Source organism: Balaenoptera ricei, chromosome 20 (genome assembly GCF_028023285.1).
Source record: "Balaenoptera ricei isolate mBalRic1 chromosome 20, mBalRic1.hap2, whole genome shotgun sequence".
NCBI lineage: Eukaryota > Metazoa > Chordata > Mammalia > Artiodactyla > Balaenopteridae > Balaenoptera > Balaenoptera ricei.
The window spans coordinates 38,498,394-38,564,112 of NC_082658.1; the positions used below are offsets into that span (position 1 = coordinate 38,498,394).

Sequence of the window (65,719 nt, forward strand, 5' to 3'; positions counted from 1 at the left end):
AACAGTTGTTTGCAGATATATTCTAGTTTACAGCAATAGGTCTCAAAGACACCAGTAGGGGGCCTTTAAAAATACCCACATCCAATCCAGATGTAGCATTCACTATATAATAAAGGAGAGACGGATCTGTTAAAACGGTTCAAAAGTCCCAAATTCAGCTACTGCAAAGAAAAATAGCTACTTAAGAGAAGAACATCCTGGTTATTTCAACGCCCTCAAGAATCCAGGTTTCAAATTGAAACTAAACCAATCAGAATTAAACCTTAATGGTCGTTTTTCACCATACACAAAATAAGGAAAAAAACCAAATAAAATTAACATTCATTTCACTGCCACAAACTAAACTGGTCTCCTTGCTTCGAGAAAAAACCTCGGAGCAGAAGTTAATCACCCCTTCGCCCAAAAGCATAAAACTCACACTCTCCACCCCGATACCTCACACCACTATAAGGCCCCATTAACTTTGGCTCTACCTGCCTAGGAAACAGAGAGTACATTTTAATTTCAGCACCATCCCTAATAAGTCACCAACTCCGAATTTTAACAATCACAGGCAAAGTATGAAGAAAAATCTCCCCCAAAACGGAGAAACTAATACAAATTTTTCCTCAGAATACCACCACTAACTTGCTACAAATTCTCCACTCCATAAAACAAGAACCTGCAATACGAAACTTTCTTTCACAAACCAAAGAACCAGGGGAGAGCGCGAACGCAGTCCCCCACTACCACAAATTATGCAGTCGAGTTTCCCACATTTGGGGAAATCGCAGGGGTCAGCACATCCGGAGTGCAATGGATAAGCCTCGCCCTGGGAAAACCACCTTCGTGATCATGGTATCTCCCCTGCCAGGTAAGTATGAGTTGTTGGCTTTCACTGGTACCTCACCCTCAGAGTCAAATCACTCTAAAGATAGGGTCATTTTTCTCATGCATTTTAAAACCCACCCCCCACTTCTGGAATAGAGTCTCCAAACTATAATTACCATGCAGCAATATTTTGTATATCTAGATATTGCCAAATCTTAGGAAATACAATGCCTAGTGTAAGCATTACCGGCAGTCACTGCTCTTATCTACATGTTCCACACCCCTTTTGCTGATCTCATTCAGAGCGTCCTTTTCCTGGTATAGTTAGTGGAATGAAACTTAAAGGCAAAGACGCTCTACGGATATAAAGGTAACAAGTTCTTTCCTTCCTTCAAGGGCTTGGAGCTAATGACGTCGCTGTGATTCTGGCGCAGTTCAGCAAGCCGATATTCACGTAATAGAAAGAGCAAGTCCGAAAAGATGAAATTTGGCAAAAGTACATTAAAAAATTCAGTCCAGGAAGTGCTAAAAATAGGTTGTCAGTTCAAAGCTTCAAGCACAAGTACAAAATATGCTCTTTCAAATATGCGGCATATGATCACCCTCACTTGCAAGAGCAGTTGCACAAACACTAATTCTAATTTTGAACCAAGTAAGTGGAAAACTCACAAAACGCCCCCTCCTACAGCAGGTATTCGGGTAAGCCGTAGGGGGTCTGTTCAGCTGGAGTGTGATAACCCTCACCGTTGGAAATCACTTTCGTGATCAAGAGTGCCTCCTCTCCTAAGCAAGACTAAGTTGTGTTTCGACTTATCCTTAAACCCTGTTGTGCCCAACACTACAAGCACAGGGTCATTCGTTTGCTTTTTCATGGGTGTCTGAAATCCAAAACAAGACTACTGAAGAATCAATCTATCCTACAAGAAACTCCTGGGGACTTACCTGGTGGGACAGTGGTTGGGAACCCGCCTGCCAATGCAGGGGACACAGGTTTGATTCCTGGTCCAGGAAGATCCCACATGCCGCGGAGCAACTAAGCCCATGCACCACAACTACTGAGCCTGCGCTCTAGAGCCCGTGAGCCACAACTACTGAGCCCACGTGCCACAACTGCTGAGCCCACAGCCACAACTACTGAAGCCCACGCACCTAGAGCCCTGTGCTCCGCAACAAGAGAAGCCACCACAGTGAGAAGCACGTGCACCGCAATGAAGACCCAACGCAGCCAAAAATAAATAAATTAAAAAAAAAAAAGAAACTCCTGGGCCCTCCTACACTATATTAACTGCTTCGAAAAGAGCAAATCCCATCTCAGGTAGTGGTTAATGTATCACATATTCCACGTCCACACAATCAATATTATCATTCTTCTTAATCCTCTCCTTCCTGCGTCAGTGCATATTAGAATTGGAGTTTCCAAGTTTAACTGTTCTTCAGTTGTCTCTCCAAAATCACACTAGAACCACCCTACTTCCCAAGTCTTTTTATCTTACAGAAGGACTCTTCTGGTATTCTCTCCTCCACCAAAATAAATTAGCCAGAGTTTTATATCTTTTTTTTTTTTTTTTCCAGCTGCACCACATGGCTTTTGCAGTATCTTAGTTCCTCCACCAGGGATGGATCCTGGGCCCACTGCAGTGAAAGCACTGGGTCCTAACCACTGGACCACCAGGGAATTCCCAAGTTTTGTATCTTTAAAACAGAAAGAAATAACACTATTTGTAAAAATTATCTTATTAAAAACTAGCAAGCAATAACTGAGAACACAGAGGTATCTGAGATGGAGGGAGAAAAAAATACTGGGGTGGGTGGAAGAAGGAGGTCATGATGTGAACTGCAGCTATTCCTGAAGTCTGTCTACCAGTTTGATTTTTATAAACTCTCTCCTCCAAAGAAAGAAGTATTATGTAACATATATACTCATATACATATATATACATATACATAAACATACATGCATATGTAATCTAGAAACAAAATATCTGCAGTTTGTTTTGTGAAATAAAATTTAGACATCTTGAAATATGGCTGGGAACCACACATGTAAGGGAAAAAAGTGGTATCTATGAACTAGACTACTGTTATCACCAAACAACTCTTAAATTCAAAATGCCATTTTCAGAAGATCTGTGACTAGCAGTGCTTTCTTTTTATTTATTTATTTATAAAGTATAGTTGCTTTACAATATTGTGTTAGTTTTGGGTGTAGAACAAAGTGATTCAGTTTATATATATATATACATATATATATATATATATATATATATATATATATATATATATTTTTAGATTCTTTTCCACCATAGGTTATTACAAGATATTGAATTTAGTTCCCTGTGCTATATAGTAAGTCTTTATTGCTTATCTATTTTATGTATAGTAGTTTGTATCTGTTAATCCCATACTACTAATTTTTCCCTCCCCCTGCCTCCATTTCCCCTTTGGTAACCATAAGTTTGTTTTCTATGACTGTGAGTCTGTTTCTGTTTTTTACATAGATTCATTCATATTATTTTTTAGATTCTGTATTGTGATATCATATTGTATTTGTCTTTCTCTGACTTACTTCACATAGTATGATATTCTCTAGGTCCATCCATGTTGTTGCAAAAGGCAATAATTTCATTCTTTTTTATGGCTGAGTAATATTCCATTATACACACACACACACACACACACATATACACACACTGACCACATCTTATACCAGTCATCTGTTGATGGGCACTTGGGTTGTTTCCACATCTTTGCTATTATAATAGTGCTAGCAGGGCTATTTTATTTTACTTTACATTTCATTTCATTTTATTTTATTTTTTGGCTGCTCGGCTTGTGGGATCTTACTTCCCTGACCATGGAACAAACCCAAGCCCTTGGTGCAGTGAAAGTAACCACTGGACCACCAGGGAATTCCCTAGCAGCACTTTCTTAAACAAATAACACAGAGCCCGTCACAAGGCTAGTTTCAATATTTCATGAGAACTTCATTGTTATTGACCTAGTTATCAAAATATCTGTCCAAGACAGTCTGCCTTAGGGCAAAAGGTGACTGTCCATTCTCTTGTAGCTCAAGCACATTAAAACATCAATGCTACAATCCTCACAGAAGCCCGGCAGAGCTTAACATCCTATGAGGAGAGCCACAACATTTCTTTGATAAGGAAATACATGAGTTTATGTTAAATACTAACATAAGTTAGCGTAGAAAAAGTAGAGAAGCTTCTTAGTTCATTTTACAAAGGTTGCAAAACTCTGTTGCCAAAAAATGTATTATAGATGTAATCATCTCACAGATTAATCTTACTTATGAACAAAAATGCAAATCTCTTAACTAAGCCTATAAAATCTTTATGACCCGCAGCTAGTAGAATATTAAAAGAACATACACAGTAACTAAATAGGTTTTATACCAGGAATATAGGACCTACGTACATAAAGTATATGATAGGGACTTCCCCAGATGGTCCAGTGGTCAGGAATCCGAGCTTCCACTGCAAGGGGCTCGGGTTCGGGGAACTCAGATCCCTCATACTGTGCAGCGCGGCAGCCAAAAAAAAAAAAAAAGTATATGATAAAGGTAGCACTTCACATAGGTAGGGGAAAAGATCAATTACCTAATAAAGAATACTTAGAAAATTGGCTCACCACTGGAAAGGGAAAAAAAATGCTTCCTTCCTTCCTCCTACTTTACATTTAAAAAAATCAGATAGATTAAAATATTCAAATTAAATCATAAACCATATGTAGAAAAAATACAGATGATTATGCTTATAATGATTTTGAAGAAAAGAAAGACTTTTTTTTTGGCTGCGCCTAACGGCTTGCAGGATCTTAGTTCCCTGCACCCCCTGCAGTGAAAGCCCAGAGTCTTAACCACTGGACCACCAGGGAATTCCCAAGAAAAGAAAGACTTTCTAAGCATGTTACCAAAGTAAGAATTAAATATAAGTTTGCATAAACATAACCTCAATAAAATAGAAAACTTCATAAAGTTTAAATACACATGACAAAGTGGGAAGATATCTGCACTATACAGATTAGGTAAATAGCCTGTATGATACAATATGCATATGAGAGAGAGTTGGCAGCATATGGATTTTGTTTTTTTTGTGTTTTTTTAAAATTTATTTTTGGCTGCATCAGGTCTTCATTGCTGTGCGCGGGCTTTCTCTAGTTGTGGTGAGCGGGGGCTACTCTTCATTGTGGTGTGCGGGCTTCTCATTGCAGTGGCTTCTCTTGTTGCCGAGTGCGGGCTCTAGGTGCACAGGCTTCAGTAGTTGTGGCACAAGGGCTCAGTAGTTGTGGCACGTGGGCTCTAGAGTGCAGGCTCAGTAGTTGTGGTGCACGGGCTTAGTTGCTCTGCGGCATGTGGGATCTTCCCGGACTAGGGCTCAAACCGGTGTCCCCTGCCTTGGCAGGCAGATTCTTAACCACTGCTCCACCACAGAAGTCCCTGGATTTTGGGTTTTAACATCAGACAAAACTGAGCAGAATTCTCGGCCTTTCATAATAAACATTAGTTATTGTTTCTAATAATAAAAACATAGACCTATTACAAATACATATTTTAAATTAAAAGTAGCCTAGTTAGAGACTTCCCTGGTGGTCCAGTGGTTAAGAATCTGCCTGCCAATGCAGGGGACACGAGTTTGATCCCTGGTCTGGGAAGATCCCTCATGCTGTGGGGCAACTAAGCCTGTGCGTCACAACTACTGAGCCTGCGCTCTAGAGCCCGCAAACTCCAACTACTAAGCTCCCGCTCCGCAACAAGAGAAGCCACTGCAATAAAAAGCCCAGGCACCACAACGAAGAGTAGTCCCTGCTCACTGCAACTAGAGAAAGCCTGCACAGCAACAAAAACCCAGCGTAGCAAAAAAAAAAAAAAAAAAAAAAGTAGCCTAGTTAAAAAGTGGGAAAGGACATACACCAGCGTTCATAGCAGCATTACTCACAATAGCCAAGAGGTAGGAGCAACTCAAGTGTCTACCCATGGATGAATGGATAAACAAAATGTAGTATATACATACAATGGAGTATTATTCAACCTTAAAAAGGAAGGAAATTCTGATACATGCTATAACATGAATGAACCTTGAAGACATTACGCTAAATGAAATAAATCAGTCACAAAAATACAAATACTATATGATTCCACTTATATAAGGGAAGGGGAAATGGTAAGTTGTTGTTCAATGGATAGAGTTTCAGATTTGCAAGATAAAAAAGTTGTGGACATCAGTTGCACAACACTGTGAATATAATTAACACTACTGGACCTTACACTTAAAGATGGTTAAGATAAAAAAAATTTTTTTTTTTTTTTTTGGCCATGCTGCGTGGCTTGTGGGATCTTAGTTCCCTGACCACGGACTGCACCCGGGGCCACAGCAGTGAAAGCACCAAGTCCTAACCACTGAATTGCCAGGGAATTCCCAAAGATGGTAAATTTTATGTTATGTGTATCTTGCCACTATTAAAAATTAAAAGTGGGCAAATGATATAATGAGACAGCTACAATGATAAAATATACTTGGCTAATAAAATTACTATATGAAAAGATTTTTAACCTCTTAGTCATAAAAGATAATAACCATTTAAAGTCAATTATACCTCAATTAAAAAAAAGAAAAATCACCATTTAAAGACTGCTAAAGGCCAGTGCTAGGGTGGAGGCAGGAAAACCAGCCCTCATACACCGTTAGTAGGAGTGTAAGTCGTGCAAACATTTGGCAGTGAGATTCAAAATGGGGAATTCCTTGGCAGTCCAGTGGTTAGGACTTGATGCTTTCACTGCCGTGGCCCAGGGTTCAATCCCTGGTCAGGGACCTAAGATCCTGCAAGCCGTGAGGCCTAGCCAAAAAAAAAAAAAAAAAAAAAAAAAAGATTCAAAATGAAAATGTGCATACTTTTTGACCTAGGAATTCTACTACCAGAAATGTATTGAGAGAGAGACAGACAGAGAGAGAGCACGCGCTTGAGAGTAACCACAAGGGCACAGATGGGCATCCTCGAAAAGCGAGCTCCAGAGCACACAGTACCTCATCACAGCAAAAAAATGGAAATAATTCAACTGTCTTTATAGGCTACTGATTAGAAAGATGGGCCTTAGGACCAAGTAATATCCAGCCATTAAACTTAATTTTAAAATAGTTTTTAATCATATGGAGAAAGTTTTTGACAAAATATTAAGTGAAAAACAAGATATATACATTTCTTCACAATTTGATCACAACTATCATAACTCAAATAAATGCATTATATGAAGTTGTAAGAAGATTAAAATAAACCAAAATGTTAACATTATTATCTCTGAGTGAAACTGAGTCCCCTTAAAACTGAGTTCCTCTGCTGAGTTTATGATTAACCTCTCAATCCAGAACTTTATTCCCTTTCTTGTCCTGCACCTGTTTCCCCTCAAGACTGTGGAGTAGCAAAGAAAAGGGGGGGATTGTAACTGAGCAGGATCCTATGGGGCCTTCCCAGGACAGAGCCCCTATCCCCATGTCCTCGCCTGCCTTTTGTTTGTAGAAAAACTTTAGCCTCCTAGGCCTTCCAAGAGTTCCAAAGAGCGAATTTAATCAGAGAAGTGAGAAAATGCAGAAACAAAAGAAAACAGTCAAGCAAAACAAAATAATAATAGTTAATAGCCATTAAACAAAGTCAAGGAAGTTTAGCTCCTCCTCAAGGGCTATAGATAATATTCTGAGCCATATCCTTCGGCTGTTTTGCAGATACTGAAACCCCCACCAGGTGGAAGAGGAAGAAGTTAACTGCATGCTGACCACAAGTACATTGACCCCAGACAAGCTGGAACCAGAATGTTGATGATGTTGACTCCCAATTACCTCAGCACCAACCAATCAGAAGAATGTCCATGAGCTGATCAAGCACCCCACAACCCTCTCTCTCGTCCTGTCTTTAAGCCATTGGGGAGTTTGGGTCTTTTGATCATTAGCTGCCCATAGGCCTTGCTTGGCTTTGCAATAAATGCTGTACTTTCCTTCACCACAACCCAGTGCCAGTAGATTGGCTTTACTGTGCATGGTGAGTCGACCCAAGTTTGGTTCAGTAACATGAACTGAAGAAAAGATCTATGAACATGGAAGCACCCTAAATGTCCACTGACAGATGAATGGGTAAAGAAGATCTGGTATATATCTACACACACACACACACACACACACACACACACACAATGGCATATTATTCAGCCATAAAAAGGAATGAAATAATGCCATTTCCATGGATGGACCTAGGGATTATCATACTGAGTGAAGTAAGTCAGATAAAGACAAATATCATATGATATCACTTATATGTGGAATCTAAAAAAAATGATACAAATGAACTTATTTACAAAACAGAAATAGACTCACAGACATAGAAAACAAATTTATGGTTACCAAAGGGAAAAGGGCAGGGGGATAAATTAGGAACTTGGGATTAACAGATAAACACTACTATAAATAAAATAGATAAACAGCAAGGACCTATTGTATAGCACAGGGAAGTATATTCAATATCTTGTAATAGTGTATAACGGAAAGAATCTGAAAAATATATATATATATGTATAACTGAATCACTTTGCTATATACCTAAAGCATTGTAAATCAATTATACTTCAATTAAAAAAATTTAAATAACAAAATAAAAAAGAAAAGGTCTATAAATCAGTTTTATATTCTTTATATTTTTGGTATTTTATTTTTTTTCTACTTCCTACACGTATATATTTTCCACCTATTTAAGAGTACAAAACAAAAAAACAATAAGGAGAGAGGAGCAGGTCAATCACCTAATCATCCATTCTTTTAACAAATATATACTGAGCACCTCCTATAAGCCATACACTGGGCTAGGGGCTCTAGGAAAATGAGTAAAATCCACATGGTCCCTGTTCTACTGAATCCTTCATTCTAGTTGGGTAGATATATGTTAAATAAATGATCACACAAAGACATCTGGTGTTATGAGAGCCTTAAAGGGGAGATCTGACCTAGTTTCAAGGGAGCTTGTTGGAGGTAGAGGTTCAGAGTCAGAGAAGAGGTCAATGAATGCTGAGATTTGAAGGATAAATAGTAGTTAATTGGGTGAAGCAGAGAGGCATATTGTGGCACACACATGGAATTAAGACCAGAGTGGCTGGAGTGTAAAGAGTAAAGGTGAGACGGGACTTCCCTGGTGGTCCAGTGGGTGAGATTCCACGCTCCCAATGCAGGGGGCCCGGGTTCAATTCCTGGTCGGGGAACTAGATCCTGCATGCATGCTGCAACTAAGAAGCCTGCATGCCGCAACTAAGACCTGGGGCAGCCAAAATAAATAAATAAATAAATAGATAGATAGATAGACATTAAAAAAAAAAAAAGAGTAAAGGGGAGAGAGGGAAAGGATGCAACTAAAGAGGTAAACAGGAGCCAGAACATGCAAGACTTTTTGTAAGTCTTATTAAGAAATTTCATCTTTATCCCAAGAGCAAAATAGGGAGTTACAGGAAATGAAATATACTCTAGAAAGGACCCTGTCTGCAGCATGGGAGAACAGACTAGAGGGGAGGGGAAGACAAGATGCAGAGAGACCTGCTAAAAGGCTCTTGCAGTACCTATAAGAGAAATGGTGGGGACTTCCCTGGAGGTCTAGTGGTTAAGACTTCACCTTCTAATGCAGGGGGTGTGGGTTTGATCCCTGATCCCTGGTCAGGGAACTAAGATCCCACATGCCTCGCGGCCAAAATACCAAAACATAAAACAGAAGCAATACTGTAACAAATTCAATAAAGAATTTGAAAATGGTCCACATCAAAAAAAATCTTAAAAAAAAAAAAAAAAAGAGAAATGGTGACAGCTTGGCCTAGAAAAAGAGACATGGACATGATCGAGATATTTTAAAGAGAAAATTGATAGGGTTTGTGGTTATAGTGAACATGGAGACTTAAAGGGAAGGAGGTGTGGAAGATTCCTAGGTTTCTGGTTTGTGCAGATGGAAGGATGGATATTCAGCTCACAGAGGCAGGGAATGCACGAAGAGGACAAAAAGATTTTGGGATGGGCTGAAGATAACAAGTTAGGTTTAAGATAGGCTGAGTTGGAGATTTAGCACTGTGCTGTATGCAATTAGATATTTGCATCTGGAGGTCAGAGAACAGGTTAGAGCTAGAAAAATAAATTTACAAATTATTGGTGTATAGTCACTGAACTGTGAATGTGAATAAGAGAGCAGAGAGATAGAGAGAGAATGAGAGAACCAGAAAGGAGAGGAGACAACAGAACTGGATAGTCAGTGAAAGGTCAGCTATGGGTCCTTACAGTAACATTTCATGCCCTGGTTATGGAGGATAAAATTGTAAGGGAGTCAGAAAAGCCAGATGCCTAGGAATGAAATCAGAGATGTGGCATCACAGAAGTCAAGTGAGAACAATGTTTAAGAGTTTGGGGACAACAAATATTTTGAGCTCCCATTACGTACAAGGCCTTGTGAAATTGATATTGCTATTCCAAATACACGTTTGAGGCCTTAAGCTTTATCACAACCATCTCTAAAGCTAAACCTTGATTCAGAGTTTTTTTCTTAGTCCAAACAGCACTTATTTATCTTTCCTATTCTCAAATTCACTTGAACACGCAAGGTCACCAGTTTTAAAAGTTCTATGTTCTTATGCTAAAAGAAAATAAACTTCTCAGCTATAACATAAATATTCACATTATTCCTCTCCCACAGCTCTAGAAAATAGCCCACGCAGCATGAAAATGTGTCCTTATTTGAATACGTAATTATAGATATTGACAGCATATCGGTAGCTCATGCCTACCCTTGGTATTGTATCTAGATAACAACACAAGTCAGAAAGGCAACACAACTCAATAATAATCCTGATTGATTAAGGCTCCATGAGGGCATAGATTCTTTTGTTAGTCCTGTCACCCTGCACAGAACTAGTGGATAAATATTTAATGTTGCTTAAGTGATCCAATCTTCAATGTGCTAGTTTTAAATTGGGACCTGGGTAAACTGTTCACAGGATTACTGTAAGGATCAAGTCAAATAAAATAAAATACGTAAAAGCACTTTTCTTTGGCACTTTACAACCGTAGGCATTGTTTTTCTTTTAAAGGCTCATAGCATTGGCACTCTGCTGAGCTAGGTGTTCAATAAGGCTTTATTCGACTGAATATACATATTATAATATTTTTAAGTGGAGAAAAAACTTAAGATTTATTATGTACCTTTTCTGTGCTAAATAATTCATATTTGTTCATTTAATCTTTCTTACAACCCCTAATGGAAGAAATATTATTATCTTCCATTTGCAGGCGAGGAAACTGAGTAACTTGCTGAAAGTTTCACAGTTGGTTATTTCCCAAGATGTGATACAAACCCAAATTTGTATGACTCCAAAGCTCATGCTTATTTCCCCATAACAGTACTTCTCAAAATCAAGTAACCCCAAATTGCAAAGGAAAATAATAACATACTCGCAGGAAAATCTGGGAGACTACTGAAATATCCAGTTTAAACTGGATCTTTCTTCAAACTATTATGTTTATCTTAAATTTATACTTGCATTTTACTCTACAATATATTAATGCTTGTTTAATAGAAAATGTTTTAAATGGCTCACCACTTACCTCATTCAATTCTTCCCTCTCTAAATAAATATCTGAGAAAACCTGACAGTATAGGAAGGTGCACCTTCCGTAAAAATCCCACAGCGTTATTTCCTGGCGCCTGACCTCGTAAAACTGGATCCCAGCTTGAAAGCCTGACTATAGAGCAAACTGCATTAAAGATATCTTAAGAATGATGGTGAAAACAATAATTATTATAGCAACTCAAGGGTCAGGATATTAATGATGCGTAACAGTGTAACTACAGATAGAGTCGACTAGTTTAACTCCCCACTGCTAGTGAAACAAAATTCTAACACGACCGATTCCATTGCGTTTCACTGAACGACCTGAAGAGCTATCCCTGAATATGTTAACACCATCTTTTCTTCATCCAGGACCCTGGTTACTTGATAAGTATAAGCATGAATTCTCCCAGTGGACAACATTTATGTAATGCTCCCTGTATGTCCAGATGTGTAACATACTAGAAGATAAGCAACGTACAGAGTGGCAAATAAACCACATTTTGACTAGTCCTACCAGACTTTTCCTGCCCTATCAAATGGGGGACACATACTTCTAGAATTTTCCCCCCACCCCCACTCCAAGAGCTACCTCACAATTTGGAGGTAGCTCAGGGAAGAAAAAAGGGTACTAGGTTTTAACTTTGGCTTCAAAAAAACTGCTCTGAGATTCCATGTCCTTATGTTCCTTGTGGCATGGCTGTGAGCCTTGGAAATGTGTAGGATTTGCTAAAGCGGTCAGCACATTTCCTTCCTTAGAGCTTATGTACTTAAAGGGCTCTGATTTGCAATATTTAGGGAGTTCCTTTAAGCTAGGAAGAAAAGTCAAGGCTAAGAAACGTCGCCTAAAGGAACGGAATGAGTTTCTCCCTTAAATAAATTATACTCTCCTGGGCAGGTAAAGACTTTACAAGCCACCTTCCAAACTGCCTCTCAATTCCCCCAAAATTCTCTATTTTAGAAGTGGTCCCTTACCAACTCTGTACCACAACAGGAGCTCTTGCGTAGCCCAACTCCTTCCTCTCAAGGACCGGGGGAGCCCATGCCCAGCCCACTATGGGGACTATACTTGCTTACTTATCCAGCTACTTCTAGGCAGGCCGTGAAGAACTAACGGTCTCAACCCGTCATGCTCCAGACTCGACTCGCGGCAAGACGTGGGCGGCTGCGGGGATTCGGCGCCGAGCGTGCCCCGCGGCTCTGGGGGGCTGGCCCACAATCCCTCGCGAGAGCGAGGGCGGGAAAGGTGAGGGGGCCTAGCAAGGGGGACAGCCGGCAAGAAGACCCAAGACCCTGGAATCCTATTACGGGGATGGAGAGTAAGTATTCTTTATACGACTGTTCTGTACCCCAAACCGGTAACATGCCAGTGTCTGTGGGTAGCTTAGCTCCCATTCGGGGAGATCATTCCTACTAACAACCCTGAGGCCTCCACCCAACAGGTCAGGGTGGAGGTGAGGAAATGTGGTAAGACCCACTGGGCCTGGCTTTGCATCCTGCGGTCTCCATCCATCTTTTTATTGTCAGGATGTACGTTTGATGGGCAAACTTTAAATGGGATTTGGAAGAATCACGATGGAAACGGGGCAACATATATAAGAGTGACCAGACTTCCGCACAGCCGCAGAGCCGCAGAGCCCCAAAGCCCAAGGCCGCGTGCAGCCACGCCGCGGACCCCACCCTTCCGCCTTACGTCTGACGTCACGTGGCGCGGCGGGTGCGCGTGCGCGGGCTTGGCCGCTTCTGCGTCTGCGCAACTGCGAGCGTAGGTGTTCGGCTTTGAAATGCAGCGGGATTTAGTGAGTTTGCCCCTATCCCCAGCGGTGCGGGTGAAGCTGGTGGCTGCAGGTTTCCAGACTGCTGAGGAACTCCTAGAGGTGAAACCCTCCGAGCTCAGCAAAGGTAACGGACTCCCATTACAAGCTGAGGCACTCTGGCCGCTGTCGGGGCCGCCTCCATCCCCGTTCTCGGCCAGATTCTGGCGCCGCCCACCGCCGCGTTTACACCGTGAAACAGCTCCTTGACTCCACTTAAGTGTGGTTTGAATGGTTAGAACTGTGGTCTTGGAAACATTCACCAGTTGCTTTCTCTACCAGTGCCTGCTGAGGCCTCTGAGAATTATCTCATTTATACTCAAAAGAACCCTTTTAACGTGGATTATTATGTTCAATATGTAGATGAAGGAACTGATGCTTGGGATGCTAAGTAACTTTTCATCATGAGTGGGCTAGGAAGTTGTGGAGGCAGGATTGAAATCCAGACAGGCTGTCTAATTTTCGCTGTTACAAAATCCAAGGGGCAGGGATTAAATTTAAGAAATGCACGATTCGTAAATTTAAGAAATGCACTGTTCGTGATAGGATGAGATAAATTAAGAGTGACAAAGGGAGTAGAATCCCCAGAACCTGGAGAAAGCAGTAGAAAGAAGACATCGCTTCTCTTAATGTAATTCACTGAAAAAACCCCCAAAACTCACATTCCAGAACACTGTAGATTATATGTTGGTGGGAACCACTTCCTTCTGAGGTACACAATAATGAAGCTGTCTGCAGTCACTCTCACTGTGCACATTACACTACACTATGCCCAGAACTGTGTTATTAAGATAGATAACGTTGCCCTTAACGATGGAAAATAAGGTTTCAACTCTCCACTCAAGAACAAATGTTGTAGACCCAGTGTTAACTATTTGTCTTAAGTCTTATGCCAAAGACTGTATCCCCCAAAGTTTGATGGGCTCATTTTCTTTCAACAGGTTGGTTTTACAAAAAAGAAATGAGAGAATATGAATGATAATAGTAGCTAACAATTATTAAGCATTTTGGATGGGCTTAGTGTTCTACCAAGATTTTTATGTGTGTTGTTTCATTCCCATTTTGTAGAAGAAAAGTCTGAAGCATAAAGAAGTAACTTGCCCATGCATGGTAACTACATAGTAAGTGGTGCAGTCAGGAATGACAAACCTAAGTAATCAGACGAGTTAAGGCTCTTAAATTGAATGGAATTTTCATTTCCTTAGCACCATTAATGTCTTTTGTTAGCGCCAAATTTATAGTTCATATCCTTACCCAATCAAGCACTGATATGTGAAACTCAGAAGTGATATCCTCTCCATTATTTCTTCCATAAGCAGCTTGTTTTGTAATTTCCATTTCACTTCTTAGGCCATGTTGTCAGGAATGAAATTATATAGTTGAGGAAGCATAAGTGTATTGTTTAAGCTATTGGTGCATCAAATAATTTTTCTTATTAAATAGTTTGCAGTGATCCATGAATTTTTCATTCCAATGTTTTCATGAATAATACATGCACATGCGCTTCTTAAATCTGCATCTTGTTTTAGGCAGTTAAAGAGGCCATTTTCATTCTTTTCTAAAAAATAATTTGTATACCTTATGAGAGCAAGTTTATTATGGCTTCATAAGACCAAAAGAGATAGTAAAAGACCAAAGAGATGGTAAAAGGACCAAAAGGAAAAAAAAAGGACATTTTCATTTCTACCTTCTGAGATAGATACTCTTGTAGGTACTCCGAAATGCTTTAGAGGTTTAGGTTTTTGAATTCTGTTTCTGAGGTAATAGATAAATCTTTTAAGTATGTGAGGACTAAGAAAACATAGATAAATGCCTTTATTAACTTGAAAAATTAAATAGTTAATCGAATGTTACATTTTTATGTTTCTCTACTCTTGGCATCATTCTTGTTATTTAAAAATTAAAATTAATGAAGACAACTCAATAACATATGACTTTTAAATTTCTAAAATCAGATGTTTTTGTTTCTGTTTCTTATTTGCAGAAGTTGGGATATCTAAAGAGGAAGCCTTAGAAACTCTGCAAATTATAAGAAGAGAATGTCTCACAAATAAAGCAAGTTATGCTGGTACAGCTGAGTCAGGCAAGAAGTGTACAGCACTGGAACTTCTTGAGCAGGAGCATACCCAGAGTTTCATAATTACCTTCTGTTCAGCACTAGATAATATTCTTGGGGGTGGCATACCCTTAACCAAAACAACAGAAATTTGTGGTGCACCAGGTGTTGGAAAAACACAATTATGGTAAAATAAAATGTTCCCCTCTTACATTTATGTAAGTAACAGAGTATTATGTTGTGGGTATACAGTTAGGAGACCAAAAAAGGCATGTAGGTGCTCTTAATTTTGTGTGTATGTATGTGTGCATCAAACAAATCAACATTTGCCTTACATCAGCACCCCATCTTGATAAATTGATACAATTATTTTGATATTAAAAAGTGTTTCTTTTGCAACAGTATAGTGTGGTCAGTGGGGTCAACAAGCAGTCTTCTACTTTGTTATAGAATTAATTCCTGAGAATATATTTGAAAGCCAAATGTTTGAAAGTAGATTTTTGTATAATAAGAAAGAGTTGCATTCCCAGAAGCCTAAAAACCACTAAAGAGTCCTTAATTGTGGTTTTATAGGCACACCCTCCCCCTAATCCATTCATCAATTGATTCACATATGTTTGGAGCCGGGGAGAGTCAACCATCTCTGTTACCTTGCAGAGTATATTTATACCTATAAAATATTTAGTGGTATGTAATGGGTTGTGATCTGGAGTTTGAAAAACACTGCCTTAGATGATCATGATAATGACTTGGTCATTTCAGTTCTTTCTCTTGACAGTATGCAGTTGGCAGTAGATGTGCAGATACCAGAATGTTTTGGAGGAGTGGAAGGTGAAGCAGTTTTTATTGATACAGAGGGGAGTTTTATGGTTGATAGAGTGGTAGACCTTGCTAATGCCTGCATTCAGCACCTGCAGCTTATAGCAGGAACACATATGGGAGAAGGTAAGTTAGCAAGCGCTCTTTTTTCTGTATAATAAAAGTAATTTTCATTTGTATCCATCTCAAGCAAGAGACCATTTGGAACGTGAAGCTTAACGACTTGGCCGTGTACTAGTATTAAACTCTCATACTTCTCTTACAAATTGAGAAATGCCACACCTGGGCTGGCCTTTTCTTCCCCTTTTATGGCCCTCACTTTTTACTGCAGGAGCTCTGGGACAAAACCTGTATTTCAATGTATGACTTCAAATCATCATGCTCTGGCCTGCCAGGTGTTAGCTAATGTTACTGGAAACCTTACTGTAAATATTAAATGTTGTGTCAATGCATTCAGTGTATATTGACTTTCATACTGGTTTTTCCAAAAACCAAGGGTGGCCTTGAAAAATCATGTCTGGAAATGTTTGGAAAATTAGGCTGATTGACCTTATGTGGCTCTGAGTAGTATGTAATTGACTTCACGACTATGTTAATTGTATTGTTAAAAGTGTTGGGAAGTTTTTCTGTGCTTATTGTGTGGAAATAAAGTGTTAGATTAAAAAAGTTTTTTTTAAGGTAATTTGTGTTCAAGTTCTTGTCCTTCAATTACTCATAAAATTAAATGGTTTCTGGTTTGACTGTTTTCTTTTGCTTTATTGTATTTTATTTTTCGGATGTGCAGTCCTTATTCTTTTCTCTAGAAATGTTAAAAAACATAATGCTTTTCCTAAGATGTTTGTATTCCCTTTAAATGAATATAATCAGCTGAATATTTTTATTTTCATTGTAGTACTAGGTGTCCTTTCTAACCAGTGACCGGTATATCTATTGAAAGTCCTGCAAGCTATCCATGTCACAGGTGTAATTTGTAATAGAGTCTTAAGATCTTGTAAATATTGTGGATGTAGCACTGCAATATAGTTTTTAATGATTGGTGTGTGATTAAGCTGTTGTTTTTTGGTTAAAAATGAACTGGTTAAATGTATATTTGTAATAGGCAATATTTTCTGAAATTTAATTTCTTGGTTTTTCTTTCAGCGTTAAAACTTAAGTACGTTTTTAAATGCAATGATTTTTAACTTGTTTTTCTCTGAAATATGTCCAGAACCAATCTGGTTATTTTTAAAAAAACAAATCTAAGGAGAGAATTTTATTTTATATCATTGTTTCTACTTAAATATCAAATTATACTATGGCATTTAAGGGAAAAATATGCTTCTTTTCAACATTTTTCCTTTTAACTTTTAATTTGGAGTCTTATGAAAAAAACAAGAAAGAAATTCCATTGTGTTACTTCTATTCAATGGAAGCCAATAACTAGAAATATGAAAAGATAGACATTAAAACTCTAGTTGTGTATGTGTCTAAACAATTTCTAGATAGTCTAGTATGTAAGGAAACAGTGGAAAAGGTGAAAATAAGAGGTCAGGAATTATGAAATGATAGCTTGTGAAATGACAGGTAAAACTATTTTAAAATTGTTTTGTTGTTTATTTCAGAGCACCCAAAAGCTTTGCAGGATTTCACTCTTGAAAATATTCTTTCCCATATTTATTATTTTCGTTGTCGTGACTACACAGAGCTACTGGCACAAGTTTATCTGCTTCCAGACTTCCTTTCAGAACACTCAAAGGTATGGCTCAATCTTTATCAGGTTGAGGAGGCTCTCTTTTATTCCTAATTAGTTGATTGTTTTTATCATGAAAGGTGTTGGGTTTTGTCAAATGCTTTTTCTGAATCAATTGAGACGATTATGTGGCTTTTTTCACCCCTCATTCTATTAATCTGGTGTGTTTCATTGATTGATTTTCATATTAAACCACCTTTGCATTCCTAGGATAAATCCCGCTTGATCATGATATATAATCCTTTTAATATACTACAAGATTCAGTTTCCTGGTATTTTATTGAGGATTTTTGCATCTGTAATTGGTCTGTGGTTTTCTTTGCTGGTGATGTCTTTGTCTGGCTTTCGTATCAGTGTAATATTGGCTTCATAAAATGAGTTAGGAAGTTCCCTTCTCTACTTTTCAGAATACTTTGAGAAGAATTGGTGTAAATTCTTCAAACATTTTATAGAATTTACTGGTGAAGCCGTCTGGTCCTGATTTTTTCTTTGTTGAAAGGCTTTTGATTACTGATCCCTACCAATCTCTTGTTATAAATCTATTCAGATTTTCTGTGTCTTCAGTCAGTTTTGGTAGTTTGTGTCTTTCAATGAGTTTGTCCATTTTATCTAGGTTATCTAATTTTTTGGCATACAAATGTTCATTATAGGGCTTCCCTGGTGGCGCAGTGGTTGAGAATCTGCCTGCTAATGCAGGGGACACGGGTTCGAGCCCTGGTCTGGGAAGATCCCACATGCCACGGAGCAACTGGGCCCGTGAGCCACAATTACTGAGCCTGCGCGTCTGGAGCCTGTGCTCCGCAACAAGAGAGGCCGCGATAGTGAGAGGCCCGCGCACCGCGATGAAGAGTGGCCCCCACTCGCCGCAACTAGAGAGAGCCCTCGCACAGAAACAAAGACCCAACACAGCCATAAATAAATAAATAAATAAATAAATAAATAAATAAATAAATAAAAGAACGTGAATTTCTTAAAAAAAAAAAATGTTCATTATATTCTGTTTTTTATTTCTATAAGGTTGGTAGTAATGTCCCTACTTTCATTCCTGATTGGAGTGATTTGCACCTTCTCTCTTTTTCTTAGTCACTTTAGTTAAAGGCTTGTCAATTTTGTTGATCTTTTCAAAGAATCAATTTTTTTTCTTTTTCCTTTTTTTAAAAATCTCACTCTTTTTTAAAAAACTAATTAATTAATTTATTTTATTTTTGGCTGTGTTGAGTCTTCATAGCTGCGCGCGGGCTTTCTCTAGTTATAGCGAGCAGGGGCTACTCTTCGTTGCGGTGCGTGGGCTTCTCATTGCGATGGCCTCTCTTGCTGCGGAGCACGGGTTCTAGGCATGTGGGCTTCAGTAGTTGTGGCATGCAGGCTCAGTAGTTGTGGCGCATGGGCTTAGTTGCTCCACAGCATGTGGGATCTTCCCAGACTAGGGCTTGAACCTGTGTCCCCTGAACTGGCAGTCGGATTCTTTTTTTTTTTTTTTTTAATTTTATTTATTTATTTTTGGCTGTGTTGGGTCTTCGTTTCTGTGCGAGGGCTTTCTCTAGTTGCGGCAAGCGGGGGCCATTCTTCATCGCGGTGTGCGGGCCTCTCACTATCGCGGCCTCTCTTGTTGCGGAGCATAGGCTCCAGACGCGCAGACTCAGTAGTTGTGGCTCACGGGCCCAGTTGCTCCGTGGCATGTGGGATCTTCCCAGACCAGGGCTCAAACCCCTTTCCCCTGCATTGGCAGGCAGATTCTCAACCACTGCGCCACCAGGGAAGCCCCTGGCAGTTGGATTCTTAACCACTGCACCACCAGGGAAGTCCCTCAAAGAATCAACTTTTGATTTCAGTGATTTTTCCAATTGTTTGTCTCTTGTCTATTTTGATTATTTCCACTTTAATTTTCATTACTTTCTTCTACTTTATTTGGAATTAGTTTGCTCTTCTTTTTCTGGTTCTTTAAAGTAGAATTTTAGGATATTGGTTTGAGATCTTTCTTTATTTTTTTAAAAATATTTATTTATTTATTTGCTGCACCATGTGGCTTGTGGAATCTTAGTTCCCTAACCAGGGATTGAATCCAGGCCCTTGGCAATGAGAGTGTGCAGTCCTAACTGCTGGACTGCCAGGAAATTCCCTCTTTTTTTTAATATAGTTGTTTAGAGCTATACATTTTCCTCTGAGCACTGCTTTTACTGTATCCCATAAATTTTGGTATATTATTATTTTTTTTTTTTTTTTAAATTTTATTTATTTATTTATTTATGGCTGTGTTGGGTCTTCGTTTCTGTGCAAGGGCTTTCTCTAGGTGCGGCAAGCGGGGACCACTCTTCATCGCGGTGCGCAGGCCTCTCACTATCACGGCCTCTCTTGTTGTGGAGCACAGGCTCCAGACGCGCAGGCTCAGTAGTTGTGGCTCACGGGCCTAGTTGCTCTGCGGCATGTGGGATCTTCCCAGACCAGGGCTCGAACCCGTATCTCCTGCATCGGCAGACAGATTCTCAACCACTGCGCCACCAGGGAAGCCCGGTATATTATTTTTTAATATTCATTTATCTTTAAGTACATTCTAATTTCCATTTTGAGTTCTTTGACTCATTGTTTATTTAAGAGTGTGTTGTTTGATTTCCACATATTTGTGAATTTTTCAAATGTCCTTTTGTTGGTTTCTAATTTTATTCCATTCTGGTCAGAGAAGATAACTTTATGTGATTCCATCTTTATAAATTTGAGACTTACTTTGTGACCTAACATCTGGTCTATGCAGGAGGACATTCCATGTGCACTTGAGAAGAATGTGTAGTCTGCTGTTGAGTGGAGTGTTGTATGTATATATCTGCTAATTCTAGTTGATTTATAGTGTTGTTAAGTCTTTTCTTTCCTTGTTTATCTTTTGTCCAGTTATATCCATCATTGAATATGGGCTGTTTGAAATTGCCAATTATTACTGTAGAACTGTCTTGTTTCTTTCTTTGATGTTTTTTTTTTGTTGTTGTTGTTGTTTTTATAAATTTATTTATTTATGTTTATTTTTGGCTGTGTTGGGTCTTCGTTTCCATGCGAGGGCTTTCTCCAGTTGCAGCGAGCGGGGGCCACTCCTCATCGCGGTGCACGGGCCTGTCACCGTCGTGGCCTCTCCCATTGCGGAGCGCAGGCTCCAGATGCTCAGGCTCAGTAGTTGTGGCTCACGGGCTTAGTGGATCCGCGGCATGTGGGATCCTCCCAGACCAGGGCTTGAACCCGTGTCCCCCACATTGGCAGGCAGACTCTCAACCACTGCGCCACCAGGGAAGCCCCTCTTGATGTTTTAAAAAAATTTATTTTTTAAAATTATTAATTAATTAATTTTTGGCTGCGTTGGGTCTTCTTTGCTGCACGCGGGCTTTCTCTAGTTGCAGCAAGCGGGGGCTACTCTTCACTGAGGTGCGTGGGCTTCTCATTGCGGTGGCTTCTCTTGTTGAGGAGCACGGGCTCTAGGCACGCGGGCTTCAGTAGTTTTGGCTCGTGGGCTCTAGAGTGCAGGCTCAGTAGATGTGGCACACAGGCTTAGTTGCTCCAAGGCATGTGGGATCTTCCCCGACCAGAGCTCGAACCCATGTCCCCTGCATTGGCAGGCGGATTCTTAACCACTGTGCCACCAGGGAAGTCCTCTTTCTTTAATTTTATCAGTTTTTGCTTTATATATTTTAGGGCTCTGTTGTTAGGTCTCTATATATTTATAATTGTTATATCTTCTTTTTGTTTTTTTTTGGCTTTCAGGATCTTAGTTCCCTGACCAGGAATTGAACCCAGGCCACGGCAGTGAAAGCACCAAGTCCTAACCACTGCACCGCCAGGGAATTCCCTATACTTGTTATATCTTCTTAATGGACTGACCCTTTTATTATTATACAATGTCCTTCTTTGTCTCTTGTAACAATATTTGTCTTAAAGTCTCTTTTGTCTGGCCACTCCAGCTCTCTTTGGTTACTGTTTGCAGGGAATATCTTTTTCCATCCTTTCACACCTAACTTACATGTATCTTTGGACTTAAAGTGAGTTTCTTGTAGAAAGCCTACAAGTTGGGTCATTTTTTAAATCCATTCTGCCAATCTCTGTCTTTTATTTGGAGAGTTTAATTCATTTAGGTTTAACATGCTTGCTCATAGGGAGGTACTTCTGCCATTTTGCTTTTTTTTTTTTTCTATATGTCTTATACCTTATTTCTCAATTTCTCCATTACTGCCTTTTTTTTTTATTAGATAGTTATTTTTTAGTATACCATTTTGATTCCCTTGTTTCTTTTACTATACATTTTTTAGTTATTAGTTGCCCTGGGGATTACAATTAACATCTTAATTCATAGCAGTATAGTTTGAACTAATACCTATTTAGTTTCAACAATATACAAAAACCTTGCTGCTATATGGCTACTTTTAACCCTCTTTATGTTGTTATTGTCACACATTATGTCTTTATACGTTGTGTGCCGATTACCGTAGATTTTTAGTTATTTTATACAGTTATCTTTTAAAGCGTATCAGAAAATAAGGTGTTACAAACTAAAGATACATTAATGCTGACTTTTTAGGTTTATCTATATAGTTACATTTACTGCTGTTTATTTCTGTGTGTGGATTTGAGTTACTGTACTGTCCACTGTCTTTTCATTTCAGCCTGAAGGGCTCTTTTTAGCAATGCTTGTACAATAGGTCTACTAGTGATAAACTTTGTTTTTATTTATCTGGCAGTCTCTTAATTGCTGCTTCATTTTTGAGGAATACTTTTGCTAGCTATGCAATTCTTGGTTGTCAGTTTTTTCCTTTCAGCAATTTGAATATGTCATCCCACCGCCTTCTGACCTTTGAGAACCACTGAATAAATATATCTGTGATCTGAGTCTTCCTATCTCTCCATTGGTATGCTGGTGAATGTTTAATGACTGACTTTCCAGGAAAAGAATATATGCACATATATACATACATAAGTTTATTATAAAGTTGCTTATATAAAGGATGTATAGCACACAATTTGCAAGTAATAAAATGTACAGTATTCTTTATTGTAAATTCTGTATAACCAGTTGAGTCTTACAGAAAGCTTTTGTTGATTTGATTTTTTATTGAGGTTAAATTCACATAATAAAATTCAGCATTTTAAAGTGGGCAATTCAGTGCAGTTCGTACATTCACGATGTTGTACAACTACTACCTGTATCTCGTTCCAAAATGTTTTTGTCACCTTAAGAGGAAACTTGTACCCATTAAGGAGTTGCTCCCTATTCCTCCCTCCCTACAAAGCCCCTGGCAACCACCAATCTGTTTTTGTCTCTATGGTTTTACCTACTCTCGATATTGCATATGAATGGAATCATATGATATGTGACTTTTATTGTCTGTTTTTTTCCACTTAGCATTAACATGTTCAGTGTTCATCCACTTTGTAGCATGTGTCAGACTCCGTTCCTTTCTATGGCTGAGTAATATTCTGTTGATGGAAATTCAGACTGATTCCATCTCTTGATTTTTGTGAATTGTGCTGCTATGAAATGTGTATACACGTATTTGTTTTCGTACCAATTTTTAATGCTTTTGGGTATATACCTAGGAGCAAGATTGCTGGATCATATGGTAATTCTATGTTTAACTTTTTGAGGCCTTGCAAAACTGTTTTTCACAGTTTCTGAACCATTTTACATTCCCACCACCAATGTATGAGGTTTTCATCGATTTGAATTTTGCTAAACTTATTTATCCATATCTGACCTATGCCATTATTTGGCAAAATTAAGCTACCAATAAGCACTTGATGGCTGTCCAATTCAGCAAAGAAGTTGCTCCCATCACTGATGAACAGGTACTGTTTTAACATAAACGCTGGTTGATATTTTTGCTTACGTTAACAAGCATGATGAAAGTGAAACAACAGAGGTGTATTTTTTTGCTGAATTGATTAGCTTCCTGTGTTATTGTTGTTGTTGAGGAATTTGATGAATTTTTACCATTTCTTTTTTTCCTTTATTTCTTCCCCAACCTCCTAATTTATCCCTCTCCTCCCACCTTTCCCCTTTGGTAACCATAAGTTTGTTTTCTAAGTGTGAGTCTGTTTCTGTTTTGTAAATAAGTTTGTTTGTATCATTTTTTAGATTTCACATATAAGTGATACCATATGATATTTGTCTTTCTGTCTGGCTTACTTCACTCAGTATGGTAATTTCTAGGTCTATTCATGTTGCTGCAAATGGCATTATTTGATTCTTTTTTATGGCTGAGTAATATTCCATTGTATATATGTACCACATCTTTATCCATTCATCTGTTGATGGACATTTAGGTCACTTCCATGTCCTGGTTATTGTAAATACTGCTCCAGTGAACATTTGGTGCCTGTAAATATCTTTTCGAATTTTGGTTTTCTCCAGATTTATGCCCAGGAGTGCAATTGCTGGATCATATGGTAGCTCTATTTTTAGTTTTTTTTTTTTTTTTTTTTTTTAATTAATTAATTTATTTATTTATTTTTGGCTGTGTTGGATCTTCGTTTCTGTGCGAGGGCTTTCTCCAGTTGTGGCAAGTGGGGGCCACTCTTCATCGCGGTGTGCGGGCCTCTCACTATTGCGGCCTCTCTTGTTGTGGAGCACAGGCTCCAGACGCGCAGGCTCAGTAATTGTGGCTCACGGGCCTAGTTGCTCTGCGGCATGTGGGATCTTCCCAGACCAGGGCTCGAACCCGCGTCCCCTGCATTGGCAGGCAGATTCTCAACCACTGCGCCACCAGGGAAGCCCTATTTTTAGTTTTTTGAGGAACCTCCATATTGTTCTCCATAGTGCCTGTAACAATTTACATTCCCACCAACAGTGTAGGAGTGTTCCCTTTTCTCCACACCCTCTCCAGCATTTATTGTTTGTAGATTTTTTGATGATGGCCATTCTGACTGGTGTGAGATGATACCTCACTGTAGTTTTGATTTGCATTTCTCTAATAAGTAGCTATGTTGAGCATCTTTTCATGTGTTTGTTGGCCATCTGTATGACTTCTTTGGAGAAATGTCTGTTTAGGTCTTCTGCCCATTTTTGGATTGGGTTGTTTGTTTTTTTGATAATGAGCTGCATGAGCTGCTTGTAAATTGTGGAGATTAATCTCTTGTCTGTTGCTTCATTTGCAAATATTTTCTCCCATTCTGAGGGTTGTCTTTTTGTCTTGTTTACGGTTTACTTTGCTGTGCAAAAGCTTTTAAGTTTCATTAGGTCCCATTTGTTTATTTTTGTTCTTATTCCCGTTACTCTAGGAAGTGGATCAAAAAAGATCTTGCTGCGATTTATGTCAAAGAGTGTTCTGCCTATGTTTTTCTCTAAGAGTTTTATAGTGTCTGGCCTTACATTTAGGTCTTTAATCCATTTTGAGTTTATTTTTGTGTATGGTGTTCATTCTTTTTCATGTAGCTGTCCAGTTTTCCCAGCACCACTTACTGAAGAGACTGTCTTTTCTCCATTGTACATTCTTGCCTCCTTTGTCATAGATTAGGTGACCATATGTATGTGGATTTATCTCTGGGCTTTCTATCCTGTTTCATATTGATCTGTTTCTGTTTTTGTGCCAGTACCATACTGTTTTGATTACTGTAGCTTTATAGTAGAGCCTGAAGTTAGGGAGCCTGATTCCTCCAGCTCCGTTTTTCTTTTTCAAGATTGCTTTGGATATTTGGGGTGTTTTGTGTTTCCATATAAATTAAAAATTGTTTTGTTCTAGATCTGGGAAAAATGTCATTAGTAATTTGATAGGGATTGCATTGAATCTGTAGATTACCTTAGGTAGTGTAGTCATTTTGACAATATTGATTCTCCCAATTTAAGCACATGGTATATCTTTCCATCTGTTTGTGTCATCTTTGATTTCTTTCATTAGTGTCTTACAGTTTTTAGAGTACTGTTTTTGCCTCCTTAGGTAGGTTTATTCTTAGGTATTTTATTCTTTTTGATGCAGAGGTAAATGGGATTGTTTCCTTAATTTCTCTTTCTGATCTTTTGTTGTTAGTGTATAGAAATGCAACAGATTTCTGTGTATTAATTATGTATCCTGCAACTTTACCAAATTCATTGATGAGCTCTAGTTACCATTTATTTCTGGTTATAAATTATTTTCTGGGGAATTCCCTGGTGGTCCAGTAGTTAGGGCTCTGTGCTCTCACTGCCAAGGGCCTGAGTTCGATCCCTGGTCAGGGAACTAAAACCCCACAAGCCATGTGGTGTGGCCATAAATAAATAAATAAATAAATAAATTTCTGTATTTTCCTCAAAATATGGACCATAAGGTTGACTATTACAGAATTTTCTTGCATTTTGTTTACATCAGGATTTTTCCCTAAGAGGTAAAAGAGACCAGAAATCTAGGTGACTGGTTGTGACAGGAAGTATGTTCTTTTTTTTTTTTTTTTTTTTTTAAAGGAAAAGGCTCCTCTTTTTTTTTTTTTTTTAAAGATTTATTTATTTTATTTATTGATTGATTGCTATGTTGGGTCTTCGTTTCTGTGCTAGGGCTTTCTCTCGTTGTGGCAAGCGGGGGCCACTCTTCATCGCGGTGCGCGGGCCTCTCACTATCGTGGCCTCTCTTGTTGCGGAGCACAGGCTCCAGACGCGCAAGCTCAGTAGCTGTGGCTCACGGGCTTAGCCGCTCCGCGGCATGTGGGATCCTCCCAGACCAAGGCTCGAACCCGTGTCCCCTGCATTAGCAGGCAGATTCTCAACCACTGCGCCACCAGGGAAGCCCAGGAAGTATGTTCTTAAGTGCTTCTCACAACTTTTATGTTCTTATATTCTTTCTTTATGGGGTCTTTATTGAGCCTTATTTTGTGAAAATGGAAAATATGGTTATTTTGCTGACATTACAGTATTTTGATACATCCTCAGTTTTTTCATATTTCTACACTGAACAATTTATCTGTGATACGGGAAAGACCTCATATCTCTAAAAAACCACTGTTAGTGTCAGTGAATAGTAAGAAAACAAGGAATATCAAATGGAGTCATCCCATGGTCCATTTACCCAAAATTTCTTCTTTGTTAGTTGCACAAAGGAAAGAACTGCTGGCAGAAGGGAATTACACTACACAAAATGTTTCTGAAACATAAAGAGTTTAAAACTCTCTTGGATTCCTAATTTTTATTTTAAAAAATTCACATTGGAGGGAATTCCCTTCCAGTGGTTAGGACTGTGCACTTCACTGCAGTGGGCATGAGTTTGATCCCTGGTCGGGGAGCTAAGTTTCCTACAAGCCACAGGGCATGACCAAAATAAAAATTCACGCTGGTAACTTTTTTTTTAAAGATTTTTTTTCTTGATGTGGACCATTTTTATTTTATTTTATTTTATTTATTTATTTAAATGGTTCTTTTCTCATTTTTTAAAAGATTTTTATTATTTATGGCTGTGTTGAGTCTTCATTGCTGCACACGGGCTTTCTCTAGTTGCGGCGAGCGGGGGCTACTCCTCATTGCGGTGTGTGGGCTTCTCGTTGCAGTGGCTTCTCTTGTTGCGGAGTGCAGGCTCTAGATGCGCAGGCTTCAGTAGTTGTGGCAGGTGGGCTCAGTAGTTGTGGCTCTGGGTCTCTAGAGCACAGGCTCAGTAGTTGTGGCGCACAGGCTTAGTTGCTCCACGGCATGTGGGATCCTCCCAGACCAGGGCTTGAACCCGTGTCCCCTGCATTGGCAGGCGGATTTTTAACCACTGCGCCACCAGGGAAGTCCCTGATATGTACCACTTTTAAAGTCTTTATTGAATTTGTTTCAACATTGCTTCTGTTTTATATTTTGGTTTTTTGGCCGCGAGGCATATGGGATCTTAGCTTCCCAACCAGGGATCGAACCTGCACCCCCTGCATTGGAAGGTGAAGTCTTAACTACTGGACTGCAAGGGAAGTCCCACGTTGGTGACTTTTTAATTTCAGCTTTTATGAGTTGAATGACAGTGCTTGGCTTTTGGTTTTTGTTTGTTTGTTTGTTTGACAATGCTTGTTTTTTTCTACCCACCCACTCAAACTCTGTACTTCATCGACTTTCTGTCATTCGGTATAATCTGCCTTTTGAGAGACCAAGGAAACTCATCAGAGCATTTTCAGGAGCTTGCTCCCTAAACTTGGAGAAAAGCCATGAGTGTGACTGTTACCACTTAATAGAACGTCCAGATCTTTGTAATTCAGCCACTTTCAGTAAAATCTGTACTGTGGAGAGGAAAACAGCCTATTTCTATTCTTCTATTATAGGTTAGGCTGTATAGCTCCTCTGGTTTGAGCAGAGAGGTCCTTGGATGCCCTAGGTATTTGGGACTCCTTGCAAATACCCTAGGACCAAAACTTGCAATTTTATAGTGCTTTCCCGTGGAGTATTTTTCTTCTTTTGATTTGAGTTAATGATCATTCCTAGTTATTGGATTCATTTTCCAAAAGTAGAAGCATATTTCCTCAATTTTTTGTGTAGTTCACAATGTAATGGATACAGACACAACACTTTAAAAAAATTTTATTGAAGTATTGGTGATTTATAATGTCTTGTTAATTTCTGCAGTACAGCAAAGTGATGCTTCCCTCCTTCATCCCCCTCCCCCTTGGCAACCACAAGTCTGTTCTCTACAGACACAACACATTTTTTTTTTTTTTTTAATTAATAGCTACTCTATTTATTTATTTATTTATTTATTTTTAGCTGTGTTGGGTCTTCGTTTCGTGTGAGGGCCTTCTCCAGTTGCGGCAAGCGGGGGCCACTCTTCATCGTGGTGCGGGGGCCACTCTTCATCGCGGTGCGCGGGCCTCTCACTATCGCGGCCCCTCCCGCTGTGGGACACAGGCTCCAGACGCGCAGGCTCAGCAGTTGTGGCTCACGGGCCCAGTTGCTCCGCGGCATGTGGGACCTTCCCAGACCAGGGCTCGAACCCATGTCCCCTGCATTAGCAGGCAGATTCTCAACCACTGCGCCACCAGGGAAGCCCAACACAACACATTTTTAAGGTCAATCTGATCATGACATTTTTTCCCATCGCTCTATTAAAAGTTTAGACAACCAGCAAAACAAATCAAGTGCTGATCTGTAGCTGATTTGCTTGCTGATTTCCATGTAGAAAATACTCCTATCATGGCTGATTTCATGTATGATGTCATTGGACATGGAGTAGAGAAGAAAGAATGCACATCATTATGTAATGTTTCCACTATAAACGTAAAATAGACGTAAATAACCTTAAAATCATAGATAATAGTAAAATGTAGTATGAATGAGTTTTAAGTATTATCCATATTTTAATATATATAGTTTAATTTTACTAATGACTGTATTTAATGATGGATTTGTAAAATTTCTAAAGATTTAGCAAAATTTGGCTCAGAAGCTTGTAGGATTTGGCCTCAGCACACCACTGATTCTTTCTGATGTAATTTCCTACCGTTCCCCCTCACTACTTTTTTTCTGACCCTTTAAACATGCCAAACTTGTTTGTGTCTTAGGGCCTTTGCCCTTCCTCATCCTTGTACGTGGGTTGTCTTTCCCTCCTAGAGGTTCTTATCCAGGACTCAGTTCTATTGAGTCCTTACGGATGCCTTCCTTACATCTAGTCTAAGTTAGCTTCCCTCTACCCCTTCACCTACTTATTCTTTGTCATTTCACCCAGTTTTAGTTTCTTTTTTGCTCCTGTCATCATCAGAAATTACCTTATGCAGAGCTTCTGAGTTGGTGAACCCGTTGGGGTGCTAGGAGAATGGCTCTCGGAGAGAACATGGAAGCTCCGTGTCCCTTCCCCATACCTTCTGTATGCATCTCTTCCATCTAGCTGTTCCTGAGTTATATCCTTCTTTTTTTTTTTTTTTTTAATTGAAGTGTAGTTGATTTACAATGTTGTGTTAGTTTCTGGTGTACAGCAAAGTGATTTGGTTATACATATATACACATATTCTTTTTCATATTTTTTTTCCATTGTACTTTATCACAGGCTATTGAATATAGTTCCCTGTTCTATACAATAGGACCTTGTTGTTTTATCTATTTTATATATAGTAGTTTGTACCTGCTAATCCCAAACTCCTAATTTATCCCTCCCCCATCCCCTTTCCTCTTTAGTAACCATAAGTTGTTTTCTATGTCTGTGAGTCTGTTTCTGTTTTGTAAATAAGTTCACTTGTGTCATAGTTTAGATTCCACAGGTAAGTGATATCATATGTATTTGTGTTTCTCTTTCTGACTTCACTTAGTATGATAATCTGTAGGTCCATCCATGTTGCTGCACACGGCATTATTTCATTCGTCTTTATGGCTGAGTAGTATTCCATTGTGTATATATACCACAGCCTCTTTATCCCTTCATCTGTTGATGGACATTTAGGTTGCTTCCGTGTCTTGGCTACTGTGAATAGTGCTGCTATGAACATTGGGGTGCATGTATCTTTTGAATTATAGTTTTCTCCAGATATATGCCCAGGAGTGGGATAGCTGGATCCTATGGCACTGAGTTATATCCTTTTATAATAAACTTGGAATTCATTGAGTAAAAAAAAAAGAAATTATCTTATTCATATATTTGTTTGCACATTAATTGTCCCTTACTTCACTAGAACATAAGCTCCAAGAGAACAGGGATCTTATTTCTTGTTCCCCAATGCCTGGAACAGTGACTAGCATATAGTAGGTGTCAATAAATATTTGTTGAATGAAGGAATGAATAAAAGATATAAAAATGTCTTACTAAGACAGTGCTTCACAAAAGCTTGTTCTTTAGCTTAGTCCTTATTAGGTAGAAAAAAATATATGTAATCTTATAGTATTTTGTTTGTATACATTCAGATTAGTTTCCATATTCTGTTTGTTCTTGGATCTTAGATTATATATTACACTAACTTCACCATAGGAGCCATTATTTAGATCAGATTAGAAATGAAACTGTCATGAAAATGTTTATCATCTGTAAGTGAACTTTCTTGATTAGAATTCAAGACAAACCTGCCTCTTCCTGAACTCTATATTATGACAGATTCTGTAATGGTTAGTTGCCCTATAGTATGTTTTAAATTAAGAAGAAAAAGTATATCAAAAATTAGGCTTTTGAAAAAGGTTTTATAATTTAATATTTGAGTGTTTGCTTTTTTTTCAACATAAAAAGAACCCTGAAGGTAAAATTGACATTTAATTGAAAAATTGGTTTTGCTAAGATTTCAAAAGTACTTTTCATCAGTACACCTCTGTAAATACTGGATGTAGTGCCAAATTGCAAGAAAATTGTAATTGCCCCTTTTTCTTTTGTTGAATTACTTTTTTAAGATGATAAATTATCAAACCAGAGTACATTTTAACTTTTGGTGACTAGTGCAGAAAGCATTGAACAGATTTATACTTGACCAAAATGAAGCTTTTGGAGAGTTGGAAATAGAACCCTGGATTTTAGGGTTTTTTGGTTTTTTTTTTCTGTGATGGACTCTGCTTTTTGGTTGCCATTTATTATTTTATTTTAAATACCAAACCTAATATCATTATCTCTTCTTTATTTAGGTTCGATTAGTGATAGTGGACGGTATTGCTTTTCCTTTTCGTCATGACCTAGATGACCTATCCCTTCGTACTCGATTACTAAATGGCCTAGCGCAGCAAATGATCAGCCTTGCAAATAACCACAGATTAGCTGTAAGTATTACTACTAAAGGGAGTTTTATTATAAAGTCAAGTTTATATAAAATGTTAAAGTCTAGGGAATTCCCTGGCAGTCTAGTGGTTAGGATTTCATGCTTCCACTGTAGGGGGCACAGATTGGATCCCTGGTCAGGGAAGTAAGATCCCGCATGCCACGCAGCACGGCCAAAAATAAATAAATAAAAGTAAAAAAATAAAATGTTAAAGTCGAGAAATAGCAAAAATAGAATTTGCTTGACTAAAAGCAAATAATATAGATATACAGTTCTGAATGTAGTTTTGTTTTGGTTTGGTTTCTATAAAAAATATTAAATCCAGTCATAAGTGTTGTATATCAGTTTTCCTGGCAAATAAAAAGCATAATCAAGATGCCATATTATAAAAATGGACTTTGATAAAGAAATGCCATCTTTGATAATTGCATTGTTTTCTTTGTAACATACTTGATGTTTTTCAGGTAAGCTCTTCCAACATCCCCATTTTTCTTTTACTCTTGAGTCTTTGATTATTACATAGTGTATAATCACAGACTCAGACGGATAGAAAAATTACACAGTGTAAACAACCTAGATGTTTAGAGGTGGAGCTAACGCTTCTAGATTTGTAGTGTGAGGAGAGACGTAAAGATAAGTTCAGAAGTAAGGAGATAAAAGGAGTAAGGTAGGGGATTCCCTGGTGGTCAAGTGGTTAGGACTCTGCACTTCCACTGCAGTGGGTGCGAATTCGATTCCTGGTCGGGGAACTGAGATCCTGCATGCTGTGTGTTGTGGCCAAAAAAAACCAAAAACCAAAACAAACAAAAAAAAGGAGTGAGGTAAAAACTTTTTTTTATTGCCTGTTCTCACTTCCCTCTTTGTAATCTCATCCTACCACTGACGCAAATATACACACTTGTCTGGGAGGGAGATGGGAGAAGATCAAACTGCTTACCTTGATTTTCTTGTCTTTACCCCCAGTTAGAGTCCTTTGCACAAGGCTGTAATACATCACTTGTAAATAACTCCTCACTAAAATCATTTCAAAACATACATTTTTTCTTTTGAGTTTTTAGATTTTTTGCCATATGCTGAAAACATAGTGTCCTGTCTTTGAATTATTTCTTGGCATTAATTTGTAATTTAGCATTCTGTTAATATCAGTGAAGAGTCCCCAGTAGGGGGCACTCAAGGTTAATGGGTTGCATGGTTCCTTAGGTTTTTGTTTTTTAACAGAAATAGCTTCATCTTTTCTGACTAAAAAAGTAATCTAGGGAGCTCCCTGGTGGTCTAGTGGTTAGGATTCCAGGCTTTCACTGCCATGGCCTGGGTTCCATCCCTGACTGGGGAACTGAGATCCTGCAAGCTGTGCTGCACGGCGCAGCCAAAAAAAGAAAAAAGTAATCTCAACAACAACATGGAATACTACGCAGTGTTTAAGAGTAATGTAAATATACATGCACTGACATGGAAGAAGATATATCCAGATATATGAGTAAGTGAAAAAATTCAACTTACATAATAATATATTTAGTGTGATCCCAATTTTTGAAGAAAATAGAAGTTATATATGTGCATTTATATTTATACATATGAAGAAAAAGATCTGAAAGGACCAAAACATTTACAGTAGCTACTTCTAGAGGTAGGACTTTGTGGGTTGAGTGCATACTTTCTCCTCTTAGTTTATAAATTCTTCTTTACTTGATTTTTAATTTCCCAGTTAGCATCTATAGAAGCGTGTATGACCTTTGCTAATAAGTACATTTTACAATTTTAAGTTATATTTGCTTGATGTAAAAAAAGTTTTAAGCAATCGAAAGTGTAGGAAGTAAGCAATTATATTATCTATTACCCAGAGATGATTATTGTTGAGTTTGTTGTATATATATTTCCAAACTTATTCTGTGCAAACATAAGCATATTTTTTAAGTGAAATCATATTCAAATCAAGCAAAGCAGTTTTTTGTTTTTCACTTAATATACTATGAATCTCTTCCCATACATACTACTTTATAAATGTACCTTACCTTCACATCTGTATAGTATTCTACTGTATGGTTGTGGCATAGTTTTTTAACCACCTCTCTCTCTATTGATTGTCTTTAAAGTTGGCTCCAGTGTTTCACCATGAAAAACACTGGAGTCAACAACTTGATATATGCTTCTTTGTCCGTGTGTCCAGTTATTTCTGAAAGTATTAAGCCAGTGAGATATCTCTATTTTTAAATCTTTTGTAATATATTATCAAATTGCCCTCAGAAAGCGGATTCCAAAGTATATTCTCTACAACAATGAATGGGAATCCTTTCTTTTTTTTTTTTTTTTTTAGTTCAGTGGGGAAAAGATAAAATTTTATTTGTTGATTTGAATAGTATAAAGAACTCCCATATAACCTTTCCCAAGGTTTGCTTTTTCATTCTTATTCTCTCTCCCCACTCTCTTTCTATACATACACAAACACACACAGAGTTTATGTATATATTTTTCTGAACACTTTGAAAAGAGTTGCATATATCATATCCTTTTATCTGATAATATTCAGTGTGTATTTCCTAAGAACAAGAATATTCTCGTATGTGTCCACAGTATAGTTATCAAATGTAGGAAATTTAATATTGATACAGCACTTTAATATATAATCCATATTCCTGTTCTGTCAATTATCCCAATGATGTCCTTCACAGCAAATTTTTCCCGTTCTTTTTGCCAACTGGAATCGCATATTGCCTTTAGATGTTGTATCTCTTTAGTTGCCTTTCTTTGTTTTTTTTTTTTTAATTTTACTTATTTATTTATGGCTGTGTTGGGTCTTCGTTTCTGTGCGAGGGCTCTCTCTAGTTGTGGCAAGCGGGGGCCACTCTTCATCGCGGTGCGCGGGCCCCTCACCATCGCGGCCTCTCCTGTTGCGGAGCACAGGCTCCAGACTCGCAGGCTCAGCAATTGTGGCTCATGGGCTCAGTTGCTCCGCGGCATGTGGGATCCTCCCAGACCAGGGCTCGAACCCGTGTCCCCTGCATTGGCAGGCAGACTCTCAACCACTGCGCCACCAGGGAAGCCCCCTTTCTTTGTTTTTGTGACATTGCTGTATTTTGAAGAATAGAAGCCAGTGATTTTAGAGATTATCTCTTAATTTTGGGTTTCTGTGGGGACTTCCCTGGCCATCCAGTGGTTAAGACTCCATGCTCCCAGTGCAGGGGCACGGGTTCAATCCCTGGTCGGGGAATTAAGATCCCACATGCCACATGGCGTGGCAAAAAAAAAAAAAGTTACAATTTCGGGTTTCTGTGATGTTTCCTCTTGATTAGATTCCAATTATACTTTTTTTCTAAAATAGGAGATAGACTTTTTTTGGAGATATTTTGATTTACAATATTATATTAGTTTCATGTGTATAACATGCATGAGAATTCTTGTTTTCCCACTTTTTTACCAACTTTGAGTTTTTTAAGTCTTTGCAGACTGATATGGAGAGAGTCCTTTTAGAGATGCATTTATTTGATTATTATCAGAAAAAAATTTAACAGCTCTATTAGATATAATTAACATAGCATAAAATTAACCCTTTTAAAGCATAGTTTAGTGCTTTTTAGTATATTTGCAGAGTTGTGCAACCATCACAGCTATCTAATTTTAGAACATTTCCATCACCCCAAAAAGAACTCCCTTACCCATTAACCATCATTCCCCATTGCACCCTCCCTTCAGCCACTAACAACCACTAGTCTGCTTTCTGTCTCTATGGATTTGTCTTTCTGGATATTTTATATAAATAGAATCATACAATATGTGGTCTTTTATGTCTGGCTTCTTTCACTTAGCATAGTGTGTTCAAGATTCATCCATGTCGTGGCATGTATCTACATCCTTTTTATGTCTGAATAATTTTGCATTTTATTGATAGACCACATTTTGTTTATTCATCCGTTGAAGGACATTTGGGCAGCAGAAGTATTTTTAAAGCAGTGAAGTTTATAATTTTAAAGTGATTATTACTTCACTATTTTTTTTTTAAATTAATTTATTTATTTTTGACTGCGTTGGGTCTTCGTTGCTGCGCACGGACTTTCTCTAGTTGCGTTGCTGTGCGTGGGCTTCTCATTGCGGTGGCTTCTCCCGTTGTGGAGCACTGGCTCTAGGCGTGTGGGCTCAGTAGTTGTGGTGCACTGGCCTAGTTGCTCCGTGGCATGTGGGATCTTCCCAGACCAGGGCTCGAACTCGTGTACTTTGCATTGGCATGCAGATTCTTAACCACTGCGCCACCAGGGAAGTCCCCACTTCACTATTTTAAGACCCATTCTTTTTAATTTTTTTTGGCCGTGCTGCGCAGCTTGTGGGATCTCAATTCCCTGACCAGGGATTGAACCCCAGGCCATGGCAGTGAAAGCCCATAATCCTATCCACTAGTCCACTAGGGAACTCCCAAGACTCATTCTTTAGGAGCTTGGAGTAATCACACAGTAATTTTCATTTATGTCATGGTAAACCCAACATTTTTGCAGAAATACTGTTAATTATAAGTATATGCTAACAACGCAAATTCTGATTTTGGGATGTTGAACAACTGGTAAGCCAGTATGTCTATTTACAATTTCCTCAAGATGTGTAATGGATAATGTGTAAGATGTGTATGTAATATTCTCTAAACCAATGCTGTCTGGTATAACTTTCTGCAAAGAAGAAAATGCTCAGGACTTCCCTGATGGCACAGTGGTTTAGAATCCACCTGCCAATGCAGGGGACACGGGTTTGATCCCTGGCCTGAGAAGATCCCACATGTCAAGGAGCAACTAAGCCTGTGCGCCACAACTACTGAGCCTGTGCTCTAGAGCCCACGAGCCACAACTACTGAGCCCACGCGCCGCAACTACTGAGCCCACGCGCCGCAACTACTGAAGCCTGCGCACCTAGAGCCTGTGCTCTGCAACAAGAGAAGCCACCACAATGAGAAGCCCGCCTACCGCAATGAGGAGTAGCCCCCGCTCGCCGCAACTAGAGAAAGCCTGAGTGCAGCAACAAAGACCCAACGCAGCCAAAAAAAAAAAAAAGATGAAAATGCTCAGTCTGATACAGTAGTTCCATGGGTGTTGAGCACTTGAAATGTGGCTAATGCTTCAGAGGAAGTGAATTTCTAGTTTTAATTAATTTAGTTTTAAAAAACTATATATGGCTCATGGCTGCAGAATTGAATAGTGCACCTTTAACCAAAAAGTGTTGGTGTAAGTAAATATCCCAGTTGCTAAAGATTAAACACTTGATAGTGTGTAAAGAGTATTATTCAACATGTTGTGGATGCCGGTAAGACATATATTTTAGTGAATTACCAATTTAAATTCCTGCTTAGCTTGTTCTAAGATACCTGGAATAAGGTAAAACATGGGAAAACCACTATGGCACTTAAGGGGAGAGGAACTAGGAGGAAGTGCTGTCATCCAGTTTGTGCCTGACTGAGTTCTAGATGGATCACAGATTTCTCCTTCGTAGATAAACAAAAACTTTAGGGTGTTGACCACTGTGGTGGGAAGAGCCAAACAGCCTTTTCTTTTCAGTTTTCTTAAGAAATAGATGTCTTTTTTAGAATAGGTTCTTTTCTCATTGCTTTTCTTAGAAGTTCTTTATCAGTTTCAGCTTGGAGTAGTATCTGTCTTATTTCTGGAGGGAAGATCTGTATTGGAACAATATTTAAAATAACCATTTCTGGAGAATTTTGGATGAGAAGGTGCCAGATAATCTGACTTTTACTGTATTAAGTTAGCCTTAAACACTTTCTTTTTTCTCTACTCTAAAATTACTATCTTTGGGGACTTCCCTGGTGGTCCAGTGGTTTAGACTCCACGCTTCCACTGCAGGGGGCACGGATTCGATCCCTGGTTGAGGAACTAAGATCCCACATGCCATGCAGTGCAGCCAAAGAATAAGTAAATAAAATAAAATTACTATCTTTCTAAACATGGAATCTTTTCTATAGGCCACAATTTAATCCAAAAGAATTAGCAATATTTTTAGCCTTGAGGGCATCTGTGAGTAAGGCAACACCTATATCTCTATTACCAGCAGACTAGCGTAGTCATAATTTTTGGGTCAGTTGATCTGTTACTGGGTTTTATTTTTTCCCAGTTCTTCTAATTATACTGTGCTCTCTTTATGATTGTAGATCTCTTCTCATAATTCTTTGCCTCAGTTTTTTTTTTCTTTTCTGTAAAATCGTAAATGGTAATACTGTCTCTCCCCTAAAAGTATAAACATTGAGTTATTTATTAAGGATTTTATATTCCTTTGAATAAATGTATTCTAGAGAGGCAACAGTGGTAAAGAACACAGACTGCCATGTTTCCTGTGCTCCTAGTTATGAAGTTTTTACACATGGTCTCTTTAGACCTTTATGTATTATCTACTATATTTTTTTTCTTCCATCATCACAATAAGAACTTCTTTGTTCTAGTCTGTTAAAAAATGTTTTATATTCAGTAGAATCATGTATTCAGATAATTTTACTCATTTTTATGGGTAATATCTAAAAAATATATCAGAAAAGTTTTCATTACCTACATATACCTTTCTTTAAATTAGATTATATTCAGAATACTAAAATCACGTGACTATTTCCTTGATAAATTTGGGAGGAGACTCACCTAATTTTCTCACATTTTGCTTTTGTAGGTAATTTTAACCAATCAGATGACAACGAAGATTGATAAAAATCAGGCCTTGCTGGTTCCTGCACTGGGTAGGCAATTAATCAAATAAACATTTTTAGTTAAATACATTTTTTTCTACCTCTTTCATTTGATGCTGGTTGAGTCCTGTAAGCTCCATGAAAGTGGAGAAGACTGTCTTATTCATTGATAAATCTTAGCGTGGAGCACAGTACCTTTAGATACTGACTCATCCTTTCAGATGTTTAACATTTATTGAGCATCTACTCTCTGGCAACTCTTGTGTCAGGTACTTAGCATATAAATATTCATAAGATGACTCCCTCAGAAAGCACACAGTCTTAGGCAGGAGGAGTGGTGAATCCATTTAAATACAAATCAAACTGTAATGAATAGACTTATGACTCTTTCTAACCTTACTCGGGGCTTTGTTAGAACACAGTGCTTCAAGGTTCATGTATACTAAAATCTTTAAGAATATTCTGTCAGAGCTTTTGCTTTTCTTCTGGTGGTCTGAAATACGTTATTAAGCCTGATGATAAGGAAGATTGACAAACATGTTGACTCAAACTATAAAGTTTTCTAAAAGCAAATAGAGGATAGTGATAATGATCTGCAGTATTTCCACAGATAGGTGAAAATCTATTAATCTCAGGATGTTACCCATGTACCAGGTTTTTTGAAACCAAATATACTTTCGTTATGTTAAATTAAGTAAAGTAAAACTGTATTTGGTCAGAGGCATTCTGAGAGACTTATAACTTAGTCAGTTACCATGTTCTTTTTCCCTCAGGGGAAAGTTGGGGGCATGCTGCTACAATACGACTAATCTTTCATTGGGACCAGAAGCAAAGGTCTGTATAGAAATAAGTTAATAATTCTGAGTATTGGGTTGATTACACTGAACATTTATCAGTTTCTTAGAGCTAGTCCAGTGGATGAGATCTACAGTACCCCATGAACTAAAGCTTTTGTTGCCTTCATTACCTAGAGCAAACATAGAAACATGTTGTTATACTGCACATTTAACTACCTAGGAAATTCTTTGGAATATTTAAATGATGGGGTGCTCCTGAAATGAGTAGGTGGCCAAAGAATGCTACCTTCTAAAGCTCTTTGAAATCAAGTACCATTTATTAACCATGCAGAGGGAGGTAGGTACTCTGTGTTCCTGGAAGGGATTGAAAGAAGAGTAAAATCAGGACAAAAGGAAAACTTTGAGGTTAGCTTTAGGACTAATTTATGTGGAAAATAGGATGGTTTTTCTTAGTTTGTTAATGTATTTCCTGTATGAAATTGTGTCTGTTTTTGTTTTCTTTTATATTTTCCTGTCCTACTTTTATTATCCAGTTACTTACTTGCCTTTCACAAGTATTGTTCTTTAAAATAAAACTGTGGCAGCATGAAACCTTTGTTTTTAAAGCTGCTGAGCAAGTGAACAAACCACCTTTCATTTTTTTAAAATAGGCAATTGAAAGCCATGGAGTCTTTTATTCTATACTTCTAGAAATGTCAGATTTATGCCAACATCTCTGCTTTGAAGTTAATTGGTATAACCTAGATAACTTGGTTTGGAAATACTCCAATGGGGAAATTGAGACAGCATGTGGGCAAAAATGGAAAAAAGGATTGCTTAAATACATATTGGGTCTGGTCAGAGATACTATTTCTTTTTCTGCATTTCTTCATTCTTGTACAAAGTGAAAAAAATCAAGCCTGACCAAGTTAGGTTTTACTGACCCTGAGCTCATAGCTGACCCTATTATAGTTGTATACATCTTTTATAACTAGTTCATGCAGTTTGTGTCTCTTTTAAAGCTGGCATTTCCAAAGACCTCAGGTAACTTTTTTTCCCCATTACACATAGTTCTTTACATTCAACTCCCATCCCCCCAATTCTGTAAATAAGTCATTGTGTTCTGGATTCACAAAAGCAGTTCTTTTCTCAGCAACAAACCGTATTGTAAAGATTTGGCAGCAGTTCTCCAGAAGAGAGTCTTTTGAACATATCGCTTATATTTTCCCAGATTTAGGTTTCTGTAAAGCACATCCCACTATTTAAATGTTATTAGAAGTTCCCGTTGAGCTAGTATACAGTAGTAGTCTTCCACTATTATTCTAGTATTACATACTCACTAATAGAATACATCTAAGAAGTGAGAAAAATAATAGGAGCAGAGAAAGATGTTTCTTTCATCTTTTTATGCATTTGTCAGAAGGAGAAGTTTGCTGCCTTTGTCAAATTCTAGAAGTTAGCATTGGTTAGGCACCCATGAGATCAGAAAATCATGCTTACTTTCTTAAGAGTTAACCATTTTATGACTTCAGCTTCTTACTAATCCTTCCCAAGAAATTAGACAGTGGCGTAGAACACTGACATTGAATAGATAGACTTAGGGGAAATGTGCTGTTCTATGAATTTTTACCTGTATCCCATACTATCATTTTAATAAGTGCTTGCTTGTGCTAGGTATTTAACTGGGTACCTTATATACAACATTTCATATAATCCCTTCAGTAACTCTTTTAAAAAAACTTAAATATGGTTGATACACACTATTATGGAAGTTACAGGTGTACAGTATAGTGATTCACAATTTTTAAAGGTTATGCTCCATTTATAGTTATTATAAAATATTGGCTATATTTGCTGTGTTGTACAGTGTATCCTTGTAGCTTATTTTATACATAGTAGTTTGTACCTCTTAATCGCCTACTCCTGTATTGCCCCCTCCCTCTCCCCGCTGGTAACCACTAATTTATTCTATATATCTGTGAGTCTTTCAATAACTCTTTGAAAACACTGTACCAATTATCATTAACAGTGAGAAGATCAAGGCCCAGAAAGATTAAAAAGTAGTAAATAATAGCTACCATTTTTTGAATATTTATTAACTGTTCTTTATTATGCTAAGTGCTTGGTGTGTGTATATATATAATTTCATTTTATTTTCCAAATAACTCTATGAAATAGGTAGTAGTATCCACATTTTTTAGCTGACTTTATAATAGAGTCCATTCCTTTTCTCCTATAATTGCTGTTTCTAGAATGTAATTGTATTATTGCATTGATCGCCAGCGAATCTGAAGGTATAGCTCTTATCCTCCTTTTTAGGTAAAAACCTTTTTCTAATGATATATGATAGATATATGATAAGTACTGTACATACTTTATAGAATCAGAATAAGTTGACCTCATTTAATAAAATCAACATAGTTTTGTTCTTCATTGTTTGAAATCTGATATCTTTAAGTTATTAAAGTTGCATGAAATCTTGTATGTGTTTTAAAATTTAGTTTATCTTGAAAGATTGGAAATAGAAATTCATGCTGGGGGAAAATAGTTATAAAAATGAACACTTCTAGTTTGAGCAGAAAACTGAAGACCTTGACTAGCCAAATTTATGTTGAGAATTGAATTTAAGTGTTCCACCTCATGCCCCAGTCCCCATCTTCACTAGAAACACCTGATTTTTACCCTTTGATTAATAATGGAATAACATTCCAATAGTTACTAAGAGAAATACTTTTGTCTCTGTCCGGTATGTTGTGTGGGTTTTCCTCCAGTTTGCATATTCATGATAATATGAGGCCAAGATTGTTCAGAATTATACCACTCTTTGCCAAGGAGATCTGGTGGTAGAGTGGAGTAATACATCAACACCCCCACACAGTGTTTCATATGTGTCTCAGTTTTAAAGCACAAATTGTGCTTCTGTCCTGTTTCTTCCTGACCTAAACTATGTAGTTCAGCCATATGTTAAGCTTCATCTCAGCTGGGGCCATGAGCCAAGTGATTCTTTGGTTTAGTTTGTTGTTTAAAAAGATCTCTTGAGATGCAGACATGAAATATAAATTTTATTTTTACCTAGAAATTTGAGGAAGATTTTCAACCTGAATACTTAATGCCCACTTGATGTTAGGATTATTAATAAACATATAAATGCTTCTTAAAATCTTATTTGCTTTTTAATAATTTTCTCAGAAAAGTTGGATGTACTGGGTACCTTTTTGGACATATGGTGATATGAGGTGATTTAGATACTAATTTTTCAGAAGGTTAGCTAATTTTTGTTTTATTGGATCAAAAAGAGTGTGTTTTTTTAATAAAATAGATTTAAATACACCATACCTCTATTTTTTCTGTTTTATTTTGCGTTAAAGATAGACCATCAGCCCTAAAGCATTGTAAAAGTTGATGATTTCACTCACTCCCTAACACAATTATTCTTATATTACATATTACTTAACAGTTATTTTATTTATGCATACAGTTGCTATTACAAAGATATGACATGTTGGATTCTTCTATTCTCATCCTGAAAGAACAAACCTGAAAGCTAATGGATGATGGTCTCTGAGTGCTCCTCTTTTGAATTATGCCTGAGTAGGGGCCAATTTCAAAATTAAGAGAGTACCATCATAAACCAAGATGTCTTTTTGAATTATTTTTGAAAACAAATCAACATTATATTACATTTAAAGAAATGATCCGTTTAACTCTGAGAGGCTATGATTTTTCTCTAAGTTAGAATCCTCATTTTGTACAGTTATATCAGTTTTTTAAAATTGTGGTAAAGTAGGGAATTCCCTGGCGTCCAGTGGTTAGGACTCTGCACTTCCACTATAGGGGGGCACAGGTTCGATCCCTGGTCAGGGAACTAAGATCCTGCATTCTGCATGCTGCGGCCAAAAAAAAAATTGTGGTAAAGTACATATAACATAAAATTTACCATTTTAACCATTTAAGTGTACGATTCTGTGGCATGAAGTACATTCATATTATTTTACAGTCATCACCACCATCCATCTCCAGAACTTTTTCATCTTCCCAAACTGAAACTCCATGCTTATTAAATACTAATTCCCCATCCTCCCCTCCTACCAGCCCTTGGGAACCACCATTCTACCTTCTGTCTCTATGAATTTGACTGCTCTAGGCACCTCATATAAGCAGAAGCATACAATATTGGTCCTTTTGTGACTGGCTTTATTTGACTTAGCGTAAAGTCTTCAAGGTTCATTGTAGCATATGTCAGAATTCCTTTCCTTTTTAAGACTGAGCAATATTCCATGGTATGTATATACCACCTTTTGTTTATCCATTCATCTGTCAGACACTTGGGTTGCTTCTACCTTTTAGCTATTGTGAATAAATTATATCAGTTTTAAAGTAATTTTTAAAAGGCACTTTAAAAGTTTTTGCTTAGGGACTTCCCTGGCGGTCCAGTGATTAAGACCCCATGCTTCCACTGCAGGGGGTGCGGGTTTGATCCCTGGTCAGGGAACTAAGATCTCACATGCTACACGGTGTGGCCAAAAAAAAAAAAAAAGTTTTTCTTATACAGTTGACCAGCGAACAACAAGGGTTTGAATTGCATGGGTCTACTTACACGCAGATTTTTTTCAATAAATGTAGTATCTGTATTTTCATTTTACAGATCTTTATGTGTGGGGAAAAGTTTTTTTGTGTTCAATTAGAGATCAAAGTATGTGGAGTTAAAAGAACTAGGGTTTTGAGTCCTGATTCTATCTAAACGGTTTCAGCTTCCTGCCCTTGGGTGACTCATTTATCAGTTCCTTTGTTTTTGAAGCAGAGTATTCGGATTTTGGACTGCGTGGGGGTTGGTGCCCCTAACCCCTGCATTGTTCAAGGGTCAACTGTATTTGTTGCTGTTACGGTATTTGAGCATAGTTAATAAGAGTTTAGAATTTTATTTCTCAACTACTTTCAGCTTTCAGTTTTATATTATTTACTTTGTAGAGTACACAGTAAAATCATACCTAAACAGACCTTGTCCTGTTTTGACAGCGATTTTTCTGAACCTAAGTATTTTGAAAGAATGTGTTTTCCTAGATTATTTGTATTAGTATAATATGAGTATGTGTTCCTCATTTAAATACCAAGAAATTATATTAATATTTCCATTATAACACATAAAAAAATACACAATTACTGTAGAAAGATGTAGATAACCAAACAAAAAAACAACTTTTACCTTGTAACAGCAACTTTACTTTTTTTTTTTGTTTTTTGTTTTTTAATTTTTATTTATTATTTATTTATTATGTTTACTTTTGGCTGTGTTGGGTCTTTGTTTCTGTGTGAGGGCTTTCTCCAGTTGCGGCGAGTGGGGGCCACTCTTCATCACGGTGCACGGGCCTCTCACTATCGCGGCCTCTCTTGTTGCGGAGCAGAGGCTCCAGACGCTCAGGCTCAGTAGTTGTGGCTCACGGGCCCAGTTGCTCCACGGCATGTGGGATCTTCCCAGACCAGGGCTCGAACCCGTGTCCCCTGCATTGGCAGGCAGATTCTCAACCACTGCGCCACCAGGGAAGCCCCCAACTTTACTTTTTGATTGTAGTTTTTTTTGTTGTTGTTGTTTGTTTTAATATTTATTTATTTATTTTGGCTGCGCCGGATCTTAGTTGCAGCATGCATGCGGGATCTAGTTCCCTGACCAGGGATCAAACCCAGACCCCCTGCATTGGGAGCACGGAGTCTTACCCACTGGACCACCAGGGAAATCCCTTTGATTGTAGTCTTTTAGTAATTTTTCTATATAATGTATATATACAAACTTACTCATAAATGTGGGCTCATACAGTATAATTTATACTTCATATATTATTAATATTTTCCAATCTCATTAAATATTTTCTTCCACTTTATTTTCTTAAGTGTAAATAGTATCTTGTCATGTATAAAATAATTTATTTGAATCAGTCATTGGCCTTTTTGGTTGTTTTAAAATTTCACTTATGTAAACAAATCTATTATTATATGTAATAATTATTACATGTATACATATAGCTGTTGTTTTAAGGGAGTATTTTTGATATTTCTTTGCTTTCTGTGTTCTTAGAGAACAAAATAATAGAATTATATAGTAAAAAGCTATGAGTTTAAATTAAAAAATCAGTCGTCTGAACTAATTAATTAAGATCATGTGTTTGTGTACATTTATTCTTTTTCTCTAAGCAGGTTGGCAACATTGTACAAATCACCAAGCCAGAAGGATGCTACAGTACTATTTCAAATCACAGTCAGTATTATTTGATTAGAGTGGGATTTTGGTGTTAGTGGGCAGTAATTATCTGAAGAGAGCATTTACAAATTGCTTCTGTTAACTTCTGTAGGCAGCAAGCATATTTGAGGACAGCTTTTGATGCTTAGAACATTATCCCCAAAACAGATTAGTATATGTAAAGAATTCTCTAGTCACAATTGAACTGAAATTTATTCTTAAGAACAGAGGAAATACTTATTTGTAAGGGAGTGTGTTCCATGCCATGTGTAATGTCAGGATATTAGATTTTTAAAGTAAAGGTCGTTAAAGATCTTCAGAAAAGAAAAAAATACCAGCATTACTCATTTTGATCTGCACATATTATAGACCTATCATAGCCATCAAATATATCCCACTTTTTTCTTTTTTTATTGACGTATAGTTGATATGTAATATTATATAAGTTACACATGTACATTATAGTGATTCACAATTTTTAAAGGTTATACTCCATTTATAGTTATTGTAAAATACTGGCTATATTCCCCATGTTGTACAATAATATTCTTGTAGTTTATTTTATGCATAGTGTTGTAGTTTGTACATCTTAATCCCCTACCTCATTATTGCCCCTCCCCACTTTCCTCTTCCCACTGGTGACCACTAGTTTGTTCTCTATATCTGTGAGTCTGCTTCTTTTTTGTTGTATTCACTAGTTTCCTGTTATTTTTTTAGATTCCACATATAAGTGAAATATATCCCACTTTAAAGTGTTAATTTTCCAGTAATTTTACATCATAGAAAATACATTTTTGGCTAAAATAATGCATATTTATCGATAGTGTTGAATCAGATATATTCTTGGCGTCTCATTTTTTAAGGACAAAAACAGAAATAGAAGGAGATTCTGAAACTGAATTATCTACTTAGTCTTTGCACTGCCCAGGTGTATTTAAAGTATCTAATCGGGACATTTTATTTTAGAGTATTTATTTATTTTTATTGGGATATAGTTGTTTTACAATGTTGTGTTAGTTTCTGCTGTACAGCAAAGTGGAGTTCCCTGTGCTATACAGCAGGTTCTCATTAGTTATCTGTTTTATACGTATTAGTGTATATATGTCAATCCCAATCTCCCAATTCATTAGAGTATTTAATTGTGAAAATATTTCTAAAGTACCTAAGTAATTAGTGCATGTTACTTCCTTTCACCTCTTCCAATAGAGCCACTGTAAAGTTTGTTAGGATTGACTTTTAGAGAATATTTTTATAATGTACTATATTTCTGTGTATGTGTATATATAAGTAAATACATACACATACTCTAGATAAAAATTACCCTATTATAGCCCTGGCTATCTTTGAGGTTTATCCTCTTCATTCACAGTGATTGATAACTTCTATCCCAAGAATAAAGTAGCTCTTTTATCAATTACTTTAAAATATTTGGAAGACCAGTTGTTATTTTAGATGTTCTTAAAGCATACTTGTATATTTTTTCATCTTGCAGCCTCAGGGATTTAGAGATGCTGTTGTTGCTACTGCACGTTCATTGCAAACAGAAGGTTCATTGAATATCCGGAAGCGGTCACGGGACTCAGAGGAAGAAAAGGAATCCAAAGACTAGTCTCAGAGTATACATATGTATTGATGCTGTGAGAGATGCAGTGCTTACAAGTAGTAGACTCGTTACTTTAGAATATAAACACTATGGCGTGAATGAATCCAGTCTATATTAAGTGAATGGTGAGTGAATGGATCAGGTCTATATTAAGTGAAAATACTTAACAAATAGGATTCTCTGAAAGAGTTTTTCTAAACTAAGCAGTGTTCTACAGTTGTATTTAACCCTGTTTTCATTTTCAGTAACATTCAGTAGAGATGATACAGGTATTGTATTTTGCAAATGTGGAAAGCTGATCGCTTATGGCCAATCTGAATTTAATATTCAGACTGTTTTTTCCTCCTTTCTTTGCCAATTGCCTAGACATTTCTAGGAAGAAAAGATTTTTTTCACATTCCTATTGTGCTCTCCTCTTTAAATGTAGCTTTGATAATTCTCAAAAATGACATGTTTCTATTATGAAGAAAAGCCAGCACCATGAGTCAGCATATCATTACATTCAGTTTATGAGTAGGATACAAATTTTGGATGACCAGTCTGATTTTAGTGACCCCAATCCTAAAATCGAAGTCATTTGTTCAGTTTTTAATGTTATTTTGTAACATTAAAGGAAGGACTTTGGAGTTGTTATCCCATCTAGAACATTGACTGGAACATATATCTATGTTGTCAAGTTGATAAGCTTACAGTCATTTATTTCTATATTTTTGAAACATGGTGTGATCCAGTTCTAGGTGTATTGACATTTTCCTTTGAATAATCTTAATACTGCTTGAATAAATTAAAAATTTGGATTCTTGAGTGGTTTCAAAATTTTAAAATGTTTTGGTACCTGGTTCTTAGTGCTTCTTAATTCATTTACAAAATTTACTTTGACTCCCAGTGGAAGAAAATTATTTAAGTAATTGAATATTATATACCGTGACAACCATATTTTCCAGACTTTAGTGACAGTTGGTATTTCCTGTCCCAGACTGAACACTAAATTCATAAAATTTTAAAAATGTAATTATTCTGTAATTGATTATACATAGACTAACCATAGTTGGCAAGGACTTTTTAAAGAATGAAAATAGGCACTGCTAACAATTATACCAGGACATAAATCAGGACTGTCCCAGGCAAATCAGGCTTATGGTCATCCTAATTATGTAAGACTAATTTCAAATGACTACTTTAGTATAGGATAACTAATTGTAACTATCTTATTTTTGAGGGCTTTAAGGCATATGTTTTTATTATAATTAATGAAGTCATTTTAAAAAATTACCTGTCATTTTATAGTCTATCTACTCAAATCATAACATCAAGAGTAAGGGGGTTGTTAAGTGATAAATATCAGTGTTACCAGGCATCAGATACTGTTAAGAGGCCATTTTATAAAGCATTATAATACTGTACTTTAAAAGAACTATGAGACCCCAAAATGGATTAAAGACCTAAATGTAAGGCCAGACACTATCAAACTCTTAGAGGAAAACATAGGCAGAACACTCTATGACATAAATCACAGCAAGATCCTTTTTGACCCACCTCCTAGAGAAATGGAAATAAAAACAAAAACAAATGGGACCTAATGAAACTTAAAAGCTTTTGCACAGCAAAGGAAACCATAAACAAGACAAAAAGACAACCCTCAGAATGGGAGAAAGTATTTGCAAATGAAGCAACTGACAAAGGATTAATCTCCAAAATTTACAAGCAGCTCATGCAGCTCAATATCAAAAAACAAACAACCCAATCCAAAAATGGGCAGAAGACCTAAATAAACATTTCTCCAAAGAAGATATACAGATTGCCAACAAACACATGAAAGAATGCTCAACATCATTAATCATTAGAGAAACGCACATCAAAACTACAATGAGATATCATCTCACACCAGTCAGAATGGCCATCATCAAAAAATCTATAAACAATAAATGCTGGAGAGGGTGTGGAGAAAAGAGAACACTCCTACACTGTTGGTGGGAATGTAAATTGAAACAGCCACTATGGAGAACAGTATGGAGGTTCCTTAAAAAACTAAAAATAGAACTACCATACAACCCAGTAATCCCAGTACTGGGCATATACCCTGAGAAAACCATAATTCAAAAAGAGTCATGTACCAAAATGTTCACTGCAGCTTTATTTACAATAGCCAGGACATGGAAGCAACCTAAGTGTCCATCAACAGATGAATGGATAAAGAAGATGTGGCACATATATACATGGAATATTACTCAGCCATAAAAAGAAGCAAAATTGAGTTATTTGTAGTGAGGTGGATGGACCTAGAGTCTGTCATACAGAGTGAAGTAAGTCAGAAAGAGAAAAAGAAATACCATATGCTAACGCATATATATGGAATCTAAGAAAAAAAAATGGTCATGGAGAACCTAGGGGCAAGACGGGAATAAAGACACAGACCTACTAGAGAATGGACTTGAGGATGTGGGGAGGGGGAAGGGTAAGCTGGGACAAAGTGAGAGAGTGGCATGGACATATATACACTACCAAACGTAAAATAGATAGCTAGTGGGAAGCAGCCGCATAGCACAGAGAGATCACCTCGGTGCTTTGTGACCACCTAGAGGGGTGGGAGGGAGGGAGATGCAAGAGGGAAGAGATATGGGAACATATGTATATGTATAACTGATTCACTTTGTTATAAAGCAGAAACTAACACACCATTGTAAAGCAATTATACTCCAATACAGATGTTAAAAATATATATATATATGAGACCCTGAATATTGACAAAGCCAAGTGTATTTCTTTTTGTTTGCAACTCTTTTTAAATAAAATTTTCATATCAGAGCCTTTCAAAGTTGTGCTGCTGAAAAGATATTTATTTTTCTAGTTATAATAAACAGTCCGCTTGGGCTGCAGTAACAAAATACCATAAACTTACAAAACAGAATTTTCTCATGGTATTTTCTCAGTGTCCCAGTATGGTCTGGTTCTGGTAAGGGCTGTCTTCCTTGCTTGCAGACAGCTGCCTTCTCACTGTTTGCTCACAAGGACTTTCCTAGGTGAATGCGCATAGATAGAGACCGGTCTCTTTTCCTGTCTTATAAGGCCACCAATCCTGTGAGAAATCCACCCTTATAACCTCATTTAACATTAATTACCTCCTAAAAGCCCTATCTCCAAATAGTCACATTGGAGGTAGGGCTTCAACATATGAATTTTGAGAGGACACAGTTCAGTCCATAGCATTCTGCCCCTGGTCCCCGCAAATTCATGTCCTCACATGCAAAATACATACATTCTATCCCAACAGCCCCCAAAGTCTTAACTCATTCCAGCATCAACTCTAAAGTACAAAGTCTCATTAAAATATCCTCTAAATCAGATACCAGTGAGATTCCAGGTACAGTTCTTTTTTTTTTTTAATAATTATTTTTATTTGATTGTACCGGGTCTTAGTTGTGGCATGCGAACTCTTAGTTGCGGCATATATGTGGGATCTAGTTCCCTGACCAGGGATTGAACCCGGGCCAACTGCATTGGAAGTGGGGAAGTCCTCAGGTACAGTTCTTTCTGAGGCAGAATTCTTCTCCAGCTGTGAACCTGTGAAACTTGACAAGTTAAGTCTTTCCAAAATACAATGGTAGGATAGACATTCTCATTCTAAAGGAAAAAATCAGAAGGAAAAATGGAGTGATGGGTCCCAAGGAAGTCCAAAACCTAGCCAGGCAAATTCCATTAGATCTTAAGGCTTGACATTAATCCTTTTTGGTTTGATACTCTGCCTTCGAGGCCCACTGGCATGGCAGCATCACCCCACAACTCTAGGTGGAGGTTCTGCCCCTGACCTCTGGCAGAGGCCATCTGGCCTGTTGAAAATGAGGTAGTAGCCCTGATGACCTCTGAATGGCCTTCAGGGTCATTTTTCCCTCTTCTTGAAGAATAGCTGATGTTTGCAGCGAAATTCTCTCCAGTCCTTTCAAATCCAAGAAGTCGGTCAGCCTTCCTTCATTTTGTTCTGTCACTATCCCCTTCAGTTCAAACTGGCATTGTTTTGGCTCTTATAATACCATAAGCTTTTTATGGAGTGATGATCCAGCCACACCCTTGATGTCCTCTTCAGAACATGCTGTCTAATTTGCAATATAGATAGGCTGAGAATTTTCCAAATTTTTAGGTTCCGGTTCCTTTTTGCTTAACAATTTCTTCTTCATGTATCCCATTTTGCATTTTACTATAAACAGTCAGGAGGAACCAAGCCACTCCTTCAGTACTTCACTTAGAAACCTCAGCTAAATAGCCAGTTTCATTACTTGGAAGTTCTACCTTCCACCGAACACTAAATTCAGCCAGTTCTTGGCCACTTTATAACAAGGGTCACCTTTTCTCCAGTTTCCGATAACATGTTCCTCATTTCCACTTGAGATCTCACCAGAATCACCTTTAATACCCATATTTCTAGCATGCCACCTCCAAACTCTTCCAGCCTCCACCCATTACTGTTCCAAAGCTTCTTCCACATTTTTAGGTATTCCTTAAAGCAACACCCCACTTCTCAATACTAAAATCTGTAATAATAGCTTGTGCTGCCATGGCAAAATCCCATAGATTGGGTGGCTTAAAAGAAGTTTATTTTCTCACAGTTCTAGAGGCTAGAAGTCCAAGATCATGGTGCTAGCAGGTTGTTTCTGGTATAGTAGGAGACCTCTTCCACGGCCTCTTCTCACTATGTTCTCACATGATGGTTAGAGATTGAGAGCATGAGTGAGCAAGCTTTCAGGTGTCTGTTCTTATAAGGGTGCTAATTCTATCATGAGGACCCTGCTCTTCTGACCTCATTTAACCTTAATTACCTCCTAAAGGCCCTGTCACCAAGTATAATCACATTGGAGGTTAGAGAATAACAATAACGTAAGAACTTTGGGGAGACACAATTCAGTCTGTAACACTATAGGAAACAAAATATGTACACATAAGTATAACTTTTTTAAAAACTATATAGTATCGTAACCTGCTTTTTAAAAATCTTAATATATCTTCATGTATTCCACATAGCTAAATTTTTCTTTGATAGTTTTTAAAAAAAATAAATTTATTTATTTATTTATTTATGGCTGCATTGGGTTTTTGTTGCTCCGCACGGGCTTTCTCTAGTTGCAGAGAGCGGGGGCGACTCTTCGTTGTGGTGTGTGGGCTTCTCGTTGCGGTGGCTTCTCGTGGAGCACAGGCTCTAGGCACACGGGCTTCATTAGTTGTGGTGTACGGGCTCAGTAGTTGTGGCTCATGGGCTCTAGAGCACAGGCTCAGTAGTTGCGGTGCATGGACTTAGTTGCTCCGTGGCATGTGGGATCTTCCTGGACCAGAGCTTCAACCCATGTCCCCTGTATTGGCAGGCGGATTCTTAACCACTGTGCCACCAGGGAAGTCCCTCTATGATAGTTTTTAATGGTTGTGCATACTTTTAAAATTTCTTTTTGGAGTTTAAGTTATTACTGTATTTTTAGTGTTATAAACAACACTTCTAATAAGCATGTAAGTTCCTTTTTAAAGAAATCGAAATTATGATTTGTATCATAATGCATGATTTGTATTAATTTCCTCTTGCTGCTTGTAATAAATTACTATAGATTAGTGGCTTAAAAGAGCACAAGTCTGGGGAGTTCCCTGGCAGGCCAGTGGTTAGGACTCTGAACTCTCACTGCTGAGGGCCCGGGTTTGATCCCTGGTCGGGGAACTAAGATCCCACAAGCCATGTGATGTGGTGCAGCCAAAAATAAAATAAAAATAAAACAAGAACACAAGTCTGAAATCAGTTTCAAAGGGCTAAAATCGAGGTGTCAGCAGGCCTGCATCCTTCTGGAGGGTCTTTGGGAAAATCTGTTTCGTTGCTTTTTCTAGCTTCTAGAAACTGCCTGCATTCCTTGGTTCATAGCCCATCTTCAAAGACTGCAGCGTAGCATCTTCCAGTCTCTCTCTTTCTCTGTTTCCATTGCCTTTTTCTCACTCTGTCTCCTCCTGCCTCCCCCTTAAAAGGACACTTGTGATTACATTTAGGGCCCAGTCAGATAATCCAGGATAATATCCCCATCTTGAGGTCTTAATTTAATCATATCTGCAAAGTCCCTTTCGCATGTAAATTAGGATTCACAAATTTCGAGGATTAGGTTGGGAATGTTTTGGGGAAGCCACTATTCAGCCCCTCAAATCATGTGGCAACATGATTCAAGAAATAATCATCTTTGGGTAATTCATATGTAATTCATATGCACATTAAAGTTTGAAAAGCACTGGGACAGATATTTTACCATTTTCAACTTTTCATAGATGGTTATTCCCATTTATGAAATGGAAAGAAAAAAGAGGATAGTTCCTTAGCTTTTTGAAAGGATTATATTTTTTCTTAATTATAAAATATGTAGTACAGGCATACCTCAGAAATAGTGTGGTTTGGTACCAGGCCACTGCAATAAAGCAAATATTAAAGTAAGTCACACAAACTTTTTTGGTTTCCCAGTACATATAAAAGTTTTGTTTACACCATACTGTAGTTTATTAAGTGTGCAGTAGCATTATGTCTTAAAAAAAATGTACATACCTTAATTAAAAATACTTTATTGCCAAAAAAATACTTTATTGCTAAGAACTGCAAGCTTTCTTTTTTTAAAATATAGCACTCTTTTTATATTTATTTTTTAAATTTATTTATTTTTGGCTGCGTTGGATCTTAGTTGCGGCGCACAGGCTCCAGAGCACGTGGGCTCTGTAGTTGCAGCACGCGGGCTTAGTTGCCCTGTGGCATGTGGGAGCTTAGTTCCCTGACCAGGGATCAAACCTGCGTCCCCTGAATTGGAAGGTGGATTCTTAACCACTGGACCACCAGGGAAGTCCCTAAAAACTGCAAGCTTTCAACGAGTCATAATCTTCTTGCAAGAGTAACAACAAAGATCGTTGATCACAGATCAACATAACAAATATAACAATAATGAAGTTTGAAATATTGCAAGAATTACTAAAAATGTGACACAGAGACACGAAATGAGCAAATGCTGTTGGGAAAATGGTGCAACAAACTTGCTCAGTAAAGGGTTGTCACAAACCTTCAATTTGTAAAAAAAAAAAAAAAAATCTGTGAAGCAAAATAAAATGAGATATGCCTGTAATTTTTAAAACATGCAGACACTTTTTAAAAGTAATTCTTCCTTGGTTTTACAAACATTTTATCCTTTATTGAAACTGTATTTTCTCCCAGAGTATTATCACTTTTAGCTTCAATTTTGGGGATATGTAACTCAAAATATACTTATATAGTGCCTTATGATTTTGAAACACTTTTACATCATTTAATTTGATCTTTCTAGCAACTCTGTCAGGTAGGTGTGATAGGTTGGGCTGTCTGCTTTTATTCCTTTCATCTATCCATCCCTCCATCCCTCCATCCATCCATCCATCCATCTACTGCGTAACACATATGGATTTAACAACGACTTGTATGAATAAATATTTCAAATAAGATTTAGAATCTTTGGTCATGCATAGGCTGGTGTTTCTGAACATTTTTTATTATAAAATAAATATAGGTAATTTAATAGTGGTCTTTTTAATTTTTTTTTTTTACTTTTAAAGATTGGGATAAAATAGTACTCAAAATTTGCCATTTTAACCATTTTTAAGTGTATAATTCAGTGACATTTTTAATTGTTGTAGGACCATCGCCACTATTTTATTTATTTATTTTTTTGGGTGCGTTGGGTCTTCGATGCTGCACGTGGGCTTTTTCTAGTTGCGGCCAGCAGGGGCTACTCTTCGTTGCGCTGCGCAGGCTTCTCATTGCAGTGGTTTCTCTTGTTGCGGATCATGGGCTCTAGGCGCACAGGCTTCAGTAGTTGTGGTGCATGGACTCAGTAGTTGTGGCTCATGGGCTCTAGAGCGCAGGCTCAGTAGTTGTGGCACACGGGCATAGTTGCTCCGCGGCATGTGGGATCTTCCCTGACCAGAGATTGAACCCATGTCCCTTGCACTGGCAGGCGGATTCTTTACCACTGTGCCACCAGGGAAGTCCCTCCAGTATTTTAAAAACTTTTCATCACCCCAAATAGAGACTCTGTACCCATTAAGCAATAACTCTTCATTATTGCCTCCACCAGCTCCTGGTAATCTATACTCTACTTTCTATTTCTATGAATTTGCTTATCGTATATATTTCATATAAGTGATAAGAATCATACAATATTTTTCCTTTTGTGTCTGGCTTATTTTGCTTAGCATAATGTTTTCAAGGTTCATCCATGTTGTAGCATGTAGAAGAACTTCAGTCCTTTTTATGGCTATGTAATATTCCATTGTGTGTATATACCACATTTTGCTTATCCATTCATCTTTTGATGGACATTTGGGTTGTTTTTAATAGTGTTTCAATGGTTTATAAATGTATACAAGTAACACTTTTTGTTTCTTGAAACTTTTATTGATTTTTAATTATCAAGTTTGGGACAGTTGATTTGTCTTTGGAATATTTTCAAGCTATTCCTAGTAGCTTAAATTTTAACCCTAATAGACTTATTTTCATTTCCCAGATCAGCTATTTTAATTTTCTCTCTAATTACTGTATTTTGTTTTTCTTGTTAATAATGTTCTTACTAAAATGTTTACAACTAGTTACCAGTGATAAAATTAAAATAAAATGTGGTAGAGAGAAGATAGGACTAGAGTCAGAAGACCTGGATCCTAATTCCAGCTGAGACATTAATAAGCCATGTCAATTTAAACACCTTTATTTTCTCATGCCTTTCTCTTATTTATAAAATTTATAAAATAAGATAGGACTGGGAGGAGCTTCAAGTTGGCGGAAGAGTAAGACGTGGAGATCACCTTCCTCTCCACAAATACATCAGAAATACATCTACATGTGGAACAGCTCCTACAGAACACCTACTGAACGCTGGCAGAAGACCTCAGACCTCCCAAAAGGCAAGAAACTCCCCACATACCTGGGTAGGGCAAAAGAAAAAAGAAAAAACAGAGACAAAAGAATAGGAACAGGACCTGCACCAGTGGGAGGGAGCTGTGAGGGACAAAAGGTTTCCACACACTAGGAAGCCCCTTCGTGGGCAGAGACTGAGGGTGGCGGAGGGGGAAGCTTCGGAGCTACGGAGGAGAGTGCAGCCACAGGGGTGCGGAGGGCAAAGCGGAGAGATTCCCGCACAGAGGATCGGAGCCGACCAGCACTCACTAGCCCGAGAGGCTTGTCTGCTCACCCGCCGGGGCGGGCGGGGGCTGGGAGCTGAGGCTCGGGCTTCAGTCGGATCACAGGGAGAGGACTGGGGTTGGCTGTGTGAACACAGCCTGAAGGGGCTAGTGCGCCACAGCTAGCCGGGAGGGAGTCCGGGAAAAAGTCTGGAGCTGCCAAAGAGGCAAGAGACTTTTTCTTGCCTCTTTGTTTCCTGGTGTGCGAGGAGAGGGTATTAAGAGCGCCTCTTAAAGGAGCTCCGAGATGGGCGCGAGCCGTGGCTATCAGCGCGGACCCCAGAGATGGGCATGAAACGCTAAGGCTGCTGCTGCCGCCACCAAGAAGCCTGTGTGCAAGCACAGGTCACTATCCACACCTCCCCTCCCGGGAGCCTGTGCAGCCCGCCACTGCCAGGGTCCCGTGATCCAGGGACAACTTCCCAGGGAGAACGCATGGCGCCTTAGGCTGGTGCAATGTCATGCCGCCTCTGCCGCTGCAGGCTCGCCCCACACTCTGTACCCCTCCATCTCCCTGGCCTGTGTGAGCCAGAGCCCCCGAATCAGCTGCTCCTTTAACCCCGTCCTGTCTGAGCGGGAACAGACACCCTCAGGCGACCTACACGCAGAGGCGGGGCCAAATCCAAAGCTGAACCCCAGGAGCTGTGCGAACAAAGAAGAGAAAGGGAAATTTCTCCCAGCATCCTCAGGAGCAGCGGATTAAATCTCCACAATCAACTTGATGTACCTGCATCTGTGGAATACCTGAATAGACAACGAATCATCCCAAATTGAGGAGGTGGACTTTGGGAGCAAAGATATATATATATTTTTTTCACTTTTTCTCTTTTTCTGAGTGTGTATGTGTATGCTTCTTTGTGTGATTTTGTCTGTATAGCTTTGCTTTTACCATTTGTCCTAGGGTTCTGCCTGTCCATTTTTTTGTTTTGTTTTGTTTTTTTTACTTAAAAAATTTTTTTTCTTAATAATTAGTTTTTATATTTTATTTTAATTATTTTATTTTATTTTACTTTATTTTATTTTATCTTCTTTCTTTCTTCCCTTCTGATTATTCTCCCTTTTATTCTGAGCTGTGTGGATGAAAGGCTCTTGGTGCTCCAGCCAGGCGCCAGGGCTGTTTCTCTGAGGTGGGAGAGCCAAGTTCAGGACACTGGTCCACAAGAGACCTCCCAGCTCCACGTAATATCAAATGGCGAAAATCTCCCAGAGATCTCCATCTCAACGCCAAGACCCAGCTTCACTCAATGACCAGCAAGCTACAGTGCTGGACACCCTATGCCAAACAACTAGCAAGACAGGAACACAACCCCACCCATTAGCAGAGAGGCTGCCTAAAATCATAATAAGGCCACAGACACCCCAAAACACACCACCAGACGTGGACATTCCCATCAGAAAGACAAGATCCAGCCTCATCCACCAGAACACAGGCACTAGTCCCCTCCACCAGGAAGCCTACACAACCCACTGAACCATCCTTAGCCACTGGGGACAGACACCAAAAACAACAGGAACTATGAACCTGCAGCCTGCGAAAAGGAGACCCCAAACACAGTAAGTTAAGCAAAATGAGAAGACAGAAAAGCACACAGCAGATGAAGGAGCAAGGCAAAAACCCACCAGACCTAACAAATGAAGAGGAAATAGACAGTCTATCTGAAAAAGAATTCAGAATAATGATAAAGATGATCCAAAATCTTGGAAATAGAATAGAGAAAATACAAGAAATGTTTAACAAGGACCTAGAGGAACTAAAGAGCAAACAAACAGTGATGAAGAACACAATAAGTGAAATTAAAAATTCTCTAAAAGGGATCAATAGGAGAATAACTGAGGCAGGAGAACGGATAAGTGACCTGGAAGATAAAATAGTGGAAATAACTACCACAGAGCAGAATAAAGAAAAAAGAATGAAAAGAATTGAGGACAGTCTCAGAGACCTCTGGGACAACGTTAAACGCACCAACATTCGAATTATAGGGGTGCCAGAAGAAGAAGAGGAAAAGAAAGGGACTGAGAAAATATTTGAAGAGATTATAGTTGAAAACTTCCCTGATATGGGAAAGGAAATAGTTAATCAAGTCCAGGAAGCACAGAGAGTCCCATACAGGATAAATCCAAGGAGAAACACGCCAAGACACATATTGATCAAACTATCAAAAATTAAATACAAAGAAAAAATATTAAAAGCAGCAAGGGAAAAACAACAAATAACACACAAGGGAATCCCCATAAGGTTAACAGCTGATCTTTCAGCAGAAACTCTGCAAGCCAGAAGGGAGTGACAGGACATATTAAAAGTGATGAAGGAGAAAAACCTACAACCAAGATTACTCTACCCAGCAAGGATCTCATTCAGATTTGATGGAGAAATTAAAACCTTTACAGACAAGCAAAAGCTAAGCGAATTCAGCACCACCAAACCAGCTTTACAACAAGTGCTAAAGGAACTTCTATAAGCAGGAAACACAAGAGAAGGAAAAGACCTACAATAACAAACCCAAAACAATTAAGAAAATGGTAATAGGAACATACATATTATGTATGTTCCTATTGTATGATAGGAATGTGTGATACCATAACATTACATGTAAGGTAATTGATAATTACCTTAAATGTAAATGGATTAAATGCTCCAACCAAAAGACATAGACTGGCTGAATGGATACAAAAACAAGACCCGTATATATGCTGTCTACAAGAGACCCACTTCAGACCTAGGGACACATACAGACTGAAAGTGAGGGGATGGAAAAAGATATTCCATGCAAATGGAAATCAAAAGAAAGCTGGAGTAGCAATTCTCGTATCAGACAAAATAGACTTTAAAATAAAGACTGTTACAAGAGACAAAGGACACTACATAATCATCAAGGGATCGATCCAAAAAGAAGATATAACAATTGTAAATATTTATGCACCCACCATAGGAGCACCTCAATACATAAGGCAACAGCTAACAGCCATAAAAGGGGAAATCGACAGTAACACAATCATAGTAGGGGATTTTAACACCCCATTTTCACCAATGGACAGATCATCCAAAATGAAAATAAATAAGGAAACACAAGCTTTAAATGATACATTAAACAAGACGGACTTAACTGATATTTATAGGACATTCCATCCAAAAACAACAGAATACACATTCTTCTCAAGTGCTCATGGAACATTCTCCAGGATAGATCATATCTTGGGTCACAAATCAAGCCTCGGTAAATTTAAGAAAATTGAAATCATATCAAGTATCTTTTCTGACCACAACGCTATGAGACTAGATATCAATTACAGGAAAAAATCTGTAAAAAATACAAAGACATGGAGGCTAAACAATACACTACTTAATAACCAAGAGATCACTGAAGAAATCAAGGGGAAATCAAAAAATACCTAGAAACAAATGACAATGAAAACACGACGACCCAAAACCTGTGGGATGCAGCAAAAGAAGTTCTAAGAGGGAAGTTTATAGCAATACAATCCTACCTTAAGAAACAAGGAACAGGGCTTCCCTGGTGGCGCAGTGGTTGAGAATCTGCCTGCCGATGCAGGGGACACGGGTTCGAGCCCTGGTCTGGGAAGATTCCACATGCCACGGAGCGACTAGGCCCGTGAGCCACAACTGCTGAGCCTGCGCGTCTGGAGCCTGTGCTCCGCAACAAGAGAGGCCGCGATGGTGAGAGGCCCGCGCACCGCGATGAAGAGTGGCCCCCGCTTGCTGCAACTAGAGAAAGCCCTTGCACAGAAACGAAGACCCAACACAGCCAAAAATAAATAAATAAATTAAGTAAAAAACAATTAAAAAAAAAAAAAGAAACAAGGAACATCTCAAATAAACAACTTAACCTTACACCTAAAGCAATTAGAGAAAGAAGAACAAAAAAATCCCAAAGGTAGCAGAAGGAAAGAAATCATAAAGATCAGATCAGAAATAAATGAAAAAGAAATGAAGGAAATGATAGCAAAGATCAATAAAACTAAAAGCTGGTTCTTTGAGAAGATAAACAAAATTGATAAACCATTATCCAGACTCATCAAGAAAAAATGGGAGAAGACTCAAATCAATAGAATTAGAAATGAAAAAGGAGAAGTAACAACTGACACTGCAGAAATACAAAGGATCATGAGAGATTACTACAAGCAACTCTATGCCAATACAGTGGACAACCTGGAAGAAATGGACAAACTCTTAGAAATGCACAACCTTCCGAGACTGAACCAGGAAGAAACAGAAAATATGAACAGACCAATCACAAGCACTGAAATTGAAACTGTGATTAAAAATCTTCCAACAAACAAAAGCCCAGGACCAGATGGCTTCACAGGCGAATTCTATCAAATATTTAGGGAAGAGCTAACACCTATCCTTCTCAAGCTCTTCCAAAATATAGCAGAGGGAGGAACACTCCCAAACTCATTCTACAAGGCCACCATCACCCTGATACCAAAACCAGACAAAGATGTCACAGAGAAAAAAAACTACAGGCCAATGTCACTGATGAACATAGATGCAAAAATCCTCAACAAAATACTAGCAAACGGAATCCAACAGCACATTAAAAGGATCATACACCATGATCAAGTGGGGTTTATCCCAGGAATGCAAAGAGTCTTCAATATACACAAATCAATGTGATACACCATATTAAAAAACTGAAGGAGAAAAACCATATGATCATCTCAATAGATGCAGAAAAAGCTTTCGACAAAATTCAACACCGATTTATGATAAAAACCCTCCAGAAAGTAGGCATAGAGGGAACTTTCCTCAACATAATAAAGGCCATATATGACAAACCCACAGACAACATCGTCCTCAATGGTGAAAAACTGAAACCATTTCCACTAAGATCAGGAAGAAGACAAGGTTGCCCACTCTCACCACTGTTATTCAACATAGTTTTGGAAGTTTTAGCCACAGCAATCAGAGAAGAAAAAGAAATAAAAGGAATCCAAATTGGAAAAGAAGAAGTAAAGCTGTCACTGTTTGCAGATGACATGATACTATACATAGAGAATCCTAAAGATTCTACCAGAAAACTACTAGAGCTAATCAATGAATTTGGTAAAGTAGCAGGATACAAAATTAATGCACAGAAATCTCTTGCATTTCTATACACTAATGACGAAAAATCTGAAAGTGAAATTAAGAAAACACTCCCGTTTACCATTGCAACAAAAAGAATAAAATATCTAGGAATAAACCTACCTAAGGAGACAAAAGACCTGTATGCAGAAAATTATAAGACACTGATGAAAGAATTTAAAGATGATGTAAATACATGGAGAGATATACCATGTTCTCGGATTGGAAGAATCAACATTGTGAAAATGACTATACTACCCAAAGCAATCTACAGATTCAATGCAATCCCTATCAAACTACCACTGGCATTTTTCACAGAACTAGAACAAAAAATTTCACAATTTGTATGGAAACACGAAAGACCCCGAATAGCCAAAGCAATGTTGAGAAAGAAAAACAGAGCTGGAGGAATCAGGCTCCCTGACTTCAGACTATACTACAAAGCTACAGTAATCAAGACAGTTCGGTACTGGCACAAAAACAGAAATATGGATGAATGGAACAGGATAGAAAGCCCAGAGATAAACCCACGCACATATTTTCACCTTATCTTTGATAAAGGAGGCAAGAATATACAGTGGAGAAAAGATAGCCTCTTCAATAAGTGGTGCTGGGAAAACTGGACAGGTACATGTAAAAGTATGAAATTAGAACACTCCCTAACACCATACACTAAAATAAACTCAAAATGGATTAAAGACCTAAATGTAAGGCCAGACACTATCAAACTCTTAGAGGAAAACAGAGGCAGAACACTCTATGACATAGTCACAGCAAGATCCTTTTTGACCCACCTCCTAGAGAAATGGAAATAAAAACAAAAATAAACAAATGGGACCTAATGGAACTTAAAAGCCTTTGCACAGCAAAGGAAACCATAAACAAGATGAAAAGACAACCCTCAGAATGGGAGAAAATATTTGCAAATGAAGCAACTGACAATGGATTAATCTCCTCAATTTATAAGCAGCTCATGCAGCTCAATATCAAAAAACAAACAACCCAATCCAAAAATGGGTGGAAGACCTAAATAGACATTCCTCCAAGGAAGATATACAGATTGCCAACAAACACATGAAAGAATGCTCAACATCATTAATCATTAAAGAAGTGCAAATCAAAACTACAATGAGATATCACCTCACATCGGTCAGAATGGCCGTCATCAAAAAATCTACAAACAATAAATGCTGGAGAGGGTGTGGAGAAAAGGGAACGCTCTTGCACTGTTGGTGGGAATGTAAATTGATACAGCCACTGTGGAGAACAGTATGGAGGTTCCTTAAAAAACTAAAAATAGAACTACCATACGACCCAGCAATCCCACTACTGGGCAAATACCCTGAGAAAACCATAGTTCAAAAAGAGCCATGTACCAAAATGTTCATTGCAGCTCTATTTACAATAGCCAGGACATGGAAGCAACCTAAGTGTCCATCAACAGATGAATGGATAAAGAAGATGTGGCACATATATACATGGAATATTACTCAGCCATAAAAGGAAATGAAATTGAGTTATTTGTAGTGAAGTGGCTGGACCTAGAGTCTGTCATACAGAGTGAAGTAAGTCAGAAAGAGAAAAAGAAATACCATATGCTAACACATATATATGGAATCTAAGAAAAAACAAAAATGGTCATGGAGAACTTAGGGGCAAGACGGGAATAAAGACACAGACCTACTAGAGAATGGACTTGAGGATATGGGGAGGGGGGAGGGTAAGCTGTGATAAAGTGAGGGAGTGGCATGGACATATATACACTACCAAACATAAAATAGATAGCTAGTGGGAAGCAGCTGCATAGCACAGGGAGATCAGCTCGGTGCTTTGTGACCACCTAGAGGAGTGGGATAGCGAGGATGGGAGGGAGGGAGACACAAGAGGGAAGAGATATGGGAACATATGTATATGTATAACTGATTTACTTTGTTATAAAGCAGAAACTAACACACCATTGTAAAGCAAGTATGCTCCAATAAAGATGTTAAAAAAAAAAAAAAGATAGGACTAAATGATTGCTAAATTCATTGGTCAAAATTTTGTGGTTTCTGTTTTTGCAGAGGCATTTATTAAATATTCACTTTAAATGAACAATACTGGAAGTATGGAAGAGTGACATTTACACATTTTTAATTTTCAAAATCAATAATTCTAGGGTTTCCATTCCAATACATTGCATTTCAGTTTTGAGACATGATGTTGAAATGTTCTATTACGTTTAAAAAAAAAACACTGAGTTGCAGGAGAGAGGTGGCTTAACGTCAGTGCCTAAATTTACTGTTACTGTTAGAATTTACAGAACATTTTGCTCCCTTAGAACTGATTTTGGCATAAAACATGTTGACAAGATTTCATGTGTTTTCGACCACAATATATTCCTTTGCCTGTTTTCAGTTTTAGTTCACCATTGACTTAGGCCTTTTTGTGCTTCAGCTATCCATTTGACTCTCATTATGCATAGTAAGATGTGAGTTTTTAAATACAGCGATACTCAGATAATGATTTTACATATAGCTTATTTTATGAGAATTTAAAAGCTGGGTTCACTCAGAAGAGCTTGAGAACTTATGGAAATTATGTTCTACCTATTTTCAAAATTTAAAAATTAACACAGATAAGAAAAAATGAAGTAGCAAAGTAAAGAGAATTTAAATTAAGTTATATAAACCAAGGCAAAGAGGAAAACATAATTGATTATATAACTCTTGGTCTAATAATGGGAAACATAATTGCTATCATTAGTTTTTCAAGAGAAAAATGTTTTTCTGGTCTTTGTTTTTTATTTTATTTTTTAATTTTTTTTTTTTTACTAAGCAATATTTGCACAAGATTTGAAATTCAGTGAAAAGTAAGTCTTCTTTCCTCCCCTGTACCTTTGTCACTCCGTTCATTTTTAGGGGGCAATCATCATTACCAGTTTCTTGTGTGATCTTCTAGAGCTATTCCATGTATCTAAAATATAAATATAATTTTTCTTCAACACCTAAATCTTAACCCAAACTGCACCTTATTTTTGTATTGGTACATATAGAATTTTCTCAATTAAAAAATTGCTGTGTGATATTCCATTGTACAAATATCATTTTATTTAATCATTCTTAAATTGATGGATATTTAGATTAATCAAATTTTTCGTGAGGATATAAGGAATTGGTCAGAGTGTATGTGCATTTAGAATTTTGATAGATGTTGCCCACATATCCTCCAGAGATACTACCAATGTATACTTCCACCAGTGTTCTTTGAGAGAGGCTGTTTATGCCCTTAACATCGTATTTTATCTTTTTTGCCAATTTGATGTTTATTAAAATGACATCTCATAGTGTGATATTAACATTTTCTTGTTCTTTTCTCTTTTTATAAGTGAGGTTGAATGTTTTTTGATTTGCTTACAAGTTACTCTATTTCCTTTTCTATGAACTGGCTGTTCTTATTTTTTGTCCATTTTTTTAATTGGGTGTTTGGTCTTTTTTTTTTTTTTAATTTTTATTTATTTATTTATGGCTGTGTTGGGTCTTCGTTTCTGTGCAAGGGCTTTCTCTAGTTGTGGCAAGAGGGGGCCACTCTTCATCACGGTGCGCGGGCGTCTCACTATCGTGGCCTCTCTTGTTGCGGAGCACAGGCTCCAGACGCGCAGGCTCAGCAGTTGTGGCTCACGGGCCTAGTCGCTCCGTGGCATGTGGGATCTTCCCAGACCAGGGCTCGAACCCGTGTCCCCTGCATTGGCAGGCAGATTCTCAACCACTGCGCCACCAGGGAAGCCCCTGGGTGTTTGGTCTTTTTAATCTGTGAGAGTTCTTTACATATTAAGGAAGGTATTAGGCCTTTGTGATATGGCAGATATTTTCCCCAGTTTTTCTTATTTTTTTGTCTCACAGAAATTAGATTTTTATGTAGTCAGTTTTTCACTTTTGAGTTGTGTGTCCTGTTTAGACCTTCCCACTCCATGATTATTAAATTCTCCCATTTTTTCTTAGAGAACTGTAAACAAGTGTAATTTTATGTTTAAATCTCTCCATCTGGAATTTATTTGTATGTTAACCATGGCCTTGAGTTTTGAATTTGACAAAGGGCCCCTGAGTAAGAGGTGTCTCAGAAGGCAGTTAGATGAAAAATGCCAATGTATTCTATCTTATATCAGCCAAACTCTAAAGGCAAGTTCTATGTAGGACAATTAGTGAAATATGCTAGTATTATAGCTAATGCATTTTTCTTCATGAAATTTGGGGTTTCTTCATTCATTTACTTAATAAATATTAGATATTTCTTGTTTAAATCAGCCAGAATTGGATTCTGTTTGTAGTGACACCAGAATCCAGTTGAATGTCCGCTTTTCTCTCTAACCTCAAAAGAATTATTCTAGTCCTTATTTCAGTTGTCATGTTAATCCTCTTTTGTGTCCCAAATCAACATATTAAGCTCTATCACCCATGCTCCAAACCCACTGCAATCTGTTTTACATTAACAATGTCATAGTTTTATCAAATATTTGACATATATAAAACCAAACCCATTTTTCCCCAAATTGGTTTCCTTCTTCTACTTCGTTTCTCTTAATGTCAGAACCTTCCTCAAAGACTTACTCTTATAATGACTACATATCTAGTCAGTTGCCAAATTATTAATTCTATAACAGGTACGCTCAAGTGTCAGCAAGTTGTACTCTAAGAACTTGGAAATTAGAGAAA

The 65,719-nt window shown here is 37.8% G+C and overlaps 1 protein-coding gene and 1 non-coding gene across 4 annotated transcripts; one reads left to right on the forward strand and one right to left on the reverse strand.

The window, feature by feature from the left end:
- Positions 1-697: 697 nt before the first annotated feature.
- LOC132356245 (U1 spliceosomal RNA) lies at positions 698-861 on the reverse strand. The gene has a single exon (XR_009499771.1). It is a non-coding gene; the product is annotated as a U1 spliceosomal RNA (small nuclear RNA).
- A 12,323-nt stretch (positions 862-13,184) lies between these two features.
- Positions 13,185-47,483, forward strand: RAD51C (RAD51 paralog C). Of its 3 annotated transcripts, none has more exons than XM_059906362.1 (9): positions 13,185-13,342; positions 15,239-15,497; positions 16,089-16,255; positions 17,731-17,864; positions 31,342-31,473; positions 38,115-38,181; positions 38,904-38,964; positions 45,093-45,156; positions 46,631-47,483. In XM_059906362.1, exons 1-9 carry the CDS (start codon positions 13,225-13,227, stop codon positions 46,745-46,747), a joined length of 1,119 nt encoding a protein of 372 aa, XP_059762345.1. In that variant the 5' UTR covers positions 13,185-13,224; the 3' UTR covers positions 46,748-47,483. The 3 variants fall into 3 exon arrangements, with proteins under 3 accessions (XP_059762345.1, XP_059762346.1, XP_059762347.1); XM_059906363.1 differs by having other exon boundaries at positions 45,096-45,156; XM_059906364.1 differs by lacking the exon at positions 31,342-31,473.
- The last annotated feature ends 18,236 nt before the right edge of the window (positions 47,484-65,719 follow it).

What these genes read in the sequence shown, in the direction of transcription:
- RAD51C (XM_059906362.1), top strand. Translation starts at nt 13,225, where the DNA reads ATGCAGCGGGATTTAGTGAGTTTGCCCCTATCCCCAGCGGTGCGGGTG. An exon ending in GTTGGAAAAACACAATTATG is followed by an intron (nt 15,498 to 16,088) that starts GTAAAATAAAAT and finishes TTCTCTTGACAG; the next exon opens with TATGCAGTTGGCAGTAGATG. An exon ending in CAAATAACCACAGATTAGCT is followed by an intron (nt 31,474 to 38,114) that starts GTAAGTATTACT and finishes TTGCTTTTGTAG; the next exon opens with GTAATTTTAACCAATCAGAT.